At 39.8% G+C, this 72,089-nt stretch overlaps 2 protein-coding genes across 4 annotated transcripts in view; one reads left to right on the top strand and one right to left on the bottom strand.

The window, feature by feature from the left end:
• LOC109227342 (protein FAM133) lies at window positions 16,735–33,817 on the top strand. Its single transcript, XM_019392466.1, has 5 exons — window positions 16,735–17,110; window positions 18,061–18,162; window positions 18,904–19,045; window positions 19,173–19,219; window positions 33,379–33,817. Exons 1-5 carry the CDS (start codon window positions 17,024–17,026, stop codon window positions 33,595–33,597), a joined length of 597 nt encoding a protein of 198 aa, XP_019248011.1. The 5' UTR covers window positions 16,735–17,023; the 3' UTR covers window positions 33,598–33,817.
• LOC109227343 (DNA polymerase I) overlaps window positions 64,693–72,089 on the bottom strand; it is a 58,008-nt gene continuing 50,611 nt past the window's right edge. For all 3 annotated transcript variants that reach the window (XM_019392468.1, XM_019392469.1, XM_019392467.1), the window contains 3 exons: window positions 66,038–66,082; window positions 65,887–65,961; window positions 64,693–65,166 (listed from right to left, as the gene is read on the bottom strand). In XM_019392468.1, coding sequence (XP_019248013.1) covers window positions 65,011–65,166; window positions 65,887–65,961; window positions 66,038–66,082 — 276 coding nt within the window. In that variant the 3' untranslated portion in view covers window positions 64,693–65,010. The remainder of the gene's footprint in view (window positions 65,167–65,886; window positions 65,962–66,037; window positions 66,083–72,089) is intronic.

A 72,089-nucleotide genomic window follows, 5' to 3' on the forward strand; every position in this document is an offset into this window, starting at 1 on the left:
TAGGATAATACTAGGATTTCTTAACATGCTAAGAAGTTCGTGTTATGAGGTATTTGAATCTTATAATAATCATATTTGAAGTGTTGAAGTCGAGCAAGTTGTAAAACAAAAGCCGGCAAAAGCTATCACATATTATATTTATAAGTTTATTGAAATTTAGGTTTGATGTCACTAAGATTTTCTCCAATATGCATGGAGTTATGTGGTGATCCACCTACCAAATGAAGCTGTACGAGTCTAGCTTCCAATATATTAAATCATTTACTGACACAATGTTGGGATATGGAGATATGCACATTTTAGACGGACTGCACAAGTAGCCCCATTAGGACCCACATAGGCGGTGGAGATTATTTTTGATGTTATAATGCGGGGAATCCATTTGCCCACCTCATTTTTCATCCAATACAGAACCTTAAACTCCCTAAATACTCCCAAAGTATCTCCCTATCATTCAAGAAAATCCCACCAAGGTTTTGAGGTAATTGTTCCTTCGAAATGATCATAGTACTCGTATGGGCTTGTTCTTTTCTTGTTGTAGTTGATTTAAGATTCCTTCAAGTTGAAATAAGCTCAATTTAGGGGGTTTTCTAGTTGTTTAAGGTAACAATTTCCTTCTTCTACATGTATTTGAGCATATCTAAGTCTTGTTTAAGTTTTTGAAGTAAGAACTTGCGGAATCGGCTATCGAAAGTCGTACACAACTTGTTGTATTTTCTGGACTATTTTGGAGTTTATTATATGTTGTCTTATGGCTAGAAATCATGAAGTAAGACTTGAGTATGTTGTATTTGTTATTGATATGTACCTTGAAAGAAAGAAGGTTTAAAGTGTAGCTTTACTAGTTGTAACATGTACATATCGCTAAACATACCGTTTGTGTTGGTTGATGAGCTAAATCTGTAGTTCTTGGTTGCTGTGATTGTTGTTTTATTGGGAAAAACAATATGTCAAAGAAATGAGTTAGCTACTCTCTCTCCCCAAGCTTGGGGGTATTTTATAGGGTCCCTGTGTGCGTGTCGTCACGCACCTAGGCAAGCGAGCGTCACCTGGGAGCGGAAAGCAGAAAATCTTACTTCTATTCACTGTCGCGCACCTAACAACCCGTGCGCGCAGCTTAGCGTGCAGATAGGACATTGTCAGGCAAAATGGCTATAACTTTCTATAGAAATACCCAAATGATAAACAGTTTGATGCATTAGAGAATAGACTCAAAGATATTTTATTTGATACATAGCTCACCACATAGATCTTTATACTTTGGAAGTTGTACTCGTTTGAAGTCGAGTCTTGTGTGAACTCATTTGAAATTTTAGCCCATCGCAGAGTTTCCAACATCGCTTAGTTCCAGGACTCTCCTTAGGCCCCAAACCACTTCCAATACACCTACCACATTTACTATCATGATCATCTAAGTTGGTTCTAATCCATTCTCTTGTGGAAGGCAAAACGATAATTACGTGACTTATGAGCGTGCTTTAGGGCCTCACACTTATAGGAAATTTTGAGGGGGATTACAAATAGGGTACAGACCATGACAACCTAGCTGACCATCTAGGGAATTGTGGCTTATTACAACTTTGAGGCTCCACATAATTGCTAGTTGATATGTCCCTCTTATCTGCTCGTTGTCTCTATATCGATCAACCTGAAGCTTTTACTTATGCTCCTCTGTCATATGTGCAAAGGCCTGAATCCTAGAGATATACATGCCCCTATTAAAGGATGTAATACAATATTCCCTGATAAAGCATCCCAAGAACAAGCACGAATTGACGAACTCCGGCATGTATCGTAGAAACCATTATCGGAGCATATCTGGGTAGTGAAGCAAATTTGACGTTATACTCCCTCATGCTCATATCACCTTGCCTGAGAGATGTAAATTGACCAGTCTTAGATTCACGGATTTGGTAGATAATGTTAGTAAGGCCTCAGCGAACTCTTCCCATACAACTGGAGGTGCATCTGTCCCTCTAGACGCTTCCCATGACTCGTACCACAATACTGCTACTTTCTTCAATCTAAAAGAAGCCAAATCTACAACCTCTATTTCTGAAGCATGCATCACCTGAAGTGTCTTGTAGAGATCATTAATGAAATTTTGTGGATCTTCATTCAGGTGATCCTTTAAACTATGGTAGATTTATATGGAGGAAATCTCGAACTCTCGAACCGGCTGACTCTCAAGAAGGTCCAGCACTCGGAGATGCTTCTGTGTTTTGTTATGACTGAGTGGCTACTCTTTAAGTAAGCAACTGAATTGTATTCTTAAGATCTTGATGAGAAGAGCTGGGCGGTGGAACAAGAGGTACGGGAACTCCTTGGGGCTCCTCTGGTCCCCATGACTATGATGATGGGGGTACTTGAGTAGGTAACTCGCTCTGAGCCTCCATCTGGCCCACAAAAGCAGGTGAAGGCCATCTCTCTTGTCATATCCATATTCTGTAAAGCACATAACAAAGCACGAGTTATAATCGAGTTCTTAAGATAGCTCTACTGCATGATCTAGAGTTCCAATAAAGGGTAACAATTCCTAAATGCTCCATAGCCTCCTAATTATAAGACTTGAACGACACTCAATTATAAGTGTGGCTGTGACAGCCCGGCCCGTCGTTACATGAGTTACCGCCCCGTTTCCCCCATTTTAAGCTTCCTTATGTTTCATTATAAGAGTCTTGGGTGAATGAGTCGAATTGGATTGGTTTTAGAAGGAAGTGAGACACTTAGTCTCTTTAAGGAAGGTTATTTTGGAAAAGCCAACCGGATGTTGACTTATGAGTTAGAGGGCTCGGATGTGATTTTCGGTGATTTGGTTAGCTTCGGGGGATGATTTGTGACTTAGGAGTGTGATCGAAATTGATTTTGGAGGTCCGGTGTAGAATTAGGCTTAAATTGGTGAAGTTAGTATTTTGGCGAATTCCGGTTGATAGTTGAGATTTTGATCCGAGGGTCGGAATGGAATTCCGAGAGTTGTTGTAGCTTCATTAGGTGATTTGGGATGTGTGTGCAAAATTTCAGGTCATTCGGAGGTGTTTTGGTCGGGTTTTTTATCAAATGCGTATTTCGGAAGTTTTAGAAGAACTTAGGCTTGAATCCGATGTAATTTGGTGGTTTTGGTGTTGTTTGTGGTGTTTTGATGATTGGAGCAAGTTTGAATGATGTTTTAGGATGGGTTGGCACTTTTGGTTGAGGTCCCGGGGGCCTCGGGGTGGTTTCGGATGGCCATCGGGATGAATTTTAGACTTGTTGCATTTCTGAAGTTTCTGGTTTCTAGTATTTCCGCATCTGCGGAAAAGGGACCGCAGATGCGGTTACGCAGATGCGGAAAGGTGGTCGCAGGTACGGTTATTGGCTAGGAAGGATGAGTCCGCAGATGGGGATGGGGAGCCGCATCTGCGATACCGCAGATGCGGTAGAGGAGTCGCAGAAGCGAAGGATATTGGCCATGGGATTTTCCGCAAAAGCGGATAAAGTTCCGCAGAAGCGGTGTCCGCAGATGTGGATACTGAGCGCAGAAACGGTCCTGGCAAATAGTGGAAGATCCGCAGAAGCGGAGGGGAAACTGCAGAAGCGGTAACCGCAGGTGCGGTTCATTGATCGTAGATGCGAAAATGTCTGGACAGAGAAGGGTTTTAAAGGTTCATTTTGTTCCGCGAGCTAAGGTATTTTTCCACCATTTTGATCAACCTTAAGAGCTTTTGGACGGAAATTGAAGGTGATTTCTACTGGGTGTGATTGGAGGTGAGTTCTATGACCTAAATACATGATTTAATGGTACAATTAACCTAGAAATTTATGAAAATTCATCAAAAAGGGGGAAAAGCTAGGGCTTGGAATTTGATATTTCAAAGTGGGATTTGATGGGTCATTTAGGCTCGGATTTTGGAGTTTTTGGTATGTATAGACTCATGGCGAGATAAGAAATCCGATGATGTTAAATTTTCTGATTTTCGAGATGTAGGCCCGGGGCTCGGGTTTTGCAAATTTCATGAATTTCGGTATTTTTCGAGTCTTTTCGATTGGGTTATGTTCCCTTAGCCTATTGTAACGTATTCGTTGTGGTTTTGATCAGATTCGACGCGCGAGGAGGTCGATTTGCGAGGAGGTCGATTTGCAAGGCAAGGGTATAGCGAGCTAGGATTTTGGCCGGCTTGAGGTGACTAATGATAGTAAATGATATCCTGAGGGTTTGAAACCCCGGATTTGCGCAACGTAGTGCTGTATTGAGGTGAAACACGCGCTTAATGGCGAGCGCGGGGTTGTTTGCTACTGGGGATTGTGACTTGGTCCGTCCCGCTTGATATTTTACCGCATTTTTGACTGAGCTGTCTAGTTTATCATCATGTTTTGGGCTTATTGCCATATTTTGGGCTTAATGCCAACTATTTGAATCCTTGGGGGATTGTTATCACTGTTTCCTCACTATTTTGATATATTACTTGAACTCAGTCCTAATGATTATACTGTTTTACAAACTCGGCCGCTTTAATTGAATTTTGAGACTTTAATGATATTTTCACTATTGTTTGGGCTGAGCACTATTATTTTATTGAAGCCCGAGGGGCTTATTATGTTTCCTGGACTGAGAAGGCTTTCAGGCCTTGAGTGTGATGTAAGGAGGCTTTCAGGCCTTGAGTGTGATGTGAGGAGGCTTTAGGCCTCGAGTGTGATGTGAGGAGGCTTCCAGGCCTTATGTGTGATGTGAGAAGGCTTTCAGTCCTTATGTTGATATAGCGCTTGGGCCGTAAAGGGCCCCTCCGGAGTCTGCACACCCACAGTGAGCGCGGGTTCCTATATGATCTAAGAGTGAGCCCGAGGGGCTAATATTATGTTGAGTGACTGATACTGAGCCCGAGGGGCTGATACTGTTCTGAGCGATTGATGCTGGGCCCGAGGGGCAGATTTCTACTCACTATTTACTTGTTGCTTTACCTGATTTACCTGTTTTAAAAAGAGATTTCATTTGACTCTTTGCTATTTTACTGCTTTAAGTGATTTACTGCCTGATATAGAATTTCCTTGTGCACTTATGTGTTTTCACGCCTTCGGTTATTATTTATTGTTATTACTCACTGGGTCGGAGTACTCACATTACTCCCTGCACCATGTGTGCAGATTCACGCATAGCAGAGTCCGCACCTGAGCACTGATTCTTTCCAGACCAGGCAGCGATTTGGAGATTTTGAGGTAGCTGTTGACGTCCGCAGCTGCTTGTCTCCCCTATCTTACATCATTTATGTTTTCTTCAGACTATTGTATCGGATGTTACTCTTTGTAGACTTATAGTAAACTCTGTAGTAGCTCATGACTTGTGACACCCCGGTTTGGGCTGTGTCGGGATGGTGTCCCTTGTTATTATCGCTGATTCCGCATTGTTGGCTATTTTAAGCATGTGTTAGAATTGATAATATTAATTAATTGCTTTAAAAGAGGTGTTTGCGTTGTTCTGGCTGGCCTTGTCTTCACGAGAGGCGCCATCACAGCTGGGTTGGGAATTGGGTCGTGACAAGTTGGTATCAGAGCCTAGGTTACTAGGTCTCACGAGTCATGAGCTGGTTTAGTAGAGTCTCGCGGATCGGTACGGAGACGTCTGTACTTATCCTCGGGAGGCTGCAGAACCTTTAGGAAAATTCCACAATCTTGAAATTCTTGTCGTGCGAACTTGTCGATCCGAGTACTAAACTTCTCTTTATTCTATTCTCTCACAGATGGTGAGGACACGAGCTACCGGACGTGGCGGACGACCACCAGTACCACCCACTGAGGCCACCAGAGGTCGTGGTCGTGGTCGTGGAAGAGGCAGAGCAGCAGGGGCAGCGCCTGTTGATCCACCAGTTGCCCCAGCTCCGGATCAGACTCCAGCAGTAAAATTCAGGCACTGGCTGTGCCCGTCGTGATTCCTGGCCTTCAGGAGACTTTGGCTCAGATTTTGACAGTTTGCACTGGCCTGGCTCAGGTAGTTTCAGCCACCACTGCAGCAGCAGCTACTTCACAGGCCGGGGGAGGCAATCAGACCCCCGCTGCTCGCACATCTGAGCAGGTAGTGCAGCGATTACAGACTCCAAAGGCACCTCCAGCTCAGCCAGTTGCACCCGCGCAGGAGTTCAGGGTTCCAGTTATGCCCGAGGACGAGCAACGTCGTCTCGAGAGGTTTGGTAGACTCCAGCCTCCGACATTTAGTGGTGCTGAGGGCGAGGATGCCCAGGGTTTTCTCGACAGATGTCAGCGGATGCTCCGTACAACAGGGATTCTTGAGTCCAGTGGTGTGGCTTTTACTACTTTTCAGTTTACTGGGGCTGCCTTCACTTGGTGGGAGGCGTATGAGAGGCGTAGGCCGACTGGTGCAGCACCTTTGACTTGGCAGGAGTTCTCCACTCTCTTCTTGGAGAAGTATGTATTGCAGTCCCGCAGTTCGGAGCTGCGCAGGCAGTTTGAGTGGCTACGGCAGGGAGATATGACTGTGTTTCAGTATGAGATGAGGTTTTTAGAGTTGGCTCGTCATGTCGTCTGGATGGTTCCGTCGGATCGTGAGCGGATCAGCAGATTTGTTGATGGCCTTAACTACCATCTTCGTGTTCTTATGACTAGAGAGCGAGTGCTGGGTGCCACATTCGAGGAGGTGGTTGATATAGCCCGAGAGATTGAGGCGGTTCGCCGTCAGGATAGAGAGGAGAGGGAGGCCAAGAGGCCTCGAGGTTCTGGCAGTTTCAGTGGCGCTCCTTTGAGGGGCCAGTTCCAGCATGGTAGGGGTCGTTCTTTCAGGCCCGCTCAGTCGGCTCGCCCCGAGTATCATGGTGCATCTTCAGGTCGTGGTTATCATGGTTCTCAGCAGAGTCAGCCATCTCTCAGCGCTCTTCCAGCACAGAGTTCATCTCGTGCCCCGTTTGCTCAGGGTTCTTCCAGGCCGAGTGCATCAGCTAGTCACTCTGGCGCGAGGGGTTCCCTTCAGTCCCAGTCTCCAGCACCTGGGAGCTACTATGAGTGTGGAGAGTTTGGGCATATGTGGAGGCAGTGTCCTCGTCATGCTGCTAGCACATCTCAGCAGAGGGGTCAGCCCTTATCTTCTGGTTCAGTGTCTTCAGCACCCGCCCCGCCAGCTAGGGGTGAGGGTCAGGCAGCCAGGGGTCGCCCCAGAGGTGGAGGTCGATCAAGCGGTGGTCAGGCTCATTTTTATGCTCTTCAGGGCAGGACAGATGCCATTGCTTCAGATGCCGTCATTACAGGTACTATTTCAGTCTGCCACAGAGATGCCTCAGTCTTATTTGATCCCGGTTCCACCTATTCTTATGTGTCCTCATATTTTGCTCATCATTTGGGTACGTCCTGATGGTGTCTTGCTTTACCTGTTCACGTATCTACCCCGGTGGGCGATATTATTATTGTGGACCATGTATATCGGTCGTGTTTGGTGACTATTGGGGGTCTGGAGACCCGAATTGATCTACTGCTACTGAGCATGGTGGATTTTGATGTTATTTTGGGCATGGACTGGCTATCTCCATGTTATGCTATTCTAGACTGTCATGCTAAGACAGTCACTTTGGCTACCTATGCGGATCAGAAGGCGCATGATGTATCATTTAAGGTCGGCAAGAAGGTTCTCTTGAAAGTCTCGCCGATGAAGGGTATCATGAGATTCGAAAACAAGGACAAGTTGAGCCCAATGATTTTTNGTTTCTGGTAGGGTGATTTCATTCTTAAAGGCCCAGCGTATGATTGGGAAGGGTGGCTTTTCATATTTGGCATTTGTGAGGGATATTGGAGCCGAGACTCCTAGCATTGATTCGGTCCCGGTTGTGAAGGAGTTTCCCGATGTGTTTCCTGCAGACTTGCCGGGCATGCCGCCGGACAGGGATATTGATTTTGGTATTGACCTGGTGTCGGGCACTCAGCCCATTTCCATTCCGCCATATCGCATGGCACCAGCAGAGTTGAAAGAATTGAAGGATCATCTTCAGGAACTCCTAGATAAGGGGTTCATTCGGCCTAGTGTGTCACTGTGGGGTGCACCGGTTCTGTTTGTGAAGAAGAAGGATGGCACCATGAGAATGTGCATTGACTATAGGCAATTGAACAAAGTAACAGTGAAGAACAAGTATCCCCTACCTCGCATTGATGATTTATTTGACCAGCTTCAGGGAGCGAGGGTGTTCTCCAAGATTGATCTCCGTTCGGGCTATCACTAGTTGAAGATCAGGGATTCAGATATTATGAAGACTGCTTTCAGGACTAGATATGGGCACTATGAGTTTCTTGTTATGTCTTTTGAGCTGACTAATGCCCCAGCAGCGTTCATGCATCTGATGAACAGCGTATTTCGGCCGTATATGGATTCATTCGTTATTGTTTTCATTGATGATATTCTGGTGTACTCGCGTAGTCAGGAGGAGCACGCGCAGCATTTGCGAGTCATTTTGCAGAGGTTGAGAGAGGAGAAGCTTTATGCAAAGTTCTCCAAGTGTGAGTTTTGGCTCAGTTCAGTGGCTTTCTTGGGGCACGTGGTGTCCAGCGAGGGTATTCAGGTCGACCCGAAGAACATAGAGGCAGTGCAGAGTTGGCATAGACCGACCTCAGCCATAGAGATTCATAGTTTCCTTGGGTTGGCAGGTTATTATCGCGGGTTTGTTCAGGGATTTTCCTCTATTGCATCGCCCTTGACCAAGTTGACTCAGAAGGGTGCTCCATTTGTATGGTCGGACGAGTGCGAGGAGAGCTTTCAGAAGCTCAAGACAGCTTTGACCACGGCTCTAGTGTTGGTTTTGCCATTAGCTTCAGGTTCTTACACTGTATATTGTGATGCTTCGAGAGTTGGGATCGGATGTGTATTGATGCAGGAGGGTAGAGTTATTGCTTATGCTTCTCGTCAGTTGAAGCCCCACGAGAAGAACTACCCTGTACATGATTTGGGGTTGGCTGCTATAGTTCTTGCTTTGAAGATTTGGAGGCACTACTTGTATGGCGTATCTTGTGAGGTATTCACCGATCATCGCAGTCTTCAGCATTTGTTCAAGCAAAAGGATCTTAATTTGAGGCAGCGGAGGTGGCTAGAGTTACATAAGGATTATGATATTACCATTCCGTATCACCCGGGGAAGGCCAATGTAGTNTTCAGATATTGGAGGACAAGTTGCGTGCCTGTGTTATTGATTTTGGGGGTTCTTGGGATGATTTTTTGCCGCTTGTAGAGTTTGCCTACAATAACAGTTATCAATCGAGCATTCAGATGGCTCCGTATGAGGCATTGTATGGGAGACGGTGTAGATCTCCTGTTGGTTGGTTCGAGCCCGGCGAGGCTAGGCTATTGGGGACAGAGTTGGTTCAGGATGCCTTGGAGAAGGTGAAGCTGATTCAGGAAAGACTTCGTACAGCTCAGTCGCGTCAGAAGAGTTATGCGGACCGGAAGGTTCGAGATGTGTCTTATATGGTTGGTGAGAAGGTCTTGCTGAAGGTTTCGCCCATGAAGGGTGTTATGCGGTTTGGAAAGAAGGGGAAGCTGAGTCCGCGGTTTATTGGACCTTTTGAGGTACTTAGGAGGATTGGGGAGGTGGCTTATGAGCTTGCCTTGCCACCCAGCTTGTCGGGCGTGCATCCAGTATTTCATGTATCTATGCTCCGGAAGTATGTTGGGGACCCGTCTCATGTATTGGATTTCAACACTGTTCAGTTGGATGATGATTTGACCTATGATGTGGAGCCAGTGGCCATTTTGGGTCGTCAGTTCGAAAGTTGAGATCAAAGGATATAGCATCGGTGAAAGTGCAGTGGAGAGGTCGGCCCATGGAGGAGGCTACTTGGGAGACCGAGCGGGAGATGCGGAGCAGATATCCTTACTTGTTTGAGGCTTCAGGTATGTTTCTTGACCCGCTCGAGGACGAGCGTTTATTTTAGTTGGGGAGGATGTGACGACCCGGCCCGTCGTCACGTGAGTTACCGCCCCGTTTCCCCCATTTTGAGCTTCCTTATGTTTCATTATAAGAGTCTTGGGTGAATGAGTCGAATTGGATTGGTTTTAGAAGGAAGTGAGACACTTAGTCTCTTTAAGGAAGGTTGTTTTGGAAAAGTCAACCGAATGTTGACTTATGAGTTAGAGGGCTCGAATGTGATTTCCGGTGATTTGGTTAGCTTCGGGGGATGATTTGTGACTTAGGAGTGTGATCGAAATTGATTTTGGAGGTCCGGTGTAGAATTAGGCTTAAATTGGCGAAGTTAGTATTTTGGCGAATTCCGGTTGATAGGTGAGATTTTGATCCGAGGGTCAGAATGGAATTTCGAGAGTTGTTGTAGCTTCTTAGGTGATTTGGGATGTGTGTGCAAAATTTCAGGTCATTCGGAGGTGTTTTGGTCGGGTTTTTGATCAAATGCGTATTTCGGAAGTTTTAGAAGAACTTAGGCTTGAATCCGATGTAATTTGGTGGTTTTGGTGTTGTTTGTGGCGTTTTGATGATTGGAGCAAGTTTGAATGATGTTTTAGGATGGGTTGGCACTTTTGGTTGAGGTCCCGGGGGCCTCGGGGTGGTTTCGGATGGCCATCGGGATGAATTTTGGACTTGTTGCATTTCTGAAGTTTCTGGTTTCTGGTATTTCCGCATCTGCGGAAAAGGGACCACAGATGTGGAAAGGTGGCCGCAGGTGCGGTTATTGGCTAGGAAGGATGAGTCCGCAGATGCGGAAGGGGAGCCGCATCTGCGATACCGCACATGCGGTAGAGGAGTCGCAGAAGCGAAGGATATTGGCCATGGGATTTTCCGCAGAAGCGGATAAAGTTCCGCAGAAGCGGTGTCCGCAGATGTGGATACTGAGCGCAGAAACGGTCCTGGCAAATAGTGGAAGATCCGCAGAAGCGGAGGGGAAACTGCAGAAGCGGTAACCGCAGGTGCGGTTCATTGATCGTAGATGCGAAAATGTCTGGACAGAGAAGGGTTTTAAAGGTTCATTTTGTTCCGCGAGCTAAGGTATTTTTCCACCATTTTGATCAACCTTAAGAGCTTTTGGACGGAAATTGAAGGTGATTTCGACTGGGTGTGATTGGAGGTGAGTTCTATGACCTAAATACATGATTTAATGGTAGAATTAACCTAGAAATTTATGAAAATTCATCAAAAAGGGGGAAAAGCTAGGGCTTGGAATTTGATATTTCAAAGTGGGATTTGATGGGTCATTTGGGCTCGGATTTGGGCGTTTTTGGTATGTATAGACTAGTGGCGAGATAAGGAATCCGATGTTGTTAAATTTCTGATTTTCGAGATGTGGTCCCGGGGCTCGGGTTTTGCAAATTTCGTGAATTTCGATATTTTTCGAGTCTTTTCGATTGGGTTATGTTCCCTTAGCCTATTGTAACGTATTCGTTGTGGTTTTGATCAGATTCGACGCGCGAGGAGGTCGATTTACGAGGCAAGGGTATAGCGAGCTAGGATTTTGCCCGGCTTGAGGTGAGTAATGATAGTAAATGATGTCCTGAGGGTTTGAAACCCCGGATTTGCACAACGTAGTGTTGTATTGAGGTGAAACACGCGCTTAATGGCGAGCGCGGGGTTGTTTGCTACTGGGGATTGTGACTTGGTCCGTCCCTCTTGATATTTTACCGCGTTTTTGACTGAGCTGTCTAGTTTATCATCATGATTTGGGCTTATTGCCATATTTTGGGCTTAATGCCAACTATTTGAATCCTTCGGGGATTGTTATCACTGTTTCCTCACTATTTTGATATATTACTTGAACTCAGTCCTAATGATTATACTGTTTTACAAACTCGGCCGCTTTAATTGAATTTTGAGACTTTGATGATATTTCAATGTTGTTTGGGCTGAGCACTATTATTTTAGTGAAGCCCGAGGGGCTTATTATGTTTCCTGGACTGAGAAGGCTTTCAGGCCTTGAGTGTGATGTGAGGAGGCTTTCAGGCCTTGAGTGTGATGTGGGGAGGCTTTCAGGCCTTGAGTGTGATGTGAGGAGGCTTTCAGGCCTCGAGTGTGATGTGAGGAGGATTTCAGGCCTTATGTGTGACGTGAGAAGGCTTTCGGGCCTTATACTGATATAGCGCTTGGGCCGTAAGGGGCCCCTCCAAAGTCTGCACACCCACAGTGAGCGCGGGTACCCATATGATCTGAGAGTGAGCCCGAGGGGCTGATATTATGCTGAGTGACTGATATTGAGCCCGAGGGGCTGATACTGTTCTGAGCGATTGATGTTGGGCCCGAGGGGCAGATTTATACTCACTATTTACTTGTTGCTTTACCTGATTTACCTGTTTTTAAAAAGAGATTTCATTTGACTCTTTACTGTTTTACTGCTTTAAGTGATTTATTGCCTGATATAGAATTTCCTTGTGCACTTATGTGTTTTCACGCCTTCGGTTATTATTTATTATTATTACTCACTAGGTCGAAGTACTCACATTACTCCCTACACCATGTGTGCAGATTCAGGCATAGCAGAGTCCGCACCTGAGCACTGATTCTTTCCAGACCAGGCAGTGATTTGGAGATTTCGAGGTAGCTGTTGACGTCCGCAACCCCTTGTCTCCCCTATCTTACATCATTTATGTTTTCTTCAGACTATTGTATCAGATGTTACTCTTTGTAGACTTATAGCAAACTCTGTAGTAGCTCATGACTTGTGACACCCCGGTTTGGGTTGTGTCGGGATGGTTTCCCTTGTTATTATCGCTGATTCCGCATTGTTGGCTATATTAAGCATGTGTTAGAATTGTTAATATTAATTAATTGCTTTAAAAGAGGTGTTTGCGTTGTTCTGGTTGGCCTTGTCTTCATGAGAGGCGCTATCACTACCGAGTTGGGAATTGGGTCGTGACAGTGGCACACAACACACCCCTAAATAGGAGTCTACTAGACACGAATTTATAGACTCTTTAGGGCATATACCTGATCTGTTATCAAGTTTGTCATGCCCAAAACTTGGGAGAGGCGGATAAGCACCTGGTGCCTTAACCTGACCGAGCGAACCGACTTGTAAGGCTTATGAACCTGGTGTATACTTTATCACATAACATATGAAAACATGCTAATATAGGAAAAATGACAACATCGATTACTTCCAATGCAAAAGAGATATATTATATACAAATAGGGTTCCATGGCCGTAACACATGTCGACAATCTGAAACCTGAGTATTGAGTTAACACATGTACATGACTAACAGTACCAACTACACAAGTCTACGAAGCCTGTATGAGTGTCTGACAACAGTACAACTATCGGGATACGACCCCGACCTACCCATAAAGTCTATACATATGTACATTATAAAATGACTAGACTCAGCCAGACTTCAGGTAGAAGTGGAGCTCATCGAACAACCGTTGAACGCCTGTAACTACCTACTGGGTTGGCCTGCCAACCTGAGTATCTGAACGTACAATATGAATACAGCGCCCTTGACAAAACAGACATGAGTACAGATGTAATTGTACTAGTATGTAAGACAGACCAAATAACAATGAAGGAACAAAGGTTCATAATAGAGACAACTGAAATGTGATCGCCTAAATACATCAGAAAGCTATGAAACAACCTACATGAATACATATCAGATCCTACCATTCTTATGTTACAAACGTCTTTTTGAGTGCTTGCTGAGTTATATGGAATCATATTACTTGTCAACTTGGGATTGTTACATAATCGATGGGTTGTTTTAGTTCTGGAATATAGTGAGCCCCACCATCTTGTGCGAGGCACGCTGTTTCCATTCCCCCGTATAATGCACCAAACTTTCTTTTTATTGGAGTTGAACTTAAAATCGAATTATAGACTTATAATTTAAAAATTATTTTTACTTATTCTTTCGCAAAATCGTAAAACGAAACAACAATCTTTCATTTTTCACATACTAGAGATACATATTAGGGCTATTTGCACAAATATGATACTTTTGTGTTACTATTAATTTTTAACTAGTACTTGTACGCGCGTTGCGCGAAAAATATTAAACATAATTTTTTTTTATAAAAGATATATTACCTGTAAAATACGTAGACACAAAGAAACTGCAAATGCTATTATTTTATTAACATGTAAATGTACGTGATATTCATATATTCAAGTCACAAGTAAACATATGTATCCATTATAAAACAACTAGTGAAAAAAGCATTCCTAAGAAAATGCAACCTTAGATGATTGGCCATGTTCTGGTTTTCAGACATATGTATTAGCACCGTTTGAAAAAGGTCAGTAATACACAATATGTTGTACATGTTAACAAAGTTCCTCTTAAAAGGCACAAAACATAATCTTCCTTTGACCCGGTTTCAGACCATCAAGCATTGATGGAATAGATTTTTGAAGGTCAGCTATTGAAAACATAATAAACTCTTTATTAACAAATTCAGTGTTATGAGATATACTTTTCTTTCTAGTTTAGATGGATACCAGGCTACAGAGTAAAGAAAATAGAGAATGATGAGTCAAATTAAGATATTTTAGATGTATGGTAAGTAAACTAAAATAAAAGAATTATTAGTTCCAACCTCAACTTTTGGATGTATGCTATAGTCTATTGATCTCGCCCCGTCTCTATATATTGCAGACTTCTTCTGCAACTAAACAAAGACTCTCTAACCAGTTTTGTTTCAAACCCTTAACATTACCCCCATTTATGGATAAGTCTTCTACTGCATTCAATGTCATAGTAAAACTGTGTCTATTGAGATACTTTATACTCCAATCTTCCACATTGTATCACGGAATAGCATCAGAGAAAAAAAGTAGTGAATTTAGATAATTATTCATATTCTAACTTCAAACAAAAAGGAAATGGCAATAATAAAGTAATTCCTTCGTATAGACATATTTTTATTGTAGATAGTACGCATAAAAGGACCAAAATAATTTGGTCTCAACTCAAACAATAAAAAGACCAGAAATGAAAATCAAGCTTCTCTCTTGATTCTCCGCGAAGTAATTTTGTATCACCGGCACCACTCTATCCACGAAAGATATATAACTCAAATTCTACATATGCGTCGAATTAATTGGAGACGAACCAAAAAACTAATACATAAAACATTTCATTCTATCATTTTTAGTCATTATGTTACTCTAATTTTTTAATTCATCAATATCATTTGTTACAACTAATATAACATCCACTTTGCAAAAGTCCTTCATGTGTATCAGAAAACTCGGCACACAAAATTTAAAAATACCCATAAGATATCATTTGGAGAAATATACTTTATCCTTGAATTGTTGGAGCGGCGAAATTGAAAATTTCAAAAGAAAGATCAATGTACATAAAATATTTATTGCTGAAAAAACCAAGATTTAGAGCCTGTAAATAGAGTGTAAAATATCATATGCTTAAATGAGAGAGTTTTCAAGTCATCAGATTCCTTCCTTCCCATGTAAAATAAACGACATCATTCCATAGTAATTTTAGAAAGAAGATCTTTAAATGCATATATAACAGAATCCTTAGAAAACTTAAATATGAAAAAGATTAAACATCTATTGTAACTGCTCAATGATCATTTGCATATTGTTAAGTTAAAACTTTATCTTTTATAGATATAATTAAAAATACTATAAAATCTAATTTACCTTTTAAAATGTCTCATGAGTATAAAATTAGAATAGTTTTCTCCAGTATGTTATTATACAAAAAGAAACAAAGATAAAAAAAATAGTGGGAAAGCACAAAGAAGACGTGAAAAGAGAAGGAACAATTTACCCCTACCCCCCTCCCCCCCCCCCCCCCAAAAAAAAAAAGAGAGATCAAAAGGATGAAGACTTCAACAGTCAAACATTATTTACAATTCCACATTTGGATACTCGGTCTCCTTCTTATAATAACCATGACCAAATAATAAGCAGAAGATAAGTAAGGAAAAAAGAAGGGATTAGAGAAATGAAAACCATAAGAAATTTAGTGAATAGGTGAAGATTCTTATATACTGGCACAAATAAACAATATCCAACTATGTACTTTCAGATTATTTTCACTGGTAACTTTCTTCTTCTTTGTTGATTGTTGATTTTTCTCTGCCGTGGGTGTCACTGCATTTGAAACGTGAGGCGTTTGATAGAAACGACAACTGAAGACGTGCGCTTTGGCTTGAAACGGTTGTTAAAAAAGATTATAGTAACTATTGCCTTGGATGTCTCCTCATTATTAGGGGTTGCAACTGTAATTGAACGTGAATTGAGAAGAAAATAAAGTAACTGTATTTCCTTTAATTAAACGTGATTGACAAAAAAATAAAGTGACTGTATTTCCTTTAAAAGTGATTATATTATATATATTTTTTAGTTTCAATTTTAAAAAGTATTTTGCCCAAAAACGTGGGACTCCATGATGTGAGTAACTGAATTGGTTAATTATTTAAATTTTATTAGCTTTTTTCTATTTTAAAATTTTCTTGAATCTCCAAATTTACTGGAGTTTTGTCCTAAAATATAACACGTGTTGATATTTTATTTTGACACTTGGCATAATTTCATAAATTTGCTTCTCTTTTTATATATTAATAGATATGTGTAATAAAAGTTTGAGAAAAATATCTCATGCTAGAATTTTAAAGTATGCTGGGCAAGACTTTTTCTCATGCTGAGTTGAAATTTCTTTAATAATAAGTTATAGTAATCGATAGAATTTTATCACAAATCTGATTTAGAAAAATCAGGAGCATACTTTAGAATTTTAGCGCGGAATAATTTTCTTAAAATATTTCTTTAACTAGATCAAAATATAACTATAGTTTAAAAGAGAAAGCCTAAAAACACCCAAATTGAAACCCATAAACCGATATCCATTACCCAAACGGAAAACAATCAAAATAAATTCTATCCAAATACAACTCTGTCGCGGTTTTCATTCTTCTATTTTCCTCCTGGAAAACAAGATCTATACTACTACTATACTATCTTTTATTATCGTGTGTGTGATAATAACCCAAAGTTCACCCTTTTATCTCGCTTTATATATTCCAAGTACTCTGTCATTTAAATCTGTTCAAATTCTAAAACTGAGTTTTAATTTGGGCAAACAAAATTTAAAAGAATGGGAAAAAATCAAGCTTACAAAGCTATGCAGCGAGCGAGGGTTGGTTCTAGCTCAGGCGGACCTGAAGATGTTGATGATGGAATGGTTCGTCCCTTTTCACACTATTCTATTTCACTTAAACTTCATTCATTTTCCTTTTGTGGTTTGATTTTTTGAATATTTGTTTTAGATTTTTATTTGGTTGTAAATTATTGTTGACTTAATAATTTTAGTGTTGCTTTTGCGTATGGTTGAATTTTCAAGATATTATATTATCTTTTTGTTAAAAAGTTGTTGTGTTTAATTGTGTAAAATTATCTGCTTCAGCTTGGTCTGGTGTGGCAGAACTTTTTTTTAACTTTAGAACATCATTTTCTATTTCCAGTGGTGACATATGGTAATTATACGATGTGTAGGATAAGGCATAAGACTAGTCTTCTGAAAATGTTTTGGTGTAAAATGACTTTTGCCAATATGTGAGGAAAATCATTTTCTCCAGACATTGGGAGTGTGAGGAAACGATTTTCTATGTGCAAAACATGCCAATGGAGTTTAATTTTTCGGGACTCAAACCTCTGAATCTAGAGTCATTTCAACAAGAAAGACATGCAAAAACTTTTCTTTTTCTCAGAGTCCTAAGGCAGAATAATATACACATAGTAGCACGGAGCAAAAAAAATGACAATCTTGACTAGTGAAAAAGTAACTGGAAAACAAGAAGAAGAGGAGATTCAACATACCCTTATATGGAAACAACTTTCACTGTTAAGAAATTAACAACTGTAACTGGAAGTATTTGATCAAGCTTCATGATGGTAAAAGATAAGAAAAACAATTACTCATTTCATTGATTGTATAGGACAATTAAAGTCTAATTAATTCTGAGTAGCGTTATCTCTAGACTCTAATTATTTTAGTTTGTATTTGTGATGCTTATGTTTTTCTTCAAATTTTTTCCTTAAAGTTTATATAATTGAGCTAACTTTTTCTATTTAGTATGTTGGAGAATTTTCTGTTCCTTGTTTTTGTGCTTTGTCTGATGAGGACTGTCGCAGGTGGATGGTTCTTTTCATACACCAGAGTGGCATGCTGCTCGTTTGGCAAGCCTTAAAACTTCTCATACAGTTACCTGGGAAGAGTACAAAAAGAAACAGAAGGTAACATACTCAGCCACCTTGATGGTCATAGGAGAGTGTACATATTTTTGGTTTGTAGTTTGCAGGTTTTGCTTACTTGGACTGCATGGCTTCAAATTTGATCAGTTTGTTGCTTTCTGAAGCTAGGTAGAAAATAGAAAGAAAATGTTAGTTGATGTATTAGGTTGTTACATCGAAGTCCAGTTATATAAGAAAACATGGTTAAATTTGTTTAATAAACACCATTGCAATTGTCTTAAATGAAACTATGAAAGTAAACATACCTACATGTAGGTACAGTGAGAACACTTAAGAAGCGAACCTTGAAGAAAGATATGAAAAGAGGAACTAAGTATGCTTGGTTATGGTATATTAGTGCTGGATATTTTTGCAGACACCACTAGCCCTACATACTGAGGAACAACTCCAGTATGCAGAATGTGTCTAGATGGCCTTGCTTTAATCATTATGTTGTTTTGTACAACTAGCAAGTAATTGCATGAACATTTGGAGGTTGGATACCCAGACCCCACTTGTTGGGATCAAACTGGGTTTTTTGTTGTTGTATTTGGAGGTTGGATATTTTTAGCTGTTACTAACTACCTGGTTCTTGGAGGACTTCTGCATTTTGTGGATGACTACTAGTATTATTTTCTTATAGAAAAAAAAAATTATTTCTACTGTTTCCTGATAATATAGCTGTTCTTTCTTACTCTCTGTGTCTTATTCTGGAGGTGCATAATACTAATGATACTCTTTTAGGAAGAAGAAATGAGAAAAGGCGAGCTAGAAGCAGACAAAGATAAAATGATGAGGGAATACAGAGCTCAGCTAGATGCTGAAAGGGCCATCAAGCTCTCTCAGGGGAGGAACCATTCCAGCAGTAAACACAGCCGTAAAAAGGGTACAGTGTTCTGAAATTGCAGAATGGGACAATTTTCTAGTTCTTTTAGTTATAGTTATATCTTTAGTGTGTTAAATTTCTAATGCCTTAATCAGTTCTTCCTTGACGGTGAAATTCATTGTTGCAGATAAGAAGGACAAAGATACAAAGAAGCACAAAAGCAAAAAGAGAAAGGTGAAGATTTTGTTCAATATAGACCTCTTTCCTTTGCTTGTGAGAATGAAAAGTTGCCCATAATCTTACTTAGGTTAAGCATGGTTGTCTTTTTATACCATGAAATAAACATGTTTAAAGATCTTTTAGTGCTGTTGGTTTTTCTATCCTAAAGTGGCAAGTTGTAGCTACCTGAACCATCTTGCTTGATACCATATCATTTGCATTGCATTTAGATGAAACGAAATGTTATTTTTTGGGTTAGAACTTATTCTATAATTTTTCAAATAGAGAAAAAGTTATGTAACTGAAGACAGCGACATTCTTCCCTAGTAAAAAGGTGCAAATACCCATTTCTATCTTCAGTGAGAAATTGGTTGATCTAATTTTTGGTCGATTAGGGGTTTCACTGGTCTTAGAAACTTAGAATCAGATTCACCAATAAAGGTTTTGTGAATGGCGCATTGGTGCTTGGGATATTGTACTTCCATATCATGGCCAGGTCCTCCTGCCAGTTTTGAGCTTCCTAGTAGCACCTTTTGATTTTCTCTAAGCCATCTAACTTAACTATGTTGTAGCTGATGAAAACAAAAAGAGGAGAATTTTTAGTTTCAGGTGAGATAAAGATTGTCTGCGGTTCTCATTGCTTTCACTTGCTGCTGAATGAATCCTTGATCATTGGACTAATTGATGAGATTTAAAGGACTTTTGAGGTCTGTCTATTATATGTTAACCAGAGCTGTCTGTGCATGTTATAAGAAATTTCAATATAGCACGCTTATGCTTACAATTTCCACCTATATATGGTAAGATGAAATTTCAAAGTGATAGATTGAATTTGAATTGGTTCAATTTGACAAGAGAGAGTTACTCCCGCGGTTGAGCCCCTCCTTTTCCAACCAAAACATTGGGAGTTCGAGTAAATATAGGGGAAGTGGGAAAACAACATTAAATACCTTGGGGAGGGGGTTTACCAAATCAACCGAAAAAATGATTTATTCCTGATTCTTGATTGTCATTTCTCATGTCTTAAAGTGACCGACTATGTTGTTGGAACAAAACATTGCCCCCTAGGGTTAGTTCAAGTGGCAAAGATTGAGGGTCTTGTGACATAGATCACTGGTTTGAGCACTGTGCCATGCAAACTAAGCCTGGTATTTAAGTGGAGAAGGGTAAAGGGGACGCATTATCCCCGAGTTTCGAGGTGGCGGTTGGTCCTAAGAGGTTGACCCATATGGATTTTGTTAGAATAGTCATGTAAATAGGAGTAAATAAATAACCCTAATCCAATATATATTAGGAGTAGGACATGTTATGTGTGTATATATATAGGGCTCATTGTAACATATGAATATACATCAATAATATATTTTCTCCCGTGCTTTCTCACATGGTATCAGAGCAACCGTGAGAAATTTATCGTTGTGCGTCATTCCAACGATATCCGGGAAGAAACAACTCAGTCACCGTGCAATTTTCCGGTGACCTAAGTGACTAATTGCGTCAAAGTCACTAATTATCAGTGTTGTGCAAAAACCAACACCACCACAGGGTTCCCAAGGCTCCGGCGACCAAACCCCAGTAAACCCCACCGGAAAACACCCCCTCACGCGCCCTCATGCGCCGGCGATATTCCGGCAAATCTGACCCAGGCGACCCCACGCGCACTGTTTCGGCCATTTTTTGAAAATCTTCCAGTTGGACAGTCGGATCGCCTAGTAATTCCGAGTCTGTCCATACCTTTTTCGTTTGATTCCGACCACTTTGAGTTTTTCCGGCGACTACACTGATTTTTCCGGCAGCTACAGTACTTTTCCGGCAAACACAGTGTTTTCTTCATCTGTCTCAGAGAATTTTCAGTTGATTCTTTTTTGTTATTTAGTGATAATCCAACCATGTCTTTGGGAGTCGATGCTTTCGGGTCTAGAAACCCGAGTTCTGGCAGTTCCGGTGTTATGATTACCTCAGAACCTTTAATGGGAGGTTCAAACTACTTAGATTGGGCTTCATCTGTCGAGTTGTGGTGTAAAGGTCAAAGAGTTCAAGATCATTTAACAAAAAAGGCTAGCGAAGGTGATGAAAAGGCCAAAACACAGTGGGAGAAGGTCGATGCTCAGTTATGTAGTATCCTGTGGCGATCTATTGATTCCAAGTTGATGCCCTTGTTCCGTCCATTCCAGACATGTTATTTAGTTTGGGAAAAGGCTCGTAATCTATACACTAATGACATATCTCGTTTCTATGATGTAATATCGCGAATGACAAGCTTGAAGAAACAGGAATTAGATATGTCTACTTACTTGGGACAAGTTCAGGCAGTCATGGAAGAATTTGAGACGTTGATGCCAGTTTCTGCTAGTATTGAAAAACAACAAGAGCAACGACAGAAGATGTTTCTAGTTCTTACACTCGCTGGACTCCCTAATGACCTTGATTCAGTACGTGACCAGATTTTGGCTAGTCCAACCGTCCCTCAGTTGATGAATTATTCTCTCGATTACTTCGCCTTGCTGCAGCACCTAGTCACCCAGTGAGCTCATCACAGACACTTGACTCATCTGTCCTCTTATCCCAATCAGTGGACAATCGGGCATCTCATACTATGGAAAATAGACGAGGAGGAGGTCGTTTTGGAAGATCTAGACCCAAGTGCTCCTATTGTCATAAACTTGGACACACTCGTGATGTATGCTATTCTTTACATGGCCGCCCAACCAAAAATGCTTATGTTGCTCAGACTGAGACTACAGGTAACCAGGGATTTTCTTTATCTGAAGGGGAGTATAATGAGTTCCTTCAGTATCGAGCAAGTAAGCAGACATCTCCACAAGTAGCTTCTGTTGCTCAGACTAATACTTCTGTTGCTGGTAATTCTTTTGCTTGTGTTTCCCAGTCTAGTCCTCCTGGACAATGGGTTGTGGACTCAGCCGCTTCTGATCATATCTCTGGTAATAAATCACTTTTGTCAAATATTGCGTATTCACAGTCTCTTCCCACTGTTACTTTAGCCAATGGGTCTCAAACCAAAGCAAAAGGAGTTGGACAAGCGAATCCCCTACCCTCTGTCACTCTAGATTCCGTTCTCTATGTCCCTGGCTGTCCTTTTAATCTTGCATCTGTTAGTCGTTTGACTCGTGCCCTCCATTGTGGTATATATTTTATTGATGATTCTTTTATTATGCAGGACCGCAGTACAGGGCAGACGATTGGAACAGGACTTGAATCAGAAGGGCTTTACTACCTTAACTCCCTAAAATCCTCCAAGGCATGTCTAGTTACAGATCCTCCGGACCTAATTCACAGACGTTTAGGACATCCAAGCTTATCCAAGCTTCAGAAGATGGTGCCTGGTTTGTCTAGTTTATCCACATTAGAGTGTGAGTCATGTCAGCTCGGGAAACATACCCGAGCCTCCTATCCTCGTAGTATTGAGAGTCACGCAGAGTCTATTTTTTCTTTAGTTCACTCTGATATATGGGGTCCTAGTAGAGTCAGTTCAACCTTGGGATTTCGTTATTTTGTTAGTTTTATTGATGATCATTCAAGATGTACTTGGATTTTCTTAATGAAAGATCGTTCTGAGTTGTTTTCTATATTCCAGAATTTTTGTGCTGAAATTAAAAATCAATTTGGTGTTTCCATTCGCACTTTTCGCAGTGATAATGCCTTAGAATATTTATCCTCTCAATTTCAGCAGTTTATGACTTCTCAAGGAATTATTCATCAGACCTCTTGTCCTTATACCCCTCAGCAAAATGGGGTTGCAGAGAGAAAGAATAGGCACATCATTGAGACTGCTCGCACACTTCTCATTGAATCTCATGTTCCGCTGCGTTTTTGGGGCGATGCAGTTCTCACAGCTTGTTATTTAGTTAATCGGATGCCTTCCTCTCCCATCCAGAATCAGATACCGTATGCAGTATTGTTTCCCCAATCACCCGTATACTCTGTTCCCCCTCGTGTTTTTGGGAGCACTTGTTTCGTTCATAACCTAGCCCCTGGGAAAGATAAGTTAGCTCCTCGTGCTCTCAAGTGTGTCTTCCTTGGTTATTCTCGTGTTCAGAAGGGATATCGTTGTTACTCACTTGATCTTCGTAGGTACTTTATGTCCTCTGACGTCACATTTTTTGAGTCTAAACCTTTCTTTACCTCTTCTGACCTTTCTGACCCCCTTGATATATCTGAGGTCTTACCTATACCGACCTTTAAGGAGTCTACTATAGCTCCTCCTTCACCTTCCGCCACAGAAGTCTTACCCGAGTCTCCTATAGCTCCTCCTTCACCTTCCGCTATAGAAGTCTTATCCATTCCAACCGTTGAGGAGTCTAGTGCCACAGGAACACCACTTTTGACATATCATCGTCGTCCGCGCCCAGCATCAGGTCCAGCTGATTCATGTCCTGCACCCGACCCTGCTAATACTGCGGACTTGTCTCCTCTTAATCAACCGATTGCACTTCGGAAAGGTATACGGGCCACCCTTAATCCTAATCCCCATTATGTCGGTTTGAGTTATCATCGTTTGTCATCACCCTATTATGCTTTTCTATCTTCTTTGTCCTCTGTTTCCATCCCTAAGTCTACAGGTGAAGCATTGTCTCATCCAGGATGGCGACAGGCTATGATTGACGAGATGTCTGCTTTACATACGAGTGGTACTTGGGAGCTCGTCCCTCTTCCTTCAGGTAAATCTACTGTTGGTTGTCGTTGGGTGTATGCAGTCAAGGTTGGTCCGGATGGTAAGGTTGATCGTCTTAAGGCTCGTCTTGTTGCCAAAGGATATACTCAGATATTTGGGCTCGATTACAGTGATACCTTCTCTCCTGTGGCTAAGATAGCATCAGTCCGCCTTTTTCTATCCATGGCTGCTGTTCGCCATTGGCCCCTCTATCAGCTGGACATTAAGAATGCTTTTTTACACGGTGACCTTGAGGATGAAGTTTATATGGAGCAACCACCTGGGTTTGTTGCTCAGGGGGAGTCTCGTGGCCTTGTATGTCGCTTGCGTCGGTCACTTTATGGTCTAAAGCAGTCTCCTCGAGCCTGGTTTGGTAAGTTCAGCACAGTTATTCGAGAATTTGGCATGATTCAGAGTGAAGCTGATCACTCTGTATTCTATCGGCATTCTGCCTCGAGTCTCTGTATTTATCTGGTGGTCTATGTTGACGACATTGTTATTACCGGCAATGACCAGGATGGTATTACTAAATTGAAGCAACATCTCTTGCAACACTTTCAGACTAAGGATCTGGGCAAACTAAAGTATTTTCTGGGTATTGAGGTCGCTCAGTCTAGCTCAGGTGTTGTGATCTCACAACGAAAGTATGCCTTAGATATTCTTGAAGAGACAGGAATGACAGGTTGTAGACCGGTTGACACTCCGATGGATCCGAATTCTAAACTTATGCCAGGACAGGGGGAACCTCTTAGCGATCCTGCAAGATATAGACGGTTGGTTGGTAAATTAAATTACCTTACAGTGACAAGACCTGACATTTCCTTTTCTGTGAGTGTTGTGAGTCAGTTTATGGATTCTCCGTGTGATAGTCATTGGGATGCAGTTGTTCGCATTCTTCGGTATATAAAATCAGCTCCAGGCAAAGGTTTATTGTTTGAGGGTCGAGGCCATGAGCAGATCGTTGGATACTCAGATGCTGATTGGGCAGGATCACCTTCTGATAGACGTTCTACGTCTGGATATTGTGTCTTGGTAGGAGGAAATTTGGTGTCCTGGAAGAGCAAGAAACAGAATGTGGTTGCTCGGTCTAGTGCAGAAGCAGAATATCGAGCGATGGCTATGGCGACATGTGAGCTAATTTGGATCAAACAGTTGCTCAAGGAGTTGAAATTTGGTGAGATTAGTCAGATGGGACTTGTGTGTGATAATCAAGCTGCTCTTCATATTGCGTCAAATCCAGTGTTCCATGAGAGAACTAAACACATTGAGATTGACTGTCACTTTGTTAGAGAAAAGATACTCTCGGGAGATATTGCTACAAAGTTTGTGAAGTCGAATGATCAGCTTGCAGATATTTTCACCAAGTCCCTCACTGGTCCTCGTATTAACTACATATGTAACAAGCTCGGTACATATGATATATATGCACCAGCTTGAGGGGGAGTGTTAGAATAGTCATGTAAATAGGAGTAAATAAATAACCCTAATCCAATATATATTAGGAGTAGGACATGTTATGTGTGTATATATATAGGGCTCATTGTAACATATGAATATACATCAATAATATATTTTCTCCCGTGCTTTCTCACAGATTTCTTGGTCATCAAGAAGAAAAACATGTTGAAAAAAAGGATATGATTATAAGACAGAAAAGGGTTATTAGATGATCTATGTGCTTGGAATGAAAGAAATGTCAAAAACATAAATAACCTGGAAAGATTAAAATAGGGAAAATTAGCTAACATATATTTGACTTGATGAGATAAGAAGTAACACATGCTAATCCTTAAAACTAACAATTGAGAGCTTCATATGTACTTCTATAAGCGTCTGAACAGGTAATTGCTTGACCAAAAATTTGAACTTACTAAATCTTTCTTGCTATTAGTTATCAATGTTCTATTCTAATTGGTCTCTCTGTTAAATGTTGAACATGCAGTAGTTGAACCAAATGAATTTCCATGAAGAATAGCTTAGCAATTGTCAAATAGTCTGTATACTTTTATCTCCATGTTGAATATAAACTAAAAATTTGTACTAAAAACAAATGGAGTGCCTCCCTAGTACAAGGGAAGCAAAAAAGAGAGAAGTCTCAACAGTAAAACCTATAACACCTTTAGATGATCTTGTAGATGTTACCCCCTAGATTTATCTGTCTGAAATCCTTGATACTGTTTGCCTTGTCCAATAATTGTAATTAAAGAAGAAGCATTAGTACTCTTCTCAAATTTTCTTCTAGAATGGAAATGTCTTACTGCACTCATGCCTTTGGATTTTTGATTTACTCAACTCTTCTATTTTCGATTCAAAACGAAGAAAGGATAAAATAGAAGTTACTAACTTGAAATCCAATTCTAAAAGTAAAAGATTAAAATCAAGAAAATAAAGTAATAGTAAAGCAAAGTCATAGTAAAATACAACGATTTTTCTAAAGTATATTTCAAATTGAAGTAGATTTCTTCTTTATTATGTTCCAACTTTGATAATTGTCATTAAAGAAGAAGCATTGGTACTCTTCTCAAATTTTCTTCTAGAATGGAAATGTCATGATATTTTCTTTATTTATGTTCCAACTTCGATAAAAGAAGTTGTAAAATCGTCAAGGTATGTACTTTATCCCCTGCATTGCTGCTAATTACCCTTATGTTTCCTTCTCCATGAACTCTCTCTCCGAACACTCTTATTTCCTCCCGTATGTTACTAAAATCCACTCCTAGTTTGGTACCTTCTCTAATTCTTTATACAATTGTCTGTAGAAGACCTTAATAGCTCTCTTACTTCCTCTTTTTCCTCTTACTTTAGTTGTCCACCTCAATTATGTTCACAAATCTCTTCTCTTAGTGTAAGCTAATCAATTCAAAATTAACATGGCTGACACAGTCACACTTTTTTAGTCGCAACACCGTTATTTTTTTTATCTGTTTGCCAATTGTCATATTTGGTAACTCCCCCTTCACTTCTTCATTTTCTCTACCCTTTTTAAATCCATCTTTGTCCACCTCAATTATGTTCACAAATCTCTTCTCTTAGTGTAAGCGAATCAATTCAAAATTAACATGGCTGACACAGTCACACTTTTTTAGTCGCAACACCATTATTTTTTTTTATCTGTTTGCCAATTATCATATTTGGTAACTCCCCCTTCACTTCTTCATTTTCTCTACCCTTTTTAAATCCATCTTCCCCTCTTTCATTTCTTCCTCTGAGTTTGTTCATTAGACGCCTCAGCTTTGTTTCTACCCTACTGCTCCACTTTCTTCATTTTTTAACAGATCTAATTCCCCCGCCAAAGAGAAGTATGGGTGTACTAGAACTCAATCAACTTCCCCACCAATTACCAGCTATTTCCTTAGTTGTGTGCCGCGACCACTTCTTTTCAAATCTGAAAATGTTTTCAACCTCTTCCATCCTACTACCACTAGCAAGTGGGTATATAGTCTAATGTGAGTGAGGAAGAGGTACGTGGATGGCCTCTGGAACTGTCTCCTCCACTCTGTCTAGATAAGAAATTTGTCAGATCCCTCCCAATAACCCATGGAATCTCCTGCCCGTCTTCTACCCTGAAACTCTCCATACACTCCCCACAAAAGATTCTGGTATTTCCCCCTTTTTCAGTTGCAACCACACTAACGAGAAACCCCCCCCCCCCCCCCCCAAAAAAAAGAAAAAAAGAAAATCTCTTCTTTCCACGCCCCTCTACGCATCTCACATGTGTTTCATAATTGATGAGCATTCCAAATCTTTTAGTTCCTCACCATACCTTCATTACCTGCTTCTCACCTTCGTTGCTCTATATCAGATAAGAGTTATATTACTCAAACCCCTCAAACTCCGTCCGGAAGATTCCGGACACAAGAATCTGCATCTGAACTAATGTTGATAAATTATTCCTTTCGTCTCACTCCCTTCCTACCTTCTTGTTCCTCCTGTCGAGCATTTTCTTATTTCTCCGATTTGTCCCCGACTCTTCCCTTTCATCCAGTATCTTACTATCTCCATTTTGCCCTCTGCACAACATTCCGCTCTCCCAATTATTCGTTAACTCACTTGCCTGTCATTTCTTTCATCTGAAGGTCATTTTGCTTTAAGGTACCTTTACAACCATGATGCATAGGGGAGGTGCATGTTCTGCTCTTTTGTCTATCAAACTACAATTTTATACTTTAACAAAGCAATGATGCCTTTAAAAACAAAAAACTATTTATACAAGTAGCTAAGTAGAAATAGAGAGGACCTCTGTTCAGAACTGTGAGAAATGATACACGGAAAAATATTATGTTATTGATGTACCCTAACTATAATGCAAGTACCCCTATTTATAACAATACACAATACCTATGCTACTCCTATTTCATGGAGGACTATGCTTATTTACATAACAACTAACTAACTAACAATCCCTCTCAAGCCGGTGCATAGAAATCATATGTACCGAGCTTGTTACATATATAACTAATACGAAGACCAGTGAGGGGCTTGGGGAAAAATTCTGCAAGCTGATCATTCGACTTCACAAACTTTGTAGCAATATCTCCTGAGAGTATCTTTTCTCTAACGAAGTGATAGTTAATCTCAATGTGTGTAGTTCTCTCATGGATCACCTCTTTCTTTATTTTACAGATATGGATTTTATCGAATTTTATCGATCAATAATAATAATGCCAGTAATTTGAACGTGGTATATAGACTTAATTTCTTTATGAACTCCTAATTTTATCAATTCCAATAAATTAATCAAATTCAAAATTTGATTCAGATAGGAATCCAAAAAGATGGTTGGTACATTTTTTTCATTCACAAAAGCGACTAATTTAAACCTAAAATCCTAAAATAAAGAAGATTCTATTGATAAAATTTGATGCAATATGGAGGGCAGCTTGATTATCGCACGCAAGTTCCATCTGGCTGATTTCACCAAATTTCAACTCCTTGAGCAATTGTTTGATCCAAACTAGCTCACATGTTGCCATAGCCATTGCTCAATATTCTGCTTCCGTACTAGACCGAGCACCTACATTCTGTTTGGTCTTCTAAGATACCAAATTGCCTCATACTAAAATACAATATCCAGACGTAGAACGTCTATCTGAAGATAATCTTGCCCAATCAGCATCTGAGTATCCAACAATCTGCTCATGGCCTTGATCCTCAAACAATAACCCTTTTCCTGGAGCCGATTTTTTGATACCAAAGAATGTGGACAGCTGCATCTCAATGACTATCAGAGGGAGATTCCATAAACTGACTTACAACACTCACAGGAAAGGAAATGTGAGGTCTAGTCACTATGAGATAAATTTAATTTAACAACCAGCCGCTTATATCTTGCAGGATCGCTAAGCAGCTCCCCTTGTCTTGGCAGAAGTTTAAAATTCGAATCCATCAGAGTGTCAACAGGTCTACAGCCTGTCATTCCTGTCTCCTCAAGAATGTGTAAGGCATACTTCCGTCGTGAGATCACAATATCTGAGCTAGACTGAGTGACCTCAATACCCAGAAAATACTTTAATTTGCCCAGATCCTTTGTATGAAAGTATTGAAAAAGATGTTGCTTAAATTTAGTAATACCATCCTGATCATTGCCGGTAATAAATACAGAGACTTGAAGCAGAATGCCGATAAAACACGGAATGATCAGCTTCACTTCGAGTCATGCCGAACTCCTGGATAACTTTGCTAAACTTACCAAACCAGGCTCGAGGAGACTACTTTAGACCACAAAAGTGACCGGCGCAAGTGACATACAAAGCCACGAGACTCCCCCTGAGCAACAAAACCAGGTGGCTGCTCCATATAAATTTCATCCTCAAGGTCACCGTGAAGAAAAACATTCTTAATGTCCAGTTGATAGAGAGGCCAATGGCAAATAACAACCATGGATAGAAAAAGGTGAACTGATGCTATTTTAGCCACGAGAGAGAAAGTATCATTGTAATCGAGCCCAAATATTTGAGTATACCCTTTGGCAACAAGATGGGCCTTAACTCGATCAACGTGGCCACCCGGACCCGCTTTGACTGTATAAACCCAACGACAACCAAAAGTAAATTTACCTGAATGAAGAGGAACAAGCTCTCAAGTACCACTCGTATGTAAAGCAGGCATCTCTTCAATCCTGGCCTGTGCCATCCTGGATGAGACAATGCTTCACCTGTAGACATAGATAGGGATGGAAATAGAGGACAAAGAAGATATAAAAGCATAATGGGGTGATGACAGACGATGATAACTTAAATCGACACAATGGGGTTTAGGATTAAGTGTGGTCTGTATATCTTTCCGAAGTGCAATTGGCGTACTAGGAAGAGACACGTCCTAGGAGTAGGGTCAGGTGCAGGACGTGAATCAGTTGGGCCTGATGCTGAGTGCGGACGACGACGATAAGTCAAGAGTGGTGTTCCTGTGGCTGGGGATCTAGGAGGAGCAATACTAGACTCTTTAACGGTTGGAATGGGTAAGACTTCTGTGGCAGAAGGTGGAGGAGGAGCTATAGTAAACTCCTCAAAGGTCGGTATAGGTAAGACCTCAGATATATCAAAGTGGTCAGAAGCGGTAAAGAAAGGTTCAGACGCAAAAAAAGTGACGCCAACTGACATAAATTACCTACGAAGATCAGATGAGTAATAACGATATCCCTTCTGAACACGAGAATAACAAAGGAAGACAAACTTGAGAGCACGAGGAGCTAACTTATCTTTCCTAGGGCTAAGTTATGAATGAAACATGTGCTCCCAAAAACACGAGGGGGAAGAGAGTATAAGTGTGACTGGGGAAACAATACTGAATATAGAATCTGATTTTGGATGGGATATGAAGTTATCCGATTAATCAAATAACTGGCTATGTGAACTGCATCCCCCCAAAAACACAATGGAATACGAGATTCAATGACAAGAATCTCAATGAAGTGCCTATTCTTTCTCTCTGCAACCCTATTTTGCTGAGGGGTACAAGGACAAGATGTCTGATGAATAATTCCTTGAGAAGTTATAAACTGTTGAAACTGAGGGGATAAATATTCTAAGGCATTATCACTATGTAAAGTGCGAATAGAAATATCAAATTGTTATTTGATTTCAGCACAAAAATTCTGAAATATAGAAAACAACTCAGAACGATCTTTCATTAAGAAAAGCCAAGTACATCTTGAATAATCATCAATGAAACTAACAAATAACGAACTCCCAAGGTTGAATAGGGCCCCATGTATCAGATTGAACAAAAGAGAAAACATACTCTCAAGACTCTCAACACTACGCGGAAAGGAGGCTCAGGTATGTTTCCCAAGCAGACGCGACTCACAATCTAATGTACACAAATTAGACAAACTAGGCACTATCTTTTGAAGCTTGGATAAACTCGGATGTCCTAAACATCTGTGAATTAGGTTTGGAGGATCTGTAACTAGACATGCTGGGGAGCGATTTAGTTAGTCAAGGTAGTAAAGGCCTTCTGATTCACGCCCTCTGGCAATCGTCTGTCCCGTACTGCGGTCCAGCATAATAAAAGAATCATCAATAAAATATATACCACAATGGAGGGCACGAATCAAACGACTAACATATGCAAGACTAAAAGGACAGACAGGGACATAAAAGAACTGAATCTAGAGTGACAGAAGATAAGGGATTAGCTTGTCCTACTCCTTTTGCTTTAGTTTGAATCCCATTGGCTAAAGTAATAGTGGGAAGAGACTGTGAATACACAATATTTGACAAAAGTGATTTATTACCAGAGATATGATCAGAAGCGCCTAAGTCCATGACCCATGGTCCAAAAGTACTAGATTGGGAAACACAAGCAAAAGAATTACTAGCAATATAAGTATCAGTCTAAGCAACCGAGGCTACTTGTGGAGATGTCTGCTTACTTGCTCGATACTGAAGGAACTCATTATATCCTTCAGATAAAGGAAATCCCTGGTTACCTGTAGTCTAGTCTTAGTCTGAGCAACATAAGTATTTTTAGGTGGTCGACCATGTAAAGAATAGCACACTTCACGAATGTGTCCAAGTTTATGACAATAAGAGCACATGGGTCTAGATCTCCCAAAACGACCTCCTCCTTGTCTATTCTCTATAGTTTGAGATGCCCGATTTTTCACTGTCTGGGATGCGAGAACAGAGGGGTCAAGTGTCTGTGATGAGATCATTGGGTGACTTGGTGCTGCAGCAAGGCGAAGTAATCGAGAGAACAATTCATAAACTGTAGGGACAGTCGGACTAGCCATAATCTGGTCACGCACTGAATCAAGGTCATTAGGAAGTCCAGCTAGTGTAAGAACTAGAAACATCTTTTGTCATTGCTCACTAGCCTTTTTGATTAAGTAATCTTGAACACCTTGACCTTTACACCACAACTCCAAAGACGAAGCCCAAGATAAATAATTTGAACTTCCAAGTAGAGGTTCAGAAGTAATCATACTGTTCTTGGAGCCAAAAGCATCAAGTTCGAGAGACATGATTGGATCAATTAATTACGAAGTCACAAAATTGGTGGCAAAGTTGGTTCAAAATTGTGTTAGGTCACAGAAACAGTGAACAAGCAGCTGAAAAAATACACTGTAGTCGCCGGAAACTGAAACAATCGCTGGAAAATAGAAAAGGTTATCGGAATATGATGAAACTTGAATGGGTAGGGTTGGAATTAGTAGGCAAGCAAACTGTTCTCAAGGAACTTCTCCAAAAAATGGCCGGAAAAGGTCATACCCGCCAGAGCGCGTGAGGTTGCTTCTGCCAGAGAGGTTGAGTGGGGTTTGGTCGTCGGACGATGATGGATCTTGTGGTAGCGTTGGATTTTGCACAACACTTACGGAGAGAGATGACGCAAGACAGTCGTGAAAAGTCACCGGAAAATTGAGGCACGATGACTTTCTGCTGTATTCTGGTTGCCGGATGTGTCTCACCACGGAAAAATAATACACGGAAAAATATTATGTTATTGATGTACCCTAACTATAACACAAGTGTTCCTATTTATAACAATACACAATATCTAGGCTACTCCTATTCCATGTAGGACTATCCTTATTTACGTAACAACTAACCAACAAGAACTAAAGCTTTGAAATTTTGAATTTTGTTTTTCTTTTCTTGAAGGTTTTGTGTGTAAAAGATCTCAATCGAAGGAAATGGCAGATGTATTTTCCACTTTTTCTATCCTCACAAGTATTGACCTTCAATAAGTACATAGGAAAAGTTAATTCTTATACATAGGTATTTGAGTCTGAAAAATATCTTAGACTTGCGGATATTAGTACGAGAAATTAAACGCAATGTTTTATTCCACTAGATTACAATAGATAATGGAATGGCTTCTGCGCTTTAGCTTGTAGAGCTATTGTAAGTTAGACACCGCACAAACTTTTTCTTAATTACTTGTACATTTTGGCTTAAGAATTTACAACTTACTGTGGACTTGTCGATTTATATTTGAAGATCTGCACAATAAATTGTCTGCTTGAGTAACATCTCAATGACACATATGCTACCTAATTCAGCATTCAAGGAGATATTCCGAATCTAGCTCTTCAAGTTCACCCTCTGAATCTTCAAGTTCTGACGATGATGATAGAGAATCCAGAAAATCAAGATCTAAGTCCAAGAGAAGGAAGAAAGAAAAGAAGCACCAGTCGAAGTCAAAGCAATCGACCAGTGACGATGAAAATGCTGATGGTCCTTTGCCACTGTCTAGGTTCTTTGGCAGCATGAAGAGCTAATTTCTCAGTTGACATGTACTTGTACTCTTTTTTTTTTTGGGTTGACATTGGATAAGATAGATCCTTTTTATTGATTATTATTATTATTGTTATTATTGTGTAATCAAGGATCATTGGTTTTTCAAGTAGAGTTTTGTATCCTGGTTTTAAATGAAATTCTATGTCTGTATCGAAAACAATTGTAGAAATACATTCACACGTTCCAAGCCTGCATTTAGCATTTTGCTAATTCCATTATATCGATGCATTTTGATGATAATGGTGTTAGCAAGAATCTTTTCTAGTCTGGAAGTATCTTGTTTCCCTGGAGTGGAAATGGCGGAATGTGAAGTACTTTTTGCATGAATATGAAACTGGGTATATATGTACAAAAGATAGAATTTTGTTTCCCATCAAATGGTAGGTAAGATTCTCTTTATCCAGATTTACCAGAGTATTTGGTATTCTTCGATTGAAGGGATTAGATTAAGATTATATATATATATATATATATATATATATACTAGTCTTAGGGTACGCGCGTTGCGCGTGTATCCTATGTTAATGAATACAAAATTTTTAAAAAGTTATAATGTGTTTGAGTTTATAAACTAAATTTTTAAAAAAATATAAATTTTTGAAAAATAATAAATATTGATCTTATTTAGCTAAATCAACAATAAAAAAAACTGCAATTAAATAAGTAGCATCTTTTTTATATTGTGATGAAATCCTATCACCCTTCTGATGAACTCATTCGTTATAAAATTATGAGTTAAAAAATATATTTAAATTATATCGAGTCTCAATTTATATGTCCATTAAAATATAAAATCTCTTGAATCTAAGAGGATTATTAGGCGATGTCATCCCAAAAGTACAAAACTATATTTCTTAATAATATATGCTACTAAATGCCTTTTGTACAAACCCAATACATGCATATATAACCAAATACAATAAATTTATAATAAAATCAAATACGATCAAATTAAAATAAGACCAAATACCATAATTTAAAATAAGCCAGTTGAGTCTCGTCTTATATAAGAGTGAACAACAAAACTATTATCATAATTACTAACTTAGATTGACCCAATGAACTATTCATCTAACTTACAACATGAAAAAATTGGAACAATAAACTGATATTTGACGTGTATATATAACCAAAAATATCTTTGTAACCAAAAATCTCACAAATACAATTCAGAATAGAAAAACACACCAGCACTGCTCATTTTGATTCAAAATGCATTAGAAACAAATGAATAAACATGCATAGCAGGTTAAAAAAAAATAGGAACTTCACTACTGCTGTAGTTATCTTCAACTGAAAAATAACAAGACCTACAATTGGCTTATAATTTTTCACTACTGCTGTAGTTACCTTCAACTGAAAAATGTTATCGTGCAACATTTAGCACAAATTATTCATGCTTTTATAATAAACAAGACCTACAATTGGCTTATAAATATTAAATAATTAATTTTAATAGAATTAGTCTTCTTCTATGATTCTTAATCTTTATCCAACTCCAAATCATATGATCGTTTGAAATTTTTACTTTTAGGTCCGACTAAATTTGTTTGTGATTATAATTCGGTGTGAATTAATATTAGTCCAAGTTTTAAGTTACAATTTTATCCAATATATAATTATATTATGAAGGACATAAAGGTCAATCAACTTTTTGAGGATATTATCGTATAACATTTAGCGTGGAACATTCATGCTTTTATAATAATAATCTCTATGCTTGTGCATTACACAAATATTTTATGTCGAATATTACAAACTCGTACCATAAATAAATGTTAGAGTTAGATAATGAGTTGTTTAAAATAAAAGTTATATATTTTTAATGCAAACCAAATCATAATAACGTTGTGATAATCATCACAAAATGGAACAAAATATTTTAAAATTACACAATGATGCGAACAAATTTATATATTGGTTAAAGAATGCAACAATATTTTATGCAAGTTGTTTATCAAATGACAAGTATAGTATAAATATATTAGGAGTTTATCCAAATTCATAAATATTTCCAACGTTACCAATTTTGTAGTTTTATTAGAAGTCCTAGATATTAGTAGAGTAGGATTTGCTGTCGGCATATGTGGATCAGTTTTAATCCAGAAAGAATTCTATTCTTGAGGTAATATTTGGAATATTACAATTACATCTATTTTTAACTCAAAATTTTAAGGGCATAAAAGTCTATTAAAGTTTCGAGAATATTTTAGTCGTTCAACATTTAGCATAAATTATTCGTGCTTTTATAATAACTAGTTTTAGAGTACGCGCCTTGCGCGTGAAATCATAATAATGAAGATAAATTTTTAAAATTAGATAAATTATTTTAAATAATGTATCTAAAATAAAAAAAAATATTAAAAGGTATAAACTCGTGAAAAAGATGAATATATTATCTGAAAATGACTAATGGTGAGTCAATGTTCTAGAACAAATTACTAAAAATTTACATTGATTAAATAAATTAAAGTATATTACTATTTCCTTTAAGTTTCATTCGACTTCTCAACGTGAAAGTCAAACTATTTAATTTTTATCTTAAGCTTTGAAAATAAAATTTTAATGTAAAACTTTTAGATATTATACAAACAATATTTCTATAATTACAAGTATTTAAAAGAAGCAATTGAAAATCCTTAGCAAAAAACTATCAACTTCGTCATCTTTTTTAACTATAAAATACATAAAACAAGAATTAGTAAGCTATAAATAAACACTATCAATATGGGCTACATTATTGCAGTGGATAGGAGAAAAATATCAAATTGATAGCTGGGAAGAGGAAATTGAATGGATAAAAAGAAGGATTGCGAGCAAGGTTAAAGGTGATATACTAATATTCCTATTTACAGCTGTGGTCTACCACGTCTGGACAGAGGGAAATCAAAGAAGGTTCCAAGGAAAGATGATGGTTTGCACTCAGAGGGCAGAGTGAAGCAAAGTGGCACAAAGAGCTGGAAAGATCGAAGAATTTTCCTAGTTAAAATGAGTTAATTGTAAATGTAGTAGGAAATGTGTTATCTGTTTAGTCAGAAAGATTTTAGAATAGGATCTAGCTCTAGAGTCCAAATGAGTTAACGGATATAAATACTTATATTTGGTTAAATAAAAATATTGACAATTTAACCAAAAAAATAAACACTATCGAAGTTTAAATTCATTCTTCCTGCTTTTATGGAAGAAAGAACTTATTGGTAGATAACTAAAGAATAAATTGAAATTTCATAAAATTCAATTTGAATTAATCTAGGCAAAGTTTTTGTCAGGTCGTTGAAGATACATACTACGTGAGAATACATTTAAGGTAGAAAATCTTATATATATATATATATATATAGGGTGTGTTTGGTATAACAGAAAATGTTTTCCAAGAAAATATTTTCTTGGAAAACAAGTAGTAATCTTATTCATTTTCCGGTGTTTGGTACGCAAATTAAGGAAAATGACTTCTCAAGAGTATTCATAAATAATTTAGATACAATAAACATGAAGNGTATTATTGCATATGTGGCTCGATGTTTGAACTGTCAGCAGGTTAAGTATGAGCATCAGAGGCCTGGTGGTTTGTTTCAGAGGATTGAGCTCCCCGAGTGGAAGTGGGAGAGGATTACCATGGATTTCGTCACTGGACTTCCGTTGACCCGGAAGAAGTTTGATACTATTTGGGTCATTGTTGATAGGCTGACCAAGTCAGCGCATTTTATTCCTGTTGCAGCCACTTATTCATCGGAGAGGTTAACTGAGATCTACATCCGAGCGATTGTTCGCCTTCATGGGGTGCCGACATCTATTATTTCGGATCGGGGTACGCAGTTTACCTCGCGCTTCTGGAGAGCAGTTCAGCAGGAGTTGGGCACCCAAGTTCAGTTGAGCACAGCGTTCCATCCTCAGACGGACGGCCAGTCCGAGCGGACTATTCAGATATTGGAGGATATGCTCCGAGCCTGTGTCATTGATTTTGGAGGCTCTTGGGACCAGTTTTTGCCTTTAGCTGAGTTCGCCTACAACAACAGCAACCAGTCCAGCATTCAGATGGCTCCTTATGAGGCGTTGTATGGTAGGCAATGTCGGTCTCCAGTCGGATGGTTTGAGCCGGGAGAGGCTCGGTTATTGGGTACAGATTTAGTTCAGGAGGCCTTAGATAAGGTCAAGATCATTCAGGAGAGGCTTCGTTCAACTCAGTCTAGGCAGAAGAGTTATGCAGACCGTAAGGTTCGAGATGTAACTTTCATGGTTGGTGAGCGGGTATTGCTCCGAGTGTCGCCTATGAAGGGCGTGATGAGATTTGGGAAGAAGGGCAAACTTAGCCCTAGGTACATTGGCCCGTTTGAGATTCTTGATCGAGTGGGTGAGGTGGCTTATAGACTTGCGTTGCCACCTAGCTTATCAGCTGTGCACCCAGTTTTCCATGTATCTATGCTTCGTAGGTATCACGGTGATCCTACCCATGTGTTAGACTTCAGCACTGTCCAGTTGGACAAGGACTTATCATATGAGGAGGAGCCGGTAGCTATTCTAGACCGGCAGTTCGTCAGTTGAGGTCTAAGAGTTTTCCTTCTGTTCGTGTTCAGTGGAGAGGTCAGCCTCCTGAGGCATCGACCTGGGAGTCCGAGTCTGATATGCGGAGCCGTTATCCCCATCTTTTTCCCGACTCAGGTACTTCTTTCTCTTGTCCGTTCGAGGACGAACGGTTGTTTTAGAGGTGGAGAATGTGACGACCCAAAGGGTCATCACCTGTATTCCTACTCACTCTGTATCTCTGAGGCCGTGAAAACCTCACTCGGGGGTTGCCTCGAGTTTGTGTACGCAGTCCGGGCACGTAGCCGGAACGTTTAAATATGAATTTGTGGAGAAAATAATAAAAAAATATTGATGTTTTAATTGATTTAAGTTTGACTGCGGTCAACGTTTTGGGCAAACGGACCCGGACTCGTAATTCGACAGTCCCGGAGGGCCCGTAGGAAAATATGAGACTTGGGGGTGTGCCCGGAATCAAATTCTGAGGTTCCGAGTCCGAGGAATGAATTTTTACGTGAAATTGTTTTCTGAAAGTAATTAAAGAATTGGAAAGTGTTATTTGTTTAGAAAACTGTGTTGTTGGGCTCGTATTTTGGTTCCGACGCCCGGCACAAGTCTTAAATATGAGTTAAGCAATTGCTGTGAAGTTTGGTTAGATTTGGACGTCATTTGACGTGTTTTGAGCTAGAAGCAGTAAAATTTGATGTTTCATGGAAATTGGAAGAAAATCATGGGTCTTGAGGCCTAATTCGATGTTGTTTTGGCGATTCGATCGCACGGATGAGTCCGTAGGATGTTGTTGGAGTTATGTGCATGTTTGGTTTGGAGCCCCGAGGGCTCGGGTGAGTTTTGAGTGGGTTCCAGGAGGGTCTTAGACTTAAAAGTATCAGAAATTTGCAGGTCCAGGTGTTGCAGGCCCCCAGCGCGGCCGCGGTCATTTTCGCGCGGTCCGCGCTGGAAGCCGCGGTGCATTTCTGCGCGGTCCGCGTGGCTAGGTTCAGAGGGCCAGTAGTCCTAGGTCGCCCAGCGCGGTCGCGTGCCATATCAGCGCGGTTCGCGCTGGGAGATTCAGAGAGTGGGAATTTTGGTCCATTCCAACTAGCGCGGCCGCGCACCAAATCAGTGCGGTCCGCGCTGGGTAGGTTCAGAGAGTCATTTTTCTTCCCTTCCTCGGTGCGACCGCTGGGCATTTTTGTGCGGTCCGCACCGGGTCTCAGTACAGTATATAAAGTCGGGATTTTCAGTCATTTTTTACTTTTTTTCAAAACCCAAAACATAAGAGGCGATTTTCCAAACGATTCTACTTCTTCAAAACGATTGGTAAGTGATTTCTAACTTATTTTCTTTACTCCTTAACATCTTTAAGCATAATTTCAACTTCAAAACAAAGATTTTAATGGGGGAATTTGGGGATTTAGGGTAGAACTAGGGTTCCTAAATTTGGGGGGTTTTGGACCTCAATTTGAGGTCCGATTCCAAAATAACTTATATATTTGAGTTCATGGGGGAATGGGTAGTTGGGTTTTGGTTCGAACCTCGGGTTTTGACCACGTGGGCCCGGGGGCATTTTGGGAAAATTTTGAACAAACTTTGGGAAATTTCATTTTCATGCATTCAAATTGATTCAAGTAGCATTTGTTAATACATTCAAGTAAATTGTGATTAGATTCGAGCGGTTTGGTGGTGGATTCGAGGGGTAAAGCTATATTAGAGGATTGAATAGAGTTTGGAGCATCCGAGGTAAGTGTTTGATCTAACTTTGGCTTGAGGGAATAGGATTAGAGTATTATTTGCTAATTGCTAAATGTTGAGTACGGTGTATAGGCATGGTGACGAGTATCTATACACCGGTGTCTAGCATGACCGTGAGTCCTTACTTGTGCTTATGTGGAATTCCGTGGTGACTCACCCTTGTTTAATTGATGGATTCGACATAATGTGAACAATATGAAGAGAAAATATGATTTGTAAACTCCTTGGAGCGTTGGCTCGAATTATGACATGATTAGGTCGTAAGAAATGAACGAAAGAGGAGGAAATGTAATTACTCCCTTGCCGGGACGAGTAAGTGATTGTTGTTGCTCCCTTGCCGGGAATTAACTGTTTATTGTATTCTCCCTTGCCGGGATGGTTGAATTGATACTTGTTTCCCTTGCCGGGAAATCATTATATATATATTATGAAATGGGATCGTGTGGCACGCCGACCACGTATTCTGTGTTAGAAGAGATTTGGTTGTAGTTTTCCTTATTTTTTCCTACCGTTTTATTTTATCTGTTATTCCCAAAAGTATGCTCCCCTCCCAGTCTTAATTATTACTTTCCGCTGTTATTTTTTTTGTAGTACTTGTATATAAATATCTGCACAGGTTGGCTTGGTAGTCCTGTCTAGCCTCGTCACTACTTCGCCGGGGTTAGGCCAGGCACTTACCAGCACATGGGGTGGGTTGTGCTGATGCTATACTTCTGTGCTTTTTGCACTGATTACGGTACTGGACCAGCTCTTGGACCACAGCAGTAGTTGATCGGGAGCCCTCTTCAGTCCAGGGACTTACGAGGTAGCCTAGCTGGCGTTCGCAGGCCGAAGTCCCTTTCCATATTTTCTATTTGTTTTCAATTTACCGAGACAGACATTATGTATTTTTCTATTCAGACTTGTTTGTAGTACTCTTTAGTAGTTCGTGAGATAGCGACTTCAGTCTTGGGTAGTGAAATATTAGACTGCTGCATTTTGGGTTTTCAGTTAATTATGCTTTAAAAGACTTCCGCATTTATTTAAAGGCTCGGTATTGTATTATTGTTATGTTGTTATCCGAAAATGTTTAGATGTTTGGCTTCCTAGCTCCAACAGTAGGAGCCATCACGACTCCCGATGGTGGGAAATTCGGGTCGTGACAAGTTGGTATCAGAGCTCTAGGTTACATAGGTCTTGCTACTCACGGGCAAACTTAGTAGAGTCTGAGGGATCGGTATGGAGACGTCTGTATTTATCCCCCAGAGGCTACGGAGTTAGGAAAAACTTCACTTTTGTTCTTTCTTGTCGTGCGATTCTGTTCCTCAAATACTAATTGTCGTTCTACTCTGTTCTTTCGCAGATGGCGAGAACACGTGCTTCCTCTTCTACCGCGCAGCAGCCCGAGCCCCCAGCAGCAGCTCCTACGAGGGGTAGAGGGCGAGGCCGAGGCCGTGCCAGAGGCCGAGGCTGGGGCAGAGCTCAGCCCCGAGCAGCAGTCCCAGAGGTGGAGCCTCATGTTGATTATGATGAGGAGGTTCCAGCCCCAGCAGCTCCGGTGGGCCCAGCTCAGGTCCTAGAGGGGTTCATAGCCACCCCAGTTCTTCAGGACGCTCTGGTCAGATTGGTAGGCTTTGTGGAGAGCGTCACTAGAGCGGGTTTGCTTCCAGTAGCACCAGCCACTTCTCAGGCTGGAGGAGGGGTTCAGACTCCTGCTACACGTACTCTGGAGCAGGTAGCTCCCCAGGCACAGGTTCCAGTGGTTCAGCCAGCTGTGGCAGTTCAGCCGGGTATTGTGACTCAGACCGGCGATGGAGCGGCTATGTCCGCAAATGCTTTGTGGAGACTGGATAGGTTCATCAAGCTCTTCACCACCACATTCAGCGGTGCTTCTTCAGAGGACCCCCAGGATTTCTTGTATAGCTGCCATGAGGTTCTTCGGACTATGGGTATTGTGGAGACCAATTGGGTCGACTTCGCCACTTTTCGACTGGCAGGATTTGCCAAGACTTGGTGGAGAGACTACTGTTTATCTAGACCAGCAGGGTCTCTAGCATTGACATGGGATCAGTTCGCGGAGTTGTTTTTGGAGAAGTTTCTCCCAGTTACTCAGCAAGAGGCTCTTCGCAGACAGTTCGAGCGCCTCCAGCAGGGCTCCATGACAGTTACACAGTATGAGACTCGGTTCATTGATTTGGCACGCCATGCTACTGTTATACTCCCCATAGAGCGAGAGAGGGTGCGGAGGTTTATTGATGGATTGATTCAGCCGATCCATCTCCAGATGGCCATGGGAGCTGGTAGTGAGATTTCCTTTCAGGAGGCGGCCAATGCGGCCCGCAGAGTTGAGATGGCCCTTGCACGGGGAGGTGTTCAGGTGTCGGATAAGAGGCCTCGTCATTCTGGTAGGTTCAGTGGTACCTCGTCTGGAGGTAGGGATTCTTATGGTAGAGGCCATCCTCCGAGGCCCATTCAGTCAGCCCTACAGGTCTCACATGGTACTTCAGGTGGTCGTGGCTCTCAGCCGCAGTCTTCTGACCAGCAGCTTTTCAGTTCACCATCAGCACCTATCAGCGCACCACCACTCCGTTATTCTCAGCAGTCGAGGGCTTGTTACACGTGTGGCGACACGAGACATATTGCCAGGTATTGCCCTCGAGCTTCTGACAGCTCTCAGCAGCAGGGTCCTCGTCCTATGATTCAGGCATTAGGTGATCCACAGGCCGCCCAGCCAGCTAGAGGCGGGGGTAGTGGCTATAGAGGTGGAGGTAGAGATCATAGAGGTGGAGCTCGGACCGCCAGAGGTAGAGGCCAGCCAGCAGCCGATCGTCCCAGAGACATGACTCAGGGAGGTGGGGCCCAGCCCCGGTGTTATGCTTTGCCAGCCAGGCCAGAGGCTGAGTCGTCAGATGCTGTTATTACAGGTACTATTGGGATGCTTCAGTGCTATTTGACCCTGGGTCTACGTATTCATATGTGTCGTCCTATTTTGCACCCTACCTGGTTATTCCTAGTGATGCTTTGGGTATTCCTGTTTATGTATCTACACCGGTGGGGGATTCCATAGTGGTCGACCGAGTTCATCGTTCCTGTGTGGTAGTATTTGAGGGTCTTGAGACCCGTGTTGATTTATTGCTCTTAGACATGGTGGATTTTGATGTTATATTAGGGATGGATTGGTTGTCCCCGTATCATGCTATCTTGGATTGTCACGCCAAGACCGTGACCTTGGCTTTGCCGGATTTGCCCCGATTGGAGTGGAGAGGGACCCCAGGTTATGCTACCCGCAGTGTTATCTCATATGTGAAGGCTCGACGCATGGTCGAGAAGGGGTGTTTAGCTTATCTGGCGTATGTTCGTGATTCCAGTACAGAGGTCCCTTCTATTGATTCTGTTCCTATTGTTCGGGAGTTCCCCGAAGTTTTCCCTTCAGACTTGCTGGGTATGCCGCCCGACAGGGATATTGACTTCTGTATTGATCTGGCCCCAGGCACGCAGCCCATTTCTATTCCGCCGTATCGCATGGCGGCACCAGAGTTGAAGGAGTTAAAGGACCAGTTGCAAGATTTGCTAGAGAAGGGTTTTATCAGGCCTAGTGTTTCTCCTTGGGGTGCGCCAGTGTTATTTAAGACTTGTACCGGGCGTCGGAACCAAAATACGAGCCCGATACCATAGTCTTTTAATCAATTTTCATTTCCATTTTCCTTAATAATTTCAGAAAAATAATTTCACAGAAAAATTCTTTTACTCGGGTTCTAGACCTCGGATTTCGACTTCGGGCACATGCCCGAGTCCCATATTTTTCTACGGACCCTCCGGGGCCGTCGAATTACGGGTCCGGGTCCGTTTACCAAGAATGTTGACCGAAGTCAACTTTAATCATTCTAAAGCCAAATTTTGAAATTTATCACAGAATTTAACATATAATCTTTACGGCTACGCGCCCGGACCGCGCACGCAAAACGAGGCAACTAAAGGTGAGGTTTTTCAAGGCCTCGGAAGCACGAAAAAGAGAGAAATCCGGTGATGACCCTTTGGGTCGTCACAGTTGCACGAGATATTTTGTGCTAAATATTAAACATGTACCAAAGTAATACACTTTTAATTGCGTAAACTACTTGTTATTAATATATGAAGTTCAGTAATAATTAGGCCTTGAAATAAAAGAATATTATATATAATTAAAATCAACTTATTAATAAAGTTTTATCACAATTAAAGGATAAAAATTGTTGCAAGTAGATATATTTCAAATTATTATATTAAAATTGGTAAAAAGACGACTAACTTGATAACGACAGTAGATAAGAGCATGAACACAAAACCCTATGTTTTCTCGTACTATTAATTTATCAATATATCACGAACAATTATCTCTTTCAAAGTTTTACACGTAAAACTTACAAAAAGCAATATACTTACGTACATGTCAATGTTCACATACACCCAATATATATTTTTATACATAAAATTTAGAACAAATCACCCAACCCACCTTCAACAGAGAAAGAAGCACGAGAGTATGCCAACATATAATATGTAGTCACACGGGTTTAACACAACCGTAAATAGAGAAGGAAGCATTGAAATATGCTGAAAGTAAAAATATTACCGAAACTTAAATAACTCTGGTACTGATTTTCTGTTCTTCCTGAAATTTAGCTACCACACTTTTTTCTTGCTAACCCCATAACTAATTTAATACGAATATTTTGAGTATGATATTAAAAACGTCTTATAAGCATGTGAATAATATGAATCCTATTAGTAAATAAATTCGTTGAAGAATATGAATCCTAGCGTGCATCATATATAAATTCTAGTTATTACAATTTTATTCAATATGAAATAATTTCTTTTGGAGAAATATGCAATTTTGAGGGCATAAGAGTCTATTAATATTTCAGGGATATATTTGTCGTTCAACATTTAGTATAAATTATTCGAGCTTTTATAATAATATAGATATAGATAGATAGATAAGATATATAGGATACGCCCTTTGCGCCGTGTACCCTATCTTTGAGTACATAATTTCAAGAAAATTACATGAATATTAGTATTGAATAATTTGATTGTGTGATGAAATAAAAAGGAATTTATAAATTCTTGAAAACGATAAATAACAATATGAAATAGAGGAAGAAACGCTGAAAGGCCAAACAACGATTAAAATAAATAATGAAGTCCTAAAAATTAATTGTAATTATAGTTTGGTCGAACATCGATTACTTACAAAGAGTAAGAAAGTCAATCAATACTTTGTGTTGAAGTTTTGTACTTGTGTAATTGTATAAATATTGATAGATAGATAAAGTGTGAAAAAAGAATTTTGAGTTTTGATTGCTAATTGTAATTTAAACTATAAATAAAAAATGAACTTACTATAAAATCAACCTTTATAGCTTACCATCTTATGCGATTTTAAATTCCTGAATATTTGAAGTTTATATATAGTTCAAATTATTAAAAAATATTTAATAGCCAAAACTTCAGCTAATTTAAAAGTCAAATATAACTCTAAAAACTAAACGATAAATTTGCCTAACGCGAAATTTATTCTTAAAGGCAAAAAATAGCGAGAATATTTCGTATAAAACGTTCTTGCTTTTAGAATATCAGACATATAGGTAGCAAGATTGATAAAGATAAATATAGATGACAAGTAGGTTAAATAAAAAAAATGATTTTTTTACTAATATTACAAAATGGCCTTTTTATACTTATCCACCATTTACCTCACTAAAAAAAGTTGTAGGAAAAAAAAATAACCTTAAAATTTGGCTAATCCGCTCAAGGGTGATGTCTCTATTTTGGATATTCTAGGTGATTTTAGCATATAATCAATACATATAGGTTAGACAATTATTAATTTAATTCTTGCATTATAGTTTCTGTCTTATATATATAATTATTGTATTATAATTCCTACATTATAATCTTCGAATATAAATAATTCATATAATTACTTGCTTCTAAACCAAACGACCCTTAAGAGTTATGACAACTTTAAAAATAATTTTACTGATATGATGAATTTGCAAATGAATTGAATCTTTCGCTAAATAGTTCATTCAAAGACTTACATGTTTTTTAGCAACATTAAAAAGAAATAAATTTTTTGTTCAAACTCTTAATATTAGCGTATCCCAAGTTTTAATTATTTAAATAAGAATTTTATTTTCAAAAAGTTAAAAAGTCATCAATATTTAATTATGAATCTTTGTGTTTGTACAATTAGTGTTGGCTTTTACGAACATCTTTTTCTCTCTTTCTTTATATCAAAAAAAAAAATTATTTTATTATATCTTCTATAACTTAAACAAAAAATTCAAACTATTTTCTTTCCCTGAAAGAAATTATCATGTAAGAAGATCGAAAGTAATTTTTTTCTAAATATTAGGAGATTTTATGCAGTTCAACTAAGGAATGACTTAAATATTCAAAGTTTTAGTTAACTTTAAAATCCGAAATATCAGAAAATAATTAAATGGCTATTCCTATATATTAGAAAAATAGTCAAATGACTAATATACTCGGTTCATCAAATCCATAAATGCCGCCGGGGCATTGGTCAAGCCAAAAGACATCAGCCAAATCTAGTCCGGAAAGCTATCTTCAGAACATCCGAAGCACGAATCTCCAGATGATGACATCCAAATCTCAAGTCGATATTAGAGAACACCCTGGCGCCCTGCAACTGGTCAAAAAATCGTCAAGGCGCGGCAACGGGTATTTATTCTTGATGGTAACTTTGTTCAACTAGAGGTAATCAATGCACATCTGCATACTCCCATCCTTCGTCTTCACAAACAATACCGGTGCAGCCCAAGGCGATACACCGGGTCTGATGAACCCCTTCTCAAGCAACTCCTGAAGCTGCTCCTTTAACTCTCTCAGCTATTTGGGAGCTATACGATAAGGCGAAGTAGAAATAGGCTGGGTGCCTGCCACCAAATCAATGCTGAAATCGATATCCTGATCCGGCATCATACTTGGTAAATCAGTAGGAAATACATCGAAAAACTCTCGTACCACCGATACTGAATCTAACGCGGGAGTCTTTGCAGTGGTATCTCGAACAAAGGCCAAATAGGCCAAACAACCCTTCTCGACCATATGTCGATCATTCAAGAAAGAAATAACCCGGCTGGAAGTACCAACAGACGAACCCCTCAACTCTAATCTAGGCAACTCAGGCATCGCCAAGGTAATAGTTTTGGCATAGCAGTCAAGAATTTCATGGTACATGGCAGTCCATGCCCAAGATAACCTTGAAATCAACTATATTGAGCAATAGAAGATCCGCTTTGGTCTCATATCCACAGAAAGTCACCCCACAGGACCTGTAGACCCGATCCACGACAACAGAATCACCCACTAGCATGTACACATATACAGGAATGCCCAAGGACTTGCGAGATACATCCGGTAAGGAGCAAACAGAAAAGAAACATAGGAGTAATTAGACCTTGGATCAAATAATACCGAGGCATCCCTACGGCAGACAGAAATAATACCCGTGATCACTACATTGGAGGCGACTGCCTCTGGCCTAGCAAGGAAAGCATTGAATATAGACAGAGTGCCACTTTACTGGCCTCCACCTCTAGGGCGACCCCTGCCGCTCAGGCTCCAGGACATGCCGCTGCCGTTTATCACACCCCAGGTGCACTGCCTGCGGGCGGGGACCAGCCAGTTGCAGCGGCTGTGCCAGAGTCAGTACCAGTCACGACCGTTGATCAGCAGAAGTGGCTGCACAGATGGACTATACTTCTCCCCCTAACTTTGGGGGTGAGCGGTCAGAGACGCCCAAATTTTCATTGACCAGTGTAAGGGTAGGATACGGAACATGGGGATATTGGAGTCCAACGGGGTGGACTTCACCACCTTTCAGCTTGAGGGCAAGGCCCGCAGATGGTGAAGAAAGAGAAGTTTACTAAGACCCTATAGCCTCTCAAAGATAAGTACGGACAACTCCGCATCGATCCGCAAGACTCTACTAGGCATGCTCATGACTCGTGAGACCTATGTGAACCTAAAGCTCTAATACCAAGCTCTCCCGACCCAAAATCCATAATAGGTCACGATGGCACCTAACGCCACCGTTAGGCAAGCCCACAAGTGACCTATAATTTAATTACCCATTTTTAACATTTAAAATAAAAGTTTCCTTTTTAAAAGAACGAAATAAGTAAGATCTTATGCAATTGTACATACTCTTTTCTCAACAGAATATCAGCGTGATAAATACATCCAGTGTAGTGACAGTAATGATAAGTACAATAGTACATATATGCTAAAAGTCCTCAAAACCCGGTCCTACAAGGACATAAGCAATCTAGAGAGTATACAAAACTAATACACCTACTGTCTGAAAGCTACTAGACAGAAATAATAAACAAGGTAGAGGGAGACTCCGTTGATGCAGATCGTAGCAAGGCAAGCAAATCACCAGTATTTCCATAGAAGTGTGGCTACACGCCCGTGTGACCACTAGTAGTACCTGTCTCAGTACCTACACATTTAGTGCAGAAGTGTAGCGTAAGTATAGGAAACAACGCGTACCAGTAAGTATCTAGTCTAACCTCGAAGAAGTAGTGATGAGTGGTCAACTTGACACTTACTAGAGGTCAAACAGTAATAGAAATACATAAAGTAGACATGGCGAGTGTACAACAAGCAGCAACGAAACAAATAAAAGTAATTAGAGTAATTCCACACATGAGTCTTTATCAAATCACTAAACGTGTCATAACCGGCCTTGAAGGCGCTAACTCAACTTGCCAAACCAAATCCAGTCTCAAATATTAAGCATGAAGTTGCCAAGGCGAACGGCCCGATCTCATAGGAATAGTGGTACTCAGTATTGCCGAGGCAAATGGCCCGATCCCGTAAGAATAGTGTTACCATACTTCCGAGGTGAACGACCCGATCCCATAAGAGTAATTACTTCTCTGCCAAGGCGAACGACCCAATCCCAAAAGACTAGAGAAATTTACCTCTCGCGAAAACACATGTGAGACGAGAAGACACGGATCTATAGTTTATCAAATATTTCCCAATTTTTCCAAAGTAAGAGGCTAAGTTGGTATCTTTATTAAAATCCTCAATCTCAGTCATAATCAAGAAAGTTAATGCATAGGATAGGCATAAATACCACAATTAAAGGCATGTTGTGAATCTATATCTACCTAGACTTATCATGAATATAGATACGTACAGACTTTAGTCACCTCGTACGTACGTAGATCCCCATAACAAGTAGCACACAATAATTAATACACCTAAGGGGATAAGTTCCATCTTACAAGGTTAGATAAGAGACTTACCTTGATTCCAAGTCCTCAATCTGGCTCTTCAACCTCACTAGAACTCCTCAGATGACGTCGAGGACTCCGAAACTAACTAAAAGTCGTATAAACTAATAAATATATGCTCAAAAGTTCATTTAGCTATTCAACTAATTTTCCAACCAAATCCGGAAAGTTCATAAAAATCACTCCCAAGCCCACGTGCCCGGATTCCGAAAATTTTCAAATATAAATCTTACCCATGGCCTCACGAACTCTCATATATATATTTTATTCCAGTTACATAATCAATTTTGTGGTCAAATCTCATTTTTACCAAACCTAGGTTCCAACAAAATCCCACAATTTTCCCTTTACTTCATGTTAAATTTACTCATAATCTGTGTATTTAACTCAAGAATTGATAGGGATCATTTACCTCTTGATGTTGATGAAAATCCCCCAAAAATGCTCTCAAAATCGCCCAAACCAAGTGAAAAATGAGAGAAAAGAGAGAGTCCCATATTAAAATCGCACCTCAAAACCTCATTAATCAACTTATAAGCTTCAAACTCATTTCAACCAACTCTGAACGCGTCGAAACATACTTAGACAACTCGGAATGATGCCAAATTTTATGCACAAGTCATAAATTACCATATGGACATATTCCCAGGCTCGGAATCCTAAACAGACCTCGATAACACCAAATTCCACTCCAAATCAAATTTAAAGAACTAGAAAACCTTCTATGAACCAACTTTCAACATTAAGCGCCGAAACACCCCGGGGTCACCCGGAACTCGATCCGAAGACACGCCCAAGTCAAAAATCATTTTACAAACCTATTGGAACAATCAAATCCCGACTCCGAGGTCGTTTACTAAAAATGTTGACCCAAGTCAAACTTGGCCACCTTAGGCCACTTTTAAGGAACTAAGTGTTCCGATTTCAACCCGAACTCTTCCAAACCTGAACCAACCATTCCTGCAAGTTATAAAATAGTAAAAGAATATATAGGAAGTCTTAATTAGGGGAACGGGGATCTAAGAAAGCAAAATGACTGGTCGGGTCGTTACATAAGGAGGATGCAACTTCGTGAACTTATCCGGTCTCTTCAGCTCATCAGCTGACATCGTAGGCCTATCCTTAGGTTGCGCGGCAATAGTAGGATGAACTCCCCCAACTGGTAATACTTTGTGGGTATGATAACCATAGTCCATCTACTCTGGTTACGAATAGGTGGAGTTTACGCTCCAACCCCTGCCTGGGAAGTAGCTACTATAGTAGGAAATGCCCCGGCCCGAGCCAAACTCTTGAACAAATTGACCATATGAATCGAAGCATCTTGAACTGCTGGTGAAACAAGTAAGATGGTACCTCCGGCTAAACATAGTCATGAACCTCCTCCTCAACAGGAGATACTGGTGGCTCCACATCTACTGCATGAGCAGGTCCCCTAGCTGCGGTGCGTGATCCACCCCTACCTCTGCAGACTTCTCCCATGCTCCTACGACTTCGCACCTGCGGTGAAAGTTCCGCATGTGCGACACACCAGAACTAGACCTGCCAACCAATTTGCAAATGGTCCAAAATACATTAGAAACACCCTTGACCCCCTCCCCCGAGACCCTGTCCAATCATACCAACAAGTTCTAGAACATAACATGGACCCACTCGAGGTCTCAAATCACACAAATTAACATCAAAACCACAAATCACACCTCAATTCAAACTTAATGAACTAATCAAACTTCCAACTTCCAAACTCATGCCGAACCACGTCTAATCTATTCAAAATGACCCCAAATTTTGCGCACAAGTCATTAATCATCAGAGGATCCTATCCTAAGTCTCGGAATCCCAAATGGAACTTGATACCGCAAAATCAACTATGAGTCGAACTTATCACTTCTCCAAACCTTCATATTTGCAACTTTTGACAATTAAAGCCAAAACATCCTAAAAGCCTCCAAATCTCAATCCGGACATACGCAAAAATCACCATACGAACCTATTAAAATCATCAAAATACCATTTTGAGGTTTTTTACTCAAAAGTCGAACTTTGGTCAACGTTTATAACTTAAGTTCCAACAATGGAACTAAGTGTTCCAATTTACTCCAAAGCCTTCTTGAAACCAAACCAACTATTCACGCAAGTCATAAAATAACATTCAAATATATAGAAGTATCAAATGGGGAAACAGGGATCAAATACACAAAATGACCGGGCAAGTCTTTACAATGAAAATTGGAATTTCTCTTTTGATGTATATTATCTGGAAGGGCCAGGAGAGTGGGAAATACCATGGTTGGTGTTAACAACCTCAGGGAAGTTTCAGCGAGTATTTATTGGGATTATATTAGGCATAGGTCCATTGTGCAAGTTCACTACAAGAACATGTTGACTAAAGGAGTTCCTTTTAAGATTTCCTTCTTTTTTGGTACTTCGGAAATTTAAGTTGCTTGCTGATGATATTGTTATGAGAATAGGGTTTCAGATCATATCCAAATATTGGTGTTGCACTAATCCTCAACGGAAAACAATTTCTCATGTGTTTTTTACTAGTGAACTAGCACAGAAGGTGTGGAAACATCTTGCTAAAGATGCAGGAATACATGGTATTATGGTTCAATTGCATAAGGTAATAAGCTTATGGTGGGAAGCTCGAAGCCTCTTTACAAAGATGTTCCAGCTATGATTGTATGTCAAATTTGGAAGTAGAGAAACACTGTGAAACATGGGTGTATACAGTTAAATCGGGCATGCCCGATTTTTCTGATTAACCGAGATTGGGGGGATAGATCGAGGACCGACCCTGTAGTATATTAGATCGAGACTTGAGGATAAAGTACCAAGTTCAAGATCCGAAGTACCTGTCGAGATCGAGACAATACGGGATAGACATCGAACAAGACCGAAGATAGCATAATAACAAAAAAGCGAGATATCCGCGACTGGTCGAGGATCATGGCGGAATTCCGGAACGGATCAAATCAAGTACCGATGTTTCGCTAATCATGAGATTTCCTTCTATAATTAGACTTGTACCATAAGTGAAATTCCTCTATTATATAAAGGGGGACTCTAATCACTGGTAACCATCTTATATGTACGCATATCAAAGCAATACAATACTCTTTTCTATTATACTCTCTTATTTATCAGTTTGTTTCATAACTCTACTCTCACTCACTCAGTTCGAGGGCAACCTAGCTTGAGGGCTGAATTACATTTCAATACTAGTTTGCTTTACTTCGTTGGTTATTTCTACTATTAATCATCATATTTGTCAATTGGTGCTAGGTGAAATTACAAATCCTTAAAACTACTTATAAGTTTAATTGTTATCCAATTTTAAGGGTAAACAGTTTGGTGCCCACCGTGGTTCTAAGGATAATAGTGATTGCCTGGTACAATTTTCGTAACACACTTCTTTACGCTTGTTCTCGTAAGTGTCTTTGATTTCAGGAATCAACATGTCAAACTCTCAAGTAGCACCCATTCACACAGACAACGACCTTTGGCTTCATGGCAAGAACGAAAATATAGCCGCCCAGGGAAATGAAGTACCTCTAGTCAACCCCGACGGACCGCCAACCAAAGAACAGTCGATGTCAGCTCCCATATTGCCATTAATTGGAATTTGGGCGTCGACCTTGAAAATAGCATCCGCAGGGATGCTCGAACAACCGATCAAAATGCATAGAGCGGTGAAGAAGGCGGAATCAGCCTTAGAATGATATTCAAGATGTTGCAAACTCAACAAGTTGTAATAGCACAACTCCAAAATTAGAATCGTGCATGAAGAAGTATCGAGCTCGAGCCATCACTAGAGGTTGTTCATAGAGCTGATTCGGTGCCAAAGTGATCGAATTAAGGAGAATCGGAGACTAATCCCGTTATCGTAAAAATGCTTGAGGAACTGACGAAGCGGATCGAGATAGGGGAAAAGAAGATCGAGAAAAATAACAAGAAGGTGGAAACTTATAATTCCAGGGTCGACCAGATCCCGGGGGAACCACCGATATTGGAAGGAATAGATTCTAAAAAGTTTGTGCAAATACCCTTCCCCCCGAGTGCGGCTCCGAAGACAATCCCCTAGAAGTTCCGTATGCCCGAGATTCCTAAGTATAACAGGATGACCGATCCGTATGAACACTTCACCTCGTATATGAGCGCTATCAAAGGAAATGACTTGGAATGTGACGAAATTGAATCCGTACTGCTGAAGAAGTTTGGGGAAACTCTATAGAGGGGGTGCCATAATATGGTATCATAACTTACCGTTTAATTCTATTGATTCGTTTGCTATGCTTGCAGATTCTTTTGTAAAGGCACACACCAGAGCCATTAAAGTTGCAACAAGGAAGTCGATCCTTTTCAAGGTAAGGCAAAAAGGTAACGAGATGATCACGGAATTCGTATATCGGTTCCAAGAGGAGAATGGATTGGCCTCCGATCATCGATAACTGGGCTATTCAAGCTTTCACTCAAGGTCTCAACACTCGGAATTCCATAGCTTCACAGCAGTTGAAGCTAAGTTTGGTCGAGTACCCGGCTGTCACTTGAGCCGACGTGCATAATCGATATCAGTCAAAGATCAGGGTCAAGGATGATCAATTGGGGACCCCTTCCGGGTCCGTTTATCCTAACAGGTCCATGAACAGGATCAAAAGGGACATCGATCGAGAGCCAAGGACGAATAGAGATCGATATCAACCGTACAACGGAGACCATAGAGGCAGCGGGTCTAGGCGAAGCTTTGCACGAAACGAGAGGAGAAATGATTGAGGTCAAAATTCATGGGGACTTGGTGCTGAGGAAGATCACGTTAAACATCCAAAATCCGAATGAAGGGTACGACCCTATTCCAATTCTTTCTATTTTTTCGACTAACACTTGCAGGTTATCGACAAAGAGCGGCACGAAGCTTTGGATCTTAAGGCACGCGTTGCACTCTTTTTCCCTTAGACCAGTTTTTGTCCCAAATGGGTTTTTTCCAGCGAGGTTTTTAACGAGCCAACCATTGTTCGTTCTAACTTAGAGCAATACAGTATCCGAGGTTCCCTATAATAAACCTCGAATACTAGGAGGCATTGCCCTCGAATGACAATGTTGTTGCAAGAAAATTACTTTGTGACAGCGGAATCTCGATAGGAAAATGTTGTAAGGGTCAAACAGTCGAATGGACTGGGCCCATATAGGTTACTCGAGCCCTAACATCAAATATGTACGCATGTATAATCATCTATTGAGAGAAGTATTTTTCCTTGATGATATCCCATGACTTAGAAAAATTTCCTACTTTACAATTTCATACTCTTGATCTATTGTGTAAACAGGCTTAAGGGTCGGTCATGATGGAAGTTCGAACGACTAACCCCACGCTTAGGGACTGCAGTTTGAAAAACAAACGAAATCAAATAATTAAAACTTCAAGATCATAAGACCTTAAAGGAAACCCTCAATTTTTATAGGCCACGGCCGCCCCACTCGGGATAATACTTCGGTCAAGCTCGAGGTGTAACGGAAAATGAGCCGAAAGGGCAAGTTCTGAACTAAAGACGCTACGGCCAAATTAACATGGATCGAAGACGTCAGGAATCCGTAACAAATACAAAGGCCTAAGGGCCACTCTAACTTCGAGTTAGAGGTCTTATCCTCACTCGACTACTAATCCCAAGGGCTACCGAGTTCGAATAAATTCTCACTTGGGGACTATCTTTCGAGCCCAAGGGGCACCTTATCTCGAGTTCGAGCATGTCCTCACTCGACCATAAAGCCTAAGGGCTATTTTCATTTCGAGTTCGAGCAAGTACTCACTCGAATACTAAGCCCAAAGGCTACCCGAGTTCGAATAAACTCTCACTCGGGAACTATCTATCAAGACTAAGGGCTGCTTTTACTTCGAGTTCGAGAAAGTCCTCACTCGATCATAAAGCCTAAGGGCTAACTTCGCTTCGAGTTCGAGCAAGTACTCACTCCACCGTAAAGCCTAAGGGATATTTTCATTTTGAGTTCGAGCAAGTACTCACTCGAATATTAAGCCCAAGCGCTACCCGAGTTCGAATAAACTCTCACTCGGGGACTATCTATCAAGCCTAAGGCTACTTTTACTTCGAGTTCGAGCAAGTACTCACTCGATCATAAAGCCTAAGGGCTAACTTCGCTTCGAGTTTGAGCAAGTCCTCACTTGACCATAAAGCCTAAGGGCTATTTTTATTTTGAGTTCGAGCAAGTACTCACTCGCATACTAAGCCCAAGAGCTACCCGAGTTTGAATAAATTCTCACTTGAGGACTATCTTTCGAGCCCAAGGGCCACCTTATCTCGAGTTCGAGCATGTCCTCACTCGACCATAAAGCCTAAGGGCTATTTTTTTTCGAGTTCGAGCAAGTACCCACTCAACCACTTAGCCCAGGGGCTACCCAAGTTCGAATAAATTCTCACTCGAAGACTATCTATCAAGCCCAAGAGCTACCTTACCTCAAGTTCGAACAAATCCTCATTCGACTATTAAGCCTAAGAGCTACTTAAACTCAAGTTCAAATTGTCATTCGGGGTCCATCGATCAGAAACGGTCGAGGAAAGTACTTGTTGTCGGTCATTACCATCTCAAACTCTGGACCTTCAAAAACAATTTTATACTAAGGCGCTTTGACCCGCACAAAAGGACAACAGATTCAGAAGCGATGGAAGAGAAAAAGTTTTATATATTCGTCAAAACCTTTTTACAAGGGCTATAGGTCCCGATCAAGAATATTTACAAGGGCCGATCAGCCTCAAAATAAAAGCAAAAAGTTACATAAAGCACAAAGCCTAGGCAGCACGATCCTTATCGGTAGAAGTATTTTCACCCTCAGAATTTTCTCCACCGCAAGACTCGCTAGAGTTCTCGGAGTCTTCCTTGGGAAAGGCCAGCTTCCTAGCTTTTGTTTCCTCTGTCGCTTGCGTCACGATGATGGCGTCATGGCAAATTGGGGTAAAGGTCGAAGACTCAATTCGTTTCTTATTGTTATACTCCAAGAAACGAGGGGACTATCTGTATACGGTTACCCCCCCCCCCCCTTGTATTTTACTGATTAACCGAGACTTGGGGGATGGATCGAGGACCGGCCCTGTAGTATATCAGACCGAGACTTGAGGATAAGGTACCGAGTTCGGGATTCGAAGAACATGTTGAGATCGAGACCAGTAATGATCGAGACCAAACGGGATAAATATCGAACAAGACCGAAGATAGCATACAAACAAAAAAGCGAGATATCCGCGACTAGTTGAGGATCATGGCGGAAATCTCGTAACGAATCAAATCAAGTACGGGTGTTTCACTAATCATGAGATTTCCTTCTATAATTAGACTTGTACCATAAGTGAAATTCCTCTACTATATAAAGGGGGATTCTAATCACTTGTAACCATCTTACATGGACGCATATCAAAGCAATACAATACTCTTTTCTCTTATACTCTCTGGTTCCTCAGTTTGTTTCATAACTCTACTCTCACTCACTCAGTTCGAGGGCAACCTAGCTCGAGGTTTGAAGTTAAGAAAATTTACTGGCAATTTATATGATGATCAAGTTGCTGGCACAATTTACTCTGACCTTGACGTACACTTCTTCTTTTGGTTTTGATCCCATGGCCCCTGGTGTGACTTTAGAGGTGTTTAGAGATGGCATCGGGCCAAGGCAATTAGAGGCAGTCACAATGATTACATTCCATCATGTACCAGTTTAGTAGTTAGATAGTTATTTTGCATGTTTTACTTTGCTTTATTTTGTAAAGACCGTCTGCTTTTATTTTATTATTAATAAAAATAGCCTCTAGGCATTCTACCTAGTGGTATATTCGCTTAAGAAAAGAATTAACTAGGACAAAATAAAGCATTGAATCTAACTTTTCTCTAGTGTCAAGGTAATAACTACGAAAATTCATCAACTTTCCACGAAAGAGTAGAAAAATGGACCTATTATGGGACATACAATGTAGTACAGACTTCTGATCATTACACTACCGAGTTATTTTTTTCACCTCTTAGAAAAAAAAGAACTTAAATAAAAAGATTTAACAGCATGACAGTACATTTATACAAACGTCTACCCAAGCACACGCGATAGAACTATAGTCAGTCAAGTAAAATCCTCAAAATATTTTGGCCTATAGACAATATCATTATAATAAAGGTCAATATGCCAAAGGAATCATTGTCACAAGGCATAAAAGGGGAGGTCATAAGCATATATACTGTAGAATAGACTTTTGACAGAATGAAAAAGACATACAAGGTAGAATCGTAACCACATAATAAGATCCTAACCGAAATGCATTCATTTGTCTCATACACTACGGGGATGGTGAGAAGAGTTATATTTTGTATCCCATAGGGGCTATAATTAGAATACAATTATTTCTGGTATAGAAGTTCCTATAAAAATTATGCCCTACCTTTAAGTGCACTTTGAATAATTGCTTTACGCAACTAAAAATAACTAGGTTTATGATGAAACCTAGAAATCAATCACCGATCCAATTTAAGTATCTCTCTAGGATAGACCTTAACAAAAAACTAAAGAGTACCTACAGTAAATAATTGAGCTCAGTAGTTTTTCATATAAATTATTGACTCTAGAGATTTGTTAATATGGAGAAGACAAAATTGTTTCAAGCACTGACAAATCGAAAGTGCCCTTTCTTCCAAATAGAGGAGGGAGTTATTCACATTTCATTTTATGGTCAAAGGCAAATTAAAAGCTAAGTTGTGAGAATTGATCTGTCTTTTTCTTCCTTTGCAGCTTGCTCTATATATTCACTAGCAATATAACAATACAATACTAGCTATAGAAGTAACTTGTACAATGAGTTAGGGTAGGGAGAGCTTTAATAAACGCATGTTGACATTCCAGCTTTAATAAACGCATGTTGACATTCCAGCTTTAATTTTCCTTTCAGGGAGAGCTAATGGGGGGTATTTTGTTTTGTAGGCAATAAAACCTACTATTGCGCTATGAGCAAGAAGAGTAAAAAGCTATGTGAAGTAAAAGAGGAAAGGCTCTCCGACGCGGAAAAATAGTATACGTTATAATATATCATATCCTTTATAACTCTAAAAACAAGTATACATTTCGAATGTATAGAAGCAATATCTATTAGTGTGTGTTCCACTAAGAGAACAATAAGAAAGTGTTCGACCTAGCAAGAGTAAAGCAAGAAGCGCTGATCGGTCCATTTTTTCTCTTCACTTATTATATCTATGGATGTGCGTGCATACTAAACTGGATAAGATAAGGAATGAAGATAATCGGAAAAAGGTGGGCGTTGCCCCCGTGGACGACAAGATGCGGGAAGCGAGGCTTAGGTGGTTTGGACACGTGCGGAGGAGAACCATAGATTCCCCGGTTAGGAGGTGCGAGCGGTTGGCTTTGGCAGGTACGAGAAGAGGTAGAGGGAGGCCTAAGAAGAATTGGGGCGAAGTGATCAGGCAAGACATGGCGCGACTTCAGATTTTCGAGGACATGACTCTTGATAAGAACGTGTGGAGGTCGAGCATTAGAGTTGTAGGCTAGGGGGTAGTTCATAGTTTTTCCCTCTTTGTACAGGGTAGTCTGATAGAGTTTTGCCTATGTCTGGTAGCGGTCTATGTTGTGTTCACACTATTTTATTGTTTTGCATAGGATTGTATTATTTCATTCCTTTCACTTATTTGGTGTATTTTAAGATATTATTATTACTTCTCTTGCTACTTGTGTTGTTACAGATCTCTTATTGCGTTCCTTTTCTGATATTAGTATCTCTTCTGTTAAGCCGAGGATCTCCCGGAAACAGCCTCTCTACCCTTCCGGGGTAGGGGTAAGGTATGCGTACATCCTACCCTCTCCAAATTTTACTAGTGGGATTTTACTGGGTATCTTGTTGTTGTTGTTTATTATAGCTAATAGAGCTAATCTAAAGTGTTGACCTTAGCTAAATATGGAGAACAAATTACCTTAGTAATAAAAGCATTTAGCTAAAATTCCTAAGAGAGTATGATCCCAGGAAAGCTTTGATCCGTATGAAACAAAGAGGCAACATAGAAAGATGTCTAACCATAAACGAAAGATTTAGATTTACTAGCTTGATAAGAACAATAAGAATACTAGGATGCAAGGACGGGAGCAAGCGAGAGGACTCTTTATCGTCCTCATCTTCCTAACAGTCGATCACATTATACAATTAGAGCTACGAATTATTTGATTATTCTTGGAAACTAAATTTATAGAATAATCGGGGTGTCGAGTTTGGCTCAATATTGGGATAGAAGGAGGCTCTAATTTCCTAGGCTAAGTTAACTAAGTTATACCGAGATTCAAAATTGATTTTCTCCACAAAGTGTAGAATTAGATGCGAGAAAGTCATGACTTCATAACAAGGTTTTGATTATGGGATCTAGAAGCGAAGTTCCAAATATTATTGGTTTTCTGCCATTAAGACGGAATATCCACCCGTCTGTGGTGATCAGTACCTCAAAACACAGCTTAAAAAAGAAAACTAAAGTTGCATTGAAAATGAAAATAATAATATGAATAAGAGTTGATACTAGACAACTAGAGAGAGAGAAAGAGAGAGACAAGAAGGCCAAATCTGGCGCTGATCGGTTGGATTGATTACCAAAATTTCCAATAGTTAGACCATAAATAGAGAAAGTAAAACAGAAATGCGAAGGAAGAGTAAGATAAAATATGATGAAATTGATTCAATTCATCTCATTCATAGCTAACACTTCACATGCTTGCTGAATATTATAATTTATAGAGTAGATAGAGATATCTTGATTTTGACCAACATAATGAAATAGATGTATGGGGTAAAATTGGTTAATTAGAGTTGGACAAATGACAAGATGACACGTGGAATTGAAGACAGGTAATTTGTGAGTCAGTAGATAGTTGGCACCAGATGCAAGCATGTGATTGGTACTGTGTGAATTTCGAACGCATGGTAACCGATAACAAAGATTTGAAGGAATGACACCGGATGGCATTTAATGAGAAGCCGTTACAAAGAATCTCTGTATTAATAGCCAATCAATATGCAGCCATCAATGGTGATTTATTCTCATTCAAGAGGAGCTTGATTTGGGGATCTTGTCTCCCTCAATAGAGCTATAAAGAGGAGAATTAGTATCCATTATAGAACACGAAAAATCATTTGTACACAAAGGATATAATTTGCTCTCATGTTTATAAAGTTATTCGCTTTCTTTTGTTCTTAATTTTTTTCATATCACTGCTTCTGGGAAGGCTTATCATAGAATTAGGCTTGTATTTCTCTAAGTTATTTTTACATTCTTGATTTTATTCTTATTTATTTCAAATTTTTGGATCAAGTTATTTTACGTGTCTATAGATCAAGTTACAAATTTAACTGTATTGTTTTATGAGTAAACAGTTTGGCATCCACTATGGGGCATAGACAATTGTATAATTGCTTTGATCCCCTCATCTATTACTAACGAATTTTGATTCCTTTCTTACCCAAAAAAAGAAAGATATGGCAACTAATGATGTCAATACTTCCTATAACGTTGAAGCACACAAAGAATGTGAGGATGTGTTCCAACGCGGTGATTCAACTAGTGAAACCTGCAATGAAGGAGATGAAACAACTCCAGTTCGCGAAGGTCAAAATCCTCGGCATGTGAGGAGTCCAACTCCTGATGATGCGGATGACGAACATGGTCTTGAAACAGTCAAAATCTTGAGAGAGCAACAAAGAGAAATTGTGGATCACCTCTCAAGACTAGACTAGGTGATGACAGAATTGAAGCAGGCACTATCAGTTGCTTCCAATAATTTTAATGGAGGATCTCGGATTCCTCCCAGCGTCCCTACAAATCAAAAATTTCAAAGAACAGGAAACGAAGCTCCAAGGGAGGAGTTCAATTTTAACGAGGCATGAGGTACGAACAATGGATCAGGGAACGAAAACAATGCAAATGACCTTTTTAAAACCGAGCTCACGAGATTCTTAAGGGAAATGAATGAACGAATGGACCAAAATGCTAAAGAATTCCACCGCTTGGATGGATCAGATCCCGGAAGCACCACCAGTACTAAGGGACTAGATTCCAAAAAATATATGTAATTGTCGTTGAAACCAAGTGCGGGCCCAGAGTTAATTCCGAAAAGGTTTAAGATGTCGGATTTTCCAAAGTATGATGGAACTTTAGATCCAAAGGAGCATATCACGACCTACACTACGGCTATGAAGGGAAATGACCTGGCACAACACGAGATCGAACTTGTTAAAGAAATTTGGCGAAACCCTGACGAATGGTGCTTTAACTTGGTATTCTCTTTTACCCGAGAATTCCATTGATTCTTTTGAAATGCTTGAAGATTCATTTATTAAAGATCATGCTAGAGCAAGAAAGGTTCCAGCAAGGAAGGTGTATATATTTATAATAGCCCAAGGAGAATCTGAACTATTGTGAGAGTTTGTGATCCGATTCAAGAAGGAAAGGATGTTATTACCAGTAGTACCGGATGAGTGGGAAACGAAAGCATTTAAAAATTGTATCCAACCCATTGAGATACGATGCCTTCAGGATATTGAAGGAAAGCTTGCTAGAATTTCAACCAACGACATGGGCAGATGTTCACGGTCGCTACGAGTCAAAGATTAGAATAGAATATGACCAACTTGGTTCTTCGATGTCTTCCAAAGGACAAAATCGTGATCAGAATCAAGAAAAATTCGAAAGTGATTTTGATACAGATCGGATGTCCTTTTAAGAGTCATTTTCAACCTTACAAAAGGGCCGATGGGTGAGGTAATAAAGGTTTTCAGTCATCGGATAGGTTCTCTTCCAATAGAAGGGCGAATCATGGTCGAAGTAGCAGAGCTTTGCAGGAGAAAGATGCATCAGGGTCCCGAGATTCAACATATCCCTGGTTATCCAACTACAACTTCAACATCAGCTTGGCAGAACATGTGTCGGTTATGAGGAACATAAAGGAGGCTAGGTTCCCTAAACGAATTCGATCAGATCTTAGCCAAAGGGATCCTAAGCTATGGAGTGAGTTCCTTGGGACGCATGGTCATAGGACTGGGGACTGCCGGCACCTTCGAGAAGAGGTGGCAACATTTTTAAAAAATGATTACCTCAGAGAATTTATATGTGATCTGGCTAAGAATAACTATGGGAAAAATCGAGATGTTGTAGAACCATCAAAACCTGTTGCGGGTTCACCTTGCATGACGATAAACATGATCTTTGGGAGACGAAGTAAATGGGGTGACATTTTTGGCAGCCAAAAAGATGAAGATATCGGTAACTCATGGAAAAAAGATTCAAGAAGTTTCAGAAGATGACACCACATTTACAGAAGAGGATATTGATGGACTTCTCTTACCACACAACGACGCTCTGGTAATTTCTCTTAATGTGTTAGATTTCAAAATTAAATGTGTGTTGGTTGATCCAGGAAGTTCTGCTAACATCATATAATGGAGAGTCTTGTAGCAAGAAAAGCAAACCAAAAACATAGTTCCAAAAATAAAGCTTTTAGCTAGGTTCAACTTAACAAGTGTTACAACCCGGGGAAATATATTGCTGCCCACACATGCGGAAGTCATAACAAAACCCACTCTGTTCGAAGTGGTAGATGGTGACAGGGGATACAACGTGATCCTTGGAAGGCCATGGATACATGAAATGAAGGTTGTGCCTTCAACATACCATCAGGTATTGAAATTTTCCACACCGGAAGGGATCAAGCAGATCAGAGGAGATCAACCAACTACAAGGAACCTTGTGCAGTAGCAAGTGCAAAGAAATGATGAGCAAATAGAAATAATAGAAACTGGTGCCTTCTTCCACCTCGATTGAAGAAAAAATAAGTCATCAGAATTTTCTCAGGTACCTAGGTCTTTTCAAGTATCGGAGGAAACAGGTGCGACCAAATCAACCATAGAAGAGCTCGAACAAGTGGCCTTGTTCACAAAGTTTTTAGAAAGAAAATTTCACTTAGGAACGGGGTTGAGTCCCGAACTCAGGTTAAAAATTATAGATTTTCTAAAAACTAACGTAGATTGTTTGCATGGTCGCATTCAGTATGACAAGTATTTTATTGGAAGTGGTTGTCCACAAATTGAGTTTGGATCCAACTTCCCTCCGATAAGACAGAAGAAACGACTGATAGCAGAGGTCAAAAATAGGTTTGTCAAAGAAGAGGTAACTCGGTTACTCAATATAGGTTCAATTCGAGAGGTAATTACCCCGATTAGCTGGCTAACATAGTAGTAGTACCTAAAAAGAATAATAAATTTAGAATGTGTGTGGATTATAAAGATTTAAATAAGGCATGCCCTAAGGACTCTTTCCTATTGCTAAACATTGATCAAATGACTGATGCTACAGCCGGGCATGAGTTAATGAGTTTTCTTGATGCATATTCTGGGTATAATAAAATTAGGATGCACCCGGAAGATCAAGAAAACACATCATTTATCACAAATTTTGGCACATACTGTTATAATGTTATGCCTTTCGGGCTTAAGAATGACGGAGCTACTTACCAGAGGCTTGTTAACAAGATGTTTGAACAACAGATTGGTAAGACAATGGAGGTTTATATTGACGACATGTTGGTTAAGTCTCTTAATGCAGGAGATCATTTGAATTATCTCCAAGAAACATTTGTCATTTTGAGAAAGTACAACATGAAGCTCAACCCAAAGAAATGTGCCTTCGGAGTTGGTTCCTGTAAGTTCCTGGGGTTTTTGGTCTCTCTAAGGGGAATCGAAGTAAACTCCAATAAGATCAAAGCCATCAAGGACATCCCAGACCAATTGACAAGTATGAAGGAAGTGCATAGATTGATCGGCAGGCTCATACATAAACAGGTTTATCTCGAGATCTTTGAGAAGTGACATCATTTCATTTCGCTTTTGAAAAAGAAGAATGATTTAGTGTGCACTCTATAATGCCATCAAGCATTGAAAGACCTAAAAAGGTACTTATCTAGTGCATAGATTGAAACACAAACTGTTTTTTTTTTTCAAAAGTACTTTCACAAAAAGTACTTCTGAAAAAAATTACTTTTTAAAATAAACAGATTTTGGCAACTTGGCCAAACAGGCTCTTAGACTATCAATAGCAGAACCTAACCATCCTTTTCATTTCTTTACATTGCATTGAAACATAAAATTTTTCTTGGATGACGAGATAATAAATAAAAAAGTAATTAGGTGATAATCAAACAAATTTACGTTCATAACCTACATTAATTTGACATCAAATTAAAATTAAAAAGGGCTGCGTAAAGAGAAGCGAAATCACGTAAAGAAATACATCCGGCTATAAGAGTTTAAACTTTAAACATACCAAAGACCAATAATTTTACTGGTTAATCTTGTTATTCGTGATAAATCCAAGGGATTTTTTCTTTTAATGCGACAAGTAGTGCACTATAAAAGCTGTAGTAATTCAGAATTGTGTCTTCTCATCCTTCTCTGTGGCAAAATCCAGTACAGACAAATATAATAATCTCAATTTTCCCTTGAATTTCTTTATCCATCCAAATGGCAGAAAGGAAATCCAATTTTTTGGATTTCTGTTATTAATTCCCAATTCCAGTAAAGCTACTGCATATCATGTTTCAGCAATATGAAAGCACGTTTCAGTAAAAGACCAATTACTAATGCAGAATGCTCACTGGTATATTTTACAAGGAGGTGCTCTGACCAGTATACCCTACATTCATTTTTGTTTTCAATGATAATCTATAATCTAAAAAAAAGCTATGAACAGAAGAACTAGGAATTGTATCACCATCGATTTTCAGGATCTCAGAGTCTCCGATCAGGCTGATAGAAGTTTCTGGTGCAGGGTATATGTATTTTGCTTCTCAAGCTTCTTCCACAAATACAAAGCTCTTCTAATTATGGTATCCGCGGAAAATCCTTCAGCATAAGCACTAATAGCCGTTAAGAGGCTAGTAAATTTCTCCCCGCCATCCTGCATCCAAAATCTCAACTTTCAGATGCCAGCAATCATACATGCATCAGCATTTGCTTTAGTTTTTCATAAGTTCTTGACCTGATTTTCTAATGCCCGTTGCAAACTATATAACTTCAAGCTTCAATATAATCTACACACGCATAGCAAAAACCTATCTCGGACATAGACCTAATCTCGAAAACAGATAAGTAGCTTACACCAAGTTCAGAGATCAGGCTAATCAAAACTCACACAACAAACACTTGCAGGGATAGACAAGGTGCTTTTAAATGTATGGACTGCTCTAGCTGCTGTCTGTGTGGACCTTGAAATTCGTTATGTGGAACATTTATCTTTGAGCAATGTATAGACATACTGCATGTCAAAATTTATTCTTCCAAGGAAAGAGCAATATTCCATAGGCTGAAAACAAATATACGAGAAATTTGGGCTAGAAGAACGACATACTTCACAATTAATAACCACGTGTACGCATGCGAGAGATTTAGAAGTTCACTCCCTGGAGTGCCCTGTCCTCGCTCTAGGAAAACTATTTTACTATTTGCCACCAGACAAATTTGGATGGTTGGATGTTGGCGAATAGCTTATAGACATCAATAAACATGGACACTGCAGGTCTAAGGACCTTGATAATAAGTGAATTGCTGGGTTGCTCCCAAACGGAGGCAGCATCAAGATTTCTAGAGGAAAAGCTACTTCATATTAATATTGACTCACCTCTGGTTTCTCAAATATCAAGTCATCAGGGGCAAAAGGAACCATGTAGGATGGCAGATCACATCGTAATATTGCCTGCGTAATTGACAGAATTAATCACCACGATGAATGATGAGTCACAGGTACATATCATAGGGAAAAAGCTACATACTAGATCCTTGCTTAGTCTAGCCAGCTCCGCATTGGATAGCAATACCTGAAAACAAATTAACCAGTCAACTTAAGCGTTTAAGTTATGACACACCTACTCATCAAAAGCAGAAGAATGTGGAAGGAATCACACGCGGAAGGGAGAAATATGCATAATTCCATGAAGAAATCATTAACGCATTCAAGAGTAGTTAGTGAAGGAATAGAAATATTAGCTTATCTTGAGATTAAAAGAAAAGGAAACAAGAAAAGCTGAACAGTCAGCTTTTCTTGATCTCGTGACTAAAACCAGCTCCTTTTGAAGAAGATTCCAAGGAAATACACAAAACATATCGGCAAATTGACATTGTAAGAGGTACTAGCATAGTTCCCAACCCAAAGGATAAGTAAAATATTATTCCTGGAAATGTCAGTATATCATACTAAAAGGCTGATAAAAATAATGTACACTTAAATATAAGATTTATGACAGAAATTAATTTTGAGGAGAACTTTTGATGGTTTCCTGTCAAAGAAAGTCATTCATATTTTCATCTGACATAGGATAAAGAACATAATGCTTGAAGCTAAACAAACTAGCTAACCTATAATGTAACTATCCCAATTTACAATATTTAAGTATATCTGTACAGAATAATATCAGCAAGAAAATCTCTGAAATCAGCAAGTGGTATACTGATTTGGTTAATACAACAACAACAAAAAACTGTAATCCACAAGTGGGATCTGGGGAAGGTAGTGTGTACGCAGACCTTACCCCTACCTTTAAAAAGGCAGAGAGCCAGTTTCCGCTAGACCCTCGGCTCATGAAAAAGGAAGGACCAACAATAACAACAACAAAAAACCAATCAGAAAATCGAAGCGAAGGAAACAAGTAATAACAGAAATCTAAGAATAAGAAAATACAAGACTAACATTAAGTAATGCACTAAAACTACTGGTATGAGCCAGGACAATACTCGGCTACCTAGCCCTCTACATTAATTCTCAACCTCCACATTTTCCTATCCAGGATCAAGTCCTCGCTAAGCTGGAGAATCGCCATGTCTTGCCTAATTACCTCTCCCTAATACTTCTCCGGCCTGCCTCTACCTCTCCGGCCCTCCAAAACCAACCTCTCATACCTCCTCACCGGAGCATCTATGCCTCTCCTCTTCCCATACTCGAACCATCTAATAAGCTCGCTTCCCGCATCTTGTCCTCCACAGGGGCCACGCCCACCTTGTCCCGAATAACTTCATCCATAATTTTATCTATCATGGTATGCCCGCATGTCCATCTCAACATCCTCGTTTCTGCCACTTTCATCTTCTAGGTATAGGAGTTCTTGACTGGCCAACACTCAGCCACATACAACATAGTCAGTCTGACCACCGCTCTATAGAACCTATCTTAAGTTTTGGTGGCACATTCTTATCACACAAAATACAGGAAGCGAGCCTCCATTTCATCCACCGCGCTCCAATATGATGTGTGACATCCTTGGCAATCTCCCCATTTATAACTGAACCAAGGTACTTGATGCTTTCTCTCCTAGGAATGACTTGTGAATCAAGTCTCACGTCTTTGTCCACTTCCTAAGTCGCACCACTGAACTTGCACTCTAAGTAGTCTGTCTTGCTCCTGCTCAACTTGAAAACTTTAGACTCCACGGTTTGCCTCATAACTTCTAACCTCGCGTTAACACCATCCGCGTCTCGTCAATCAGTACAATGCCATTTGCAAATAACATGCACCATGGCACCTCCCCTTGAATGTAGCGCGTTAGTGTGTCAATCGCCAGTGCATACTGATTTGCTAATATCGTGATGAATCTTCTATGCTCCAACAATCTCCCTCAAGCTAACTTGAGAATAGTTTTCATTGCCAGCTTGCTTATCAAACCGTCGATTTGCTTTGTTTGCAGTCCTTTAGTAAGTAAATCAATGGCAGTTGGTAATGTATGGCATGCAACACAGTCCATTATCAAGTTTTTCGTAAGTGCCAATCTACTTCTGCATGTTTTGCTCTTTCATAAAGAACCAAACTATGAGTAACAGAAATTGATGCTTTACTATCGCAGTATACTTTCATGGGAGAAAATTGAAAATCGAAAATCTTCAAGAATTCTAAGAATCGTTTACTCCACATTTCACAAATCTCATGAGCAACTGGTCTAAATTCAACCATTGTGTGAGAAAGAATTGAGTTTGAAAGAGAACTTGATTATTCCCTCGAAGCAATTGGGGTTTTAGCTAAGTTCTAAGAAAAGAAAGAGAATCAAAATGAACATAATTATAGGAGTAAATCAAGCTATACTCTATCTACAAGATCCTAGAATATTCTACGAGATTCTAACACTTCCTCTAAAGCATAACTTACAAATGTAGCTAATACGAGAATCGGTGAGGGACTTGGTTAAAATATCTATAAGCTGCTCATTTCACTTCACGAATTTTGTAACAATATTTTCTGAGAGTATCTTTTCTCTAATAAAGTGACAGACGATTTCAATGTGTTTAGTTCTCTTAAGAAACACGAGATTTGATGCAATATGAAGAGCATCTTGGTTATCACACACAAATTTCATCGAACTGATTTCTCCAAACTTCAATTAATTAGTATTTGCTTAATAGAAATTAGTTCTCAAATTGCCAAACCCAATGCTTGGTATTCACTTTTGTACTAGACTGAGTAACCACATTTTGTTTCTTGCTTTTTCAAGACACCAAATTATCTCCGACGAGAACACTATATCCAGATGCGGAGCCCATATCAGAAGGTGATCGTGCCTAATCGACGTTTGTATAGCTAATAATCTGCTCATGACCTCAAGCTTCAAAAAGAAATCCTTTGCCAGGGGCAAAGTTTATGTATCGAAGAATATGAATAATTGCATCCTAGTGACTACCACATGGAGAGTCCATAAACGGACTTACAACACTAACATGAAAGGCAATGTCAGATTGAGTCATTATGTGATAGTTCAACTTAACAACCAGACGCCTATACCTTCCAGGAGGCTCCCCATGTCGTGGTAGAAGTTTAATGTTCCTGGGCATAGGAGTGTCAATGGGTCTACAACCTGTCATACTTGTCTCCTCGGGAATGTCTAAGGCATATTTACGTTGTGAGATGACAATTCCTTATTTGGACTGCTTGACCTTAATGCCTAGGAAATACTTCAACTTGCCTAGGTCCTTCGTCTGGAAATGCTGAAAGAGATGTTGCTTTAATTTAATTATACAATCTCCATCATTGCCCATAATGACTATATCAACAACAAACACAATCAAATAAAATGCGTAGATTATGAGCCGTATGTCTATAGAATACTGAATGAAGAGTCATACCAAACTACTAAATGACCGTGCTAAACTTACCAAAACAAGCTCAAGGAGACTATTTCAAACCATATAGGGACTAACGCAACCGGCATACAAGATCACTATACTCCTCCAGAGCAACAAAACAAGGTGGTTGCTCCATGTATACTTCATCCTCAAAATCACCAAAGGAGAAAAGCATTCTTAATATCCAATTGATAAAAAAGCCAATAGCGAACAACAGCCACGGATAGAAAAAACGGACATGCAATTTTAGGGGAGAAAGTATTTTCGTAATCAAGCCTAAATATCTGAGTATAGCCATTAGTAACAAGGCGGGCTTTAAGTCGATTATTTTGACCATCTGGAGTAACTTTGACTGCATACATTCATCGACAATTAACGGTAGATTTACCTGGAGGTAGAGGAACAAGCTCTCAAGTACCACTAGCATGTAAAGCAAACATCTCTTTGACATAGCCCGTCGCCATCCGGGATGAGATAGCACTTCACCTATGTACTTAGAGATAGAAATAAAGGACAATGATGCCACAAAGACATAATGGGGTGATGATAAATGATGATAACTCAAACCAGTATAGTAGGATTGAGTTATGATTGGATCAAATACCTTTCTGAGTGTGAATGATGCACTAGGGAGAGACAAGTATGCAGTACATGAAGGATCCTATATGGGACGTGAATCATCAGGACTTGATGTTGGACGCTAAGTCAAGAGTAGTGGAAACCTAGAAGGTTGAACTGGGGCAGTAGGTGAGAGAATTGGAGTTGTAGATGATGGAACTGGAGCTGTAGATGGTGGAGCTGGAGCTGTAGCTAGTGGTGCTAGAGTTGTAGGTGGTGGAGCTACGGAGGAAAAGGAGAGAGTGTCTGAATCTCCAAAAGATGAAATTGGTAACCACCTCATAAATGTCTAGGTGATTACCTGAACATGTGCGGTATGGTTGGGTTTCGACTTTCGAAGAAGTAACATCAACAAACATAAGCTATCGTTAAAGATTAGCTGAATAGCACCGATATCACTTATGCGACCCCGAGTAACCTAGAAACACGCATTTAAGAGCACAAGGAGCTAACTTCTGGAGTAGAGTTATGATCAAAGCACGTGCTCCCAAAGTCACGACGTGGAAGATAGAACAAAGGTGAGTGGGGAAACAACAACAACAACAACAAAACCAGTGAATCCCACAAGTAGAGTATGTGGATGGTAGTGTGTACACAGAACTTACCGGTGAGTGGGAAAACAACAACAACAACAAAACCAGTGAATCCCACAAGTAGGGTTTGTGGATGGTAGTGTGTACACAGAACTTACCCCTACCCAAGGAAGGTAGAGGTTATTTCTGAGAGACCCACAGCTCGGAGAAGATAAAAAAGAACAATATGAACAAGCAATATCAACAACAAAGGCCATAAAGATAATAACAGCAATCTAAAAGCCATAAAAATAGATGGAATGAAGCAATAGAAATAAGCAGTAACAACAGCAAGATACTATAAAACCGAAGCAGAAGATAGTAGGAAAATAACATGTAATACTAGCAATTTAAGAACAAAACACTAACAGACTAACCCTAATACCACGGTACGGAACAGAACTACACTCGACTACTTACTACCCTTTCTACCCTAATTCTCGACTTCCACACCCTCCTATCAAAGGCCATGTACTTGGTAAGCTGAATACGCGTTATGTCTTGCCTGATCACCTCTTTCAAATACTTATTGGCCTTCCCTTTACCTTTTTTCATACTTGTTAGATAGTTGTGTAAATTACATGAATTAATCCTAGTCCCACATAGAATAGGAGTATGATATGTATTGTATAAATAGGGCTCATTGTAATATAATTACACAAACTATCAATAATAGATTTTTTCTCCCGTGCATCTCACAGTCGCCACCGTGCAATTTTCCGGTGACTTATGAAGTTGTTTGCGTCAAAACCATTTTTTACCGATGTTGTGTAAACCAACAGCACCACAGTATTCTCCATCCTCCGGCGACCAAACCCTACAAAACCCCATCGAAAAAATCCCATCCACGCATCGTCACGCGCCGACCAAAGTGAAATTTTTCCAGCGAGATCTATCTTTTCAGGCCACTTTCCGACGAAGCTCCTTTTGGACAGATTACTCAGTATGTTATTCCGAGTTTATCCATTCAAGTTTCATCAAATTTCGGCAACTTCGTTTATTTTCCGGTAAGTGAACAGTGTTTTCCAAAAAAAAAAAAAGTGTTCTGATTTGGTATTCCAAGGTTAATCATACAAGTTGTAGTCAAGAATTTGAGAAATTGGTTGTCGCAAAATGGAATCCAATACTATGAATAGTTGGATGGTTTCTCTACCGAATTAGAGAACCTTCAGTACAAAGCATGTAAACAGATATCTTCAGGGATAGCTTCGTTGTTCAAACTGATAGTAGTGTAACTCGTGTCTCCTAATCTTCAACCTCTGAGTCTTGGGTCATTGATTCAGATGCATCTTATCATATTTCTAGTAGCAAATCTCTTTTCACTACTATTTCATGTTCTCAATCTCTCCCAACCGTCACAATGCCAACGGGTCTCAAACCATGGCAACTGGAATACGTCAAGCAAGTTCACTTCCTTCCTTACCTTTAGATCTAGTTCTTTATGTTCCCGATAGTCCTTTTAATCACTAAGTCGTTAGTCTCTTAGCCAAATCACTTAAATGCTCTGTTTTATTTCTTGATGACCTTGTTT

This window comes from Nicotiana attenuata, chromosome 6 (genome assembly GCF_001879085.1).
Source record: "Nicotiana attenuata strain UT chromosome 6, NIATTr2, whole genome shotgun sequence".
Taxonomy (NCBI): Eukaryota; Viridiplantae; Streptophyta; class Magnoliopsida; order Solanales; family Solanaceae; genus Nicotiana; species Nicotiana attenuata.

What these genes read in the sequence shown, in the direction of transcription:
- LOC109227342 (XM_019392466.1), top strand. Translation starts at nt 17,024, where the DNA reads ATGGGAAAAAATCAAGCTTACAAAGCTATGCAGCGAGCGAGGGTTGGT. An exon ending in TAAACACAGCCGTAAAAAGG is followed by an intron (nt 19,046 to 19,172) that starts GTACAGTGTTCT and finishes TCATTGTTGCAG; the next exon opens with ATAAGAAGGACAAAGATACA. An exon ending in ACAAAAGCAAAAAGAGAAAG is followed by an intron (nt 19,220 to 33,378) that starts GTGAAGATTTTG and finishes TACCTAATTCAG; the next exon opens with CATTCAAGGAGATATTCCGA.